A 55610-nucleotide genomic window follows, 5' to 3' on the forward strand; every position below is an offset into this window, starting at 1 on the left:
CAGTTGTCTAAAACTATTATTACAGCAAAACCAAGAGAGACAAGGTAAAGAGAGCTCCAGCCCAGTCGGGCCAGAACTATGTTTATAGCTAGAACAGTAAGTTTTTCTATTTATATCATGTTTCTATTGCGGAAAATGTCATTTCACTAGGTTTTTACATGGGTTATACAACTGGACATCCAAAAAACGCCCCCCGGGTCCGTCAGTCTCCATAGGATAACATGGGAAACCTCGATCCCCCCTTACCTGCTGGGCTCAAATACAGGTGGAACTCAAAATATTAGCATGTGGTGCAAAAGTTCATTCATTTCAGTAATTCAACTTAAAAGGTGAAACTATTACATTATATGTACACTACACCCAAAGTGAGTTATTTCAAGCCTTTATTTGATATCATTTTGATGATTATGGCGTACAGCTTATGAAAACCCCAAATTCAAAATCTCAGAGAATTAGCATATTACATGAAATCAATAAAAAAAGGATTTTGAATACAGAAATGTCAGCCCTCTGATAAGCATAATCATGCACATGTACTCAGTACTTTGTTTGGGCCCCTTTTGCTTGAATTACTTCCTCAATGCGCGTGGCATGGATGCTATCAGCCTGGGGCACTGCTGAGGTGTTATGAAGACAAGGATGCTACAATAGTGGCCTTCAGCTCTTCTGCATTGTTCGGTCTCATATCTTACATCGTTCTCTTGGCAATGCTGGGTCAGGAGAGTTTGCGGGCCAATCAAGCACAGTAATCCCATGGTCATTGAACCAGGTTTGGTACTTTTGGCCGTTTGGGCAGGTGCCAAGTCCTGCTAAAAATCAGCATCTCCATAAAGCTTGTCTGCTGAAGGAAGCATGAAGTACTCTAAAATGTCCTGGTAGACGGCTGCGCTGACTCTGGACTTAATAAAGCACAGTGAATCAACACCAGCAGATGACATGGCTCCCTAACCAACACAGACTGTGGAAACTTGACACTGGACTTCAAGCATCTTGGATTGTGTGCCTCTCCATTCTTCCTCCAGACTCTGGGACCTTGGTTTCCAAATGAGATGCAAAATTTCCTCTCATCAGAAAAGAGGACTTTGGACCACTGAGAAACAGACCAGTTCTTTTTGTCTTTAGCCCAGGTACGACTCTTCTGACGTTGTTTGTTGTTCAGGAGCGGCTTTTAGAGTACTTTTAGTAGCAAAAACAGAGTTTCCACACGTCAACATGGTGCTCTAATTCAAACTCCACCGGGAGATTTGTTAGAATCTCACATTGGATTTCGGAGCAAGGACCATGTGAGACTGATAACCGATGATGTTCCTTCGATGTACTCGATGGTATCAATTCCACCAACATTCAAGAATTTGGCGCAGGCAGGACTGGAAGAACAAGTGCTAACAAAAGCAGAATTTCCATGTAGCGAAAAAAAAGCTCTAAATTTCTAAATTTGAATTCTTTGAACTTTTAACTTGGCTGAGTTTGTAATATTTTAGTGTGTGAGTGTTTAATAATTTCTTTAGTTCTGAGCATCTAGTTGTTTGTCATTAATATACAATATGCTATATAGGGGTGTCCAACCTGCACGTTGCTCTTTAATATTTTACCAACACCAGAGCAAGAGAGTGCTGTGACTACTCTTCTGAAGTGATATATATATATATATATATATATATATATATTTATTTATATACACACACACGCACACACACACACGCGTACACTCACACACACACACACACTTGCCTCATTATGGTTCGGTCCACTACCTGATTTACGTCCATGATGTTGCTTCCTACAACATTCAGGTTGTTGTTGACTAGCTGGACCTGCTTCGGTTGTTCAGGGCTGCCACCTCTCACGCATTGGCTGTGAGACATACTTCTTACGCTGAAGTGTCAACCCGGTGGGTCAAATTTCTGAAAGATGAGTTTATCTATAGATCTAACTTTTGAGCCACTTATGATCAACTAGTTGTGCTTTCAGAGACTGTGAGGGGGTTCAAGAGCGCTCCCTGTCTGTGGAAGTTTCAAATTGTTGCAAACTGAGAAATAAATTCCCGATCCATCCCAGGTGCATTTCCCCGGCTTCAGGTATGAGCTCTAAGTCTCACAGACCCGTCCGTTGCTTTGTGTCCACTCTCTCTGTAACAATAGAGGTGAGCAGTGCGGCTGGTAGTGTAGCAACATCAATTCATTGTAGTGGACTCCCTCTGCTTTGGACCGACACGTCACATCCGTGCGTAGACCTCCTTACAACTCCCCAAATCTCGGACAACAGAGAAGGGAGTAGTTATATTTTGAATGTGCACAAAGTTGTAAACATTTGAAGAAAACTGATGAAACACATCTGAGCTACAGGCTACTATATTATATATATCTACGATACTGCAACGTTGAGCAACTATTGTGTTTCTCTAACCTCGGTGCATCTTTAAATTCAACTTTAAATAATTAATTCAATGTTTTATAAAATGAACAAATAGTCTTTATTTTCCCAAAAAAGTAAATACAGTAAGTGGGGCCCAGAGGATGAGGGCCAAACATTACTGAGCCTTGGCACAAGGATTAGAATTTATGTAAATCCGTGGTTCTATTTCTTTAGAATTTCAGTGGTCTTATTAGCTGATCCCTCGACATTAATTTAACTTTGGGTCCCTGGTCCCTACACCAGGGACCCCCGGACCTGTTCACCACAGACCCAAGTCTTCTCGGCTGTTGCTGACATGCTACTGTCTCTTCATGTGGTTCATTATGTTTGGCACAGTGTCTGGGTCAGTTCTTATGTCATAAGAATTTAATAATGTAAATAATGTAAATGCTAAATGCCCTAACACCTGTTGGTACTACAACAATGCAAAGGCTCTTAACCCTACAGTTATGCACATATCTTGCAAGACTTGATTTCTCCATTTCTTTTGCACAAAACTCTCCAGATTTAATGGTTTATTTTTCAAATTTGTTTTTGGGGGGGCGTACCCACAGACACCCCTAGGTAGAGCCCCATCCCCAAACATATGACAAATCCCAATTTAAACCCTTAAGGATGCTGAAAGAGCCAAAGACATTGTTTTGTACACAGCAAAATATGGGTTGGCCCAACCAAATCTCACTCCAAGATTTGGGGAAAAGTTGGCAGCTCTGGTTGTTTTATAAATTGATCAACATGGATTGTGATTGGTGGTTGGCTGTGCATGCAGAGCCTGCATGTCACACAGTAGCAACACATTGGGTATCCCAGATCACTTAAATCAGAGAGACTCTGTAGCCTACTACATTTAACAATTATGTATTAAACACTAAATGTTAAATCTAAATAATATACAATTAAATATAGCTATATCTAGATGGCTATCAGCCACATGGCGAGTAAATCCATCCATCCATCCATCTTCATCCGGTAATCCGATCGGGTCGCTGGGGCAGCAGCTTCAGTAAGGGACCCCAAACTTCCCTTTCCCGAGCCACATCAACCAGCTCTGACTGGGGGATCCCGAGGCATACCCAGGCCAGGTTGGAGATATAATCTCTCCACCTAGTCCTGTGTCTTCCCCGAGGCCTCCTCCCAGCTGGACGTGCCTGGAACACCTCCCTAGGGAGGCGCCCAGGAGGCCTCTTTACCAGATGCCCCAACCACCTCAACTGGCTCCTTTCAACGCGAAGGAGCAGCGGCTCTACTCCGAGCTCCTCTCGGATGACTGAGCTTCTCATCCTTTATCTCTAAGGGAGACCCCAGCCACCCTCCTGAGGAAACCCATTTTGGCCGCTTGTACCCTTGATCTCGTTCCTTTGGTCATAACCCAGCCTTCATGACCATAGGTGAGGGTAGGAACGAAAATTGCACGGTAGATTGAAAGCTTTGCCTTCTGGCTCAGCTCTCTTTTCTTCACAACAGTGCAATAAACGGAATGTAATACCGCACCCGCTGCTCCAATTCTCCGACCAATATCACGCTCCATGGTCCCCTCACGCGCAAACAAGACCCCAAGGTACTTAAACTCCTTCACTTGGGGTAAGGACTCACTCCCTACCCGAAGAAAGCACTCCCTCGGTTTCCTGATGAGAACCATGGCCTCAGAATTTAGAGGTGCTGATCCTCATCCCAGCCGCTTCACACTTGGCTGCGAACCGATCCAGTGAGTGCTGAAGGTCACAGACCGATGACGCCATCAGGACCACATCATCTGCAAAAGCAGCAATGAGATCCCGAGCCCACCAAACTGCAACCCCTCCCCGGCCCGACTACGCCTCAATATCCTGTCCATAAATATCACAAACAGGATTGGTGACAAAGCGCAGCCCTGGCGGAGGCCAAACCTCACCTGGAACGAGTCCGACTTACTGCCGAGAACCCGGGCACAGCTCTTGCTTTGGTCGTACAGAGATTGGATGGCCCTGAGAAGGGAACGGTTTTCCAAAAGCACCTTGGTGCCGACCGAAAGTCCTTCTCAATGTCTTCTCCGAAATCCTCCCACACCCGCTGCTTTGCCTCTGTCACGGCAGAGGCTGCAGCCCTTCGGGTTCGTCGGTACCCTGCAACTGTGTTCTTTTAGTGACTTTTAGTCTCCCAGGTTTTGGAGTGAAATTTGCATCTAGCAAACCAGAGAAAGAAAGGGTAACATGGATTCCTAGATACTTAAATCCTGACTTTGATATACAGAAGGGCAAGTCTGTATCTTGTATTTGAAGTGCCTTCTCATTAATAGGGAAACACATGCTTTTTGAGAAATTAATTTTATACCCTGAAAAACTACCAAAGACCTCCAGAGTTTTCAAATTTATAGGTGTAGAGGACAATGGATCCGTTACATAAATTAAGAGATCATCAGCATACAGAGAGACGTTATATTCCACTCCCATTATAGGTATCCTAATAATACCATGTATGGACTGTGTCTTTTGAAGCTTTATGGACAGGGGTTCTATCGCTAGGACGAACAGCAACGGGCTGAGAGGGCAACCCTGAAGCGTCCCTCTGGACAATGAAAAATATTGCGAACACAAATTATTAGTGACTACTGCAGCCTTAGGGGAAGAGTATAGCTATGTCACTTCTATTTACTGATAGCCAGCGTTTAACTCAGGCTAATTATTTAACTAGTAAGTGCCGATTTTTGTCAGCCAGCCTTCCAAAAGAAAGTACAATTAAATCAAATGTTAAGCAAAATGTTAATTGTTGACCGACGAGCAGTAAACGGAGTCTCAGTTCCCCTTCCCGGAAGGCTCTGACACACTTTCCGCACTCCATGTCCGCAGACAGCTGTGGTCTTGACTGGTTAAAGTTCTGTGCATTGTCAGACACTTGCAGCCACTTTCCTGAAACCGCTTGCAAAACTGACACAAGTCTTTAGTAAAGCGTATGTCCGAGCCTGCCTTCCTCTGCAGGTTGTCAGCTTTCTTTTTTTTGAATGAAAGGGAGAAAACAGGATGCAGAGTAACATGGTAGATATTGCTAAGGCGGCAGGCGTGTCTTGCTTAGACGGCCGCCTTAACTGCAAAGTGCTGCGAGAAAAGTAATGAAATAACTCCATGTCATAGCTATTTTAACTTTTATGTCAAGAACTTAAGTAAAAATAATGATCCTCCAAAGTCCAGTTAAAGAATACTTTTGAATAATATGCAAATTTATCCATGACAAAAATAATTAATAGGGACATCCCGAAATGGTTCCATTCCATGGATCAGAACTGGTCAGGAATTCACATCCACATGCACTTTTACAACCAGAGACTGGACACCAGACTTGAGACTCTTCTAATCCTGACACTGATGACAGTGCTGCTCAAAATGAGAACAGAGAATCTCAGTCAGCTTTAAAGTCTCTGAAACATGATTCAAGATGTAAGAAAACATTAAGCTGCCCTGAGTAATGGCTTGCAGTTGAAATAGTTTGGATAAAAGTGCTGTCAAAACAGTTGAAAAGGTTAACTAAAAGTAGTGACTAAGCAGTTGTCTGTACTCCATTCTGTTTTATGTGTTTCTGCTTTTCTTTTCAATGAAACAGAAAATAAATGACTTAACAATGTATGTCCTGAGATGTTGCTTTAATAAAGAAATTATTGTAAATAATGAAATTATTGTGAATTATGTACTATGAGTAAAACAATACAAACAAACACAACCAAACTTTCAGGTTCTGGTTGACTAGCTGGACCTGCTTTGGTTGTTAGATAAATTGATCAACATTTGCACATATGCCCATCACGATGTCAATGCGGAAGCAATTTTATCAGCCCTAGAACACACACATTGTCACAACCCAAGTCCCAGCTTTCCTCAATGGGTTTCTTGTTTCCTGCAGATGTTCAGCAGCTGTCACTGGTTAAAGACGAGGTCCCCCCTGAGCAGCAGGAGTTTAACTCCAGTTTGGACCAGCAGGAGCCTGAGCCCCCCACACACACATTAGAGAGGAACAGGAGGAACTGTGGAGCAGTCAGGAGGGAGAGCAGCTTCAAGGGCTGGAGAAGGCTGAAATCACCAAGTTCCCATTCACTCCTGTCCCTGTGAAGAGTGAAAATGAGTAAGAGGAAGCTCATCCCTTACAGCTTCATCAAAGACAAACTCAACACATGACAACAGATGCTGATGGAGAGGACTGTGGAGGACCAGAAACAGCCAGGAAATCACATCCACTTTTACAACCAGAGACTAAAAACCAGACTGGAGACTCTTCTGATCCTGAGACTGATGACAGCTGATTGTAAGGAGACCAGAGAACCCCAGTCAGCATTAAACTCTTTGAAACATGATTCAAGATGTAAGAAAATGTTCAGCTGTTCTGAGTGTGGAAGAAGATTTGGCCGCGAGGGAAGTCTGAATAGACATATGAGAATCCACACAGGAGAGAAACTTTTCAGCTGCTCTCAGTGTGGGAAAATATTTGGCACCAGGGGACATCTGTGTAATCACATGATAATCCACCCAGGAGAGAAAAAATACAGCTGCAGTGTTTGTAACAAGAGATGTATCTGGCGTCAACAGGTTAGAAGACATAAATGTGTCAACCAGTCCTCACAGCTTCATCAGAGTAAAACAGAGGAGCACAGAGAGACAGAGCCCTCAACCAGCAGAGACACTACACACATGGACCAGACTGGAGACTCTTCTGAACCTGAGACAGACGAGTGTGGGAGAAGATTTGGCTTCAAGTTAGATCTGAAGAAACAGAGAGCTTACACAAGAGAGAAACCTTTTAGGTGCTTAGTTTGTTAGAAACATTTTACACAGCGTGATCATTTGTGATAACACATGAGGACTCACAGAGAAGAAAAGCCTTTTAACTGCTCAGTTTGTAATAAATCTTTTACACAGAGAGGAAGTTTACAGAAACACATTACAATCCACACAGAAGGAAAATGTTTTAGCTCTCAGTTTGTAAGATACATTTTAAAAAGAGATTACATTAACAGTCACACATGATAGTCCACACAGGAGATAATAGATTCAGCTGCAGTGTCTGTAACAAAAGATTTGCCTGGCGTCAAAAATGTATTGGTCCGATGGAAACAGAAGCTGATGTAGAGGGCTGTGGAGAACCAGAACCAGCAAGGAACTCACATCCACTTTTACAACCAGAGACTGAAGACTAGACTGAAGACTCTTCTGATCCTGAGACTGATGACATGAATAACGTTTGTGCCTTTAATCAAAACTTCTTAAATATCAAACAGAAATCTAGATAGAAGACAATATTTTGTGTGGTAGGAAAAAGTACGCTCTTGTTGTGAATATTTTATATTATTAAAAATATATTTTTTTAATGACATGTGTAGTGTCTCCTATGCCACTAATTAGGCCATGGTAAAGCTAATACTGTAAAGAAATAATAAAGAAATAATTGTTTGAGATGACCCGTGTGGTACACCAGGACATGCTGAGTACCCTCCAGGATGAAAAATTTGAAGTAAACCATCTGTTGACCAGTGATGGGAATAACGGCGTTACTGAATAATGGCGAATTAAATCCGTTACCTGCAACATTAGCCTAAAAGTAAGTGAATTGTAAAGTATTTCTCTTTTTTTGAATAACCAGTATTCCAGGGGTTATTTTTGAGTATTAATGTAGGGTTACTACATTAATACTAAAAAAATAAAGTAATATTTTTACGTTTCTGAAACTTTAAGGTTCCATCTGATTATCATGAATGACCTGTAACAGCAATGAGACTAACAGTTAAAAGAATGCAAAATGAAGGTCACATAATGACTTACGGAGATAGACGATGCTACAGTCACACATACACTTGGTCGGTGACTCGTCATAGCTAAGGACGGGGCTTGTAGCAGAGTCACTGAGGGGGCAAACAATCCTTGACCCCAGACTGGATAACGTAACCAATGTTAACCCAGTGTGGCTACTTAGAAGCACTTTTATTGCTTGACATAGTAAGATGTATAAAAAAACTGAGCCCGATTGTCAGATTGTCCGTACATTATAAATGATGGGACAAACAACCCAACAAAGTCAACAAATGTCGTTTCATGACATTTTTTGTTAAAGTTAGCTAGCTGTTTGAATCTCCAGCTAAGAGATGGATAACATTAACCATAAGCTTATCTGAGTATTAATACTGTGTTATCAGTAGGGTTGGGTACTGAAACCAGGTTCCACTATGCAACCGGTAGTAGTCGGACCGGATTGGAAAGCAAATTTCGGTTCCACTTAATGTGTCGACTGAAATATTTTCCCTCTGTCCCCCGACACGGAAAAAAAACCACCAAACTTTCTCTGTAGTCTACTTTTAAAATGCCATATTTTCCCTCTGGGCTCACCGAAACAAATTCCATCCTTATAAATATGTTACCAATTAGTCTTGATATGAGGTTTTATTGTACTTACTTTTGGCGTTTTGGTGTACTGAAAGAGGATTTTGTGTCTGTTTATTCTCTGAACTGCCGCTTAACACTATATTGAGCAAAACATAACCTGGAGATCTTCAATATTAACCCTAATATCAGTTCACACACAACATTGAGCTTATGGCCCTGTTGTTATTAGTTGTAGTGGGTGCATTTATATCCAACAAGCTGTAAACAAGCTTCTTACAGTATATTACACTAACATAGTGAATTTTTTGTCATGACTTATTTATGAATTACTCAGCATCATTTTTTATTTGAGAAAAGAACAACTTCATTTGATGTTTAATGTGAATAAAATAGCCTTGAACAGCCTACTTGCTACATTCCACAACTTGCGTTACTGTAGCGAACTACCAGTATGTTTTTCTCTCCTGCGGTACGCCCAAGCAGGCAGGGGGCTAAACCACTGTGAAGCAAGAGAGGGGGGGGACTCTGGGATGTTTCTAAACTTAAAAAGCATTTATTTTTTATTTTTATTGTTTTACTACTTACACAGACATCATTTCCCCCCCTACCCCCCATGCACTTCTATGGGACTGGCAGCAGCGGGCTGAATGTTTTGTTATGTCTTGAATCATGTTTCAGAGAGTTTAAAGCTGACTGAGGTTCTCTGTTCTCCTTCCAATCAGCACTGTTATCAGTCTCAGGATCAGAAGAGTCTCCAGTCTGGTCTTTAGTCTCTGGTTGTAAAGTGGATGTGATTTCCCGGCTGGTTCTGGTCCTCCAAAGTCCTCTCCATCAGCATCTGTTGTCATGTGTTGAGTTTGTCTTTGATGAAGCTGTGAGGACTGAGCTTCCTCTTCATCATCTTCACTCTTCACAGGGACATGAGTGAATGGGAACTTGGTGATATCAGCCTTCTCCAGCCCTTGAAGCTGCTCTCCCTCCTGACTGCTCCACAGTTCTTCCTGTTCCTCTCTAATGTGTGTTTGGGGGGGCCCAGGCTCCTGCTGGTCCATACTGGTTTTTCAGTGTCAATCTACAGGTCACACAGCAAACATGCAATAAGAGAATGGTTAGTGAGTTTGCTTAGTTTTAGTGAGTTACACAAGTGTCACAGGATATACTTTTTTTTTTACAAGCCAATTACAATTCACGCATACAAGATTTACGCTGAAAAAGACAAGTTTTGAAGTTTTCAATTTTTGCCATCTAAAATAGCTGTTATATTTTGCTCAATAATACAATTAAAAAAGTCTCTTGTCTCCTCATCTGTCCACTTCCACCTGTCTTTGTTGACACCTGCCATGTGGGCAAACATAGCGGAAATACTGGGTGGAAATTAACTAAAACGTTTGAACGTTCTTTGTTTTGTAAAACTTAATCGCAATTCATTATTTATTACGCAAATAACGTTTACATCACCGTTTATCGCATAAGCCGTATATCAGTCAAGATAAAATGTGATGAGACTGAGCATATTTCCTATGAGTCAATAGTCATGAAATACAATTGAATTTAACTGTTTCCATGAGGCATTTTTCATTCAATATCACTTAATTGAGATAAAAACGTGTGGATGGAAATGTAGGTACTGAAAAGACACAGACATTAAGAAAAAATGTAGATTGACTTTGAAAAACCATCATAATGCAAACAACTGTCAAAGTAAAATAAAAAAATCGGGTTGTGAGATTATAACTTTTTGATGTAGGTAAGAATCTTTTCCTATAAGCTTTTTCCAGCAAACAACTTCAGAAGCATGTTTGTTTCATAGTTGTATTTTAATAAAAGTCATAATATGGGCACATAAATACGGGCAGCTTTAGGATGGCTGAAAAAGTTACTCCGTTTGCTCACTAATCTAATGCTAAACAACAACACAATTGATTGAAATTTTACCTGTTTGATGTATGTTTCTATAGTTTCTAAAGATCTTCAGTTGCTGCCAAGTGTGTTTTGTGCTCATTAGGTTTGACCTAATGCACACAAATGTTGAATGAGTGGAATACTCAAGATAGAACATCATAATCCTTTTTAATTTTTTATTAATACTCACGCATTGCCTCGGCCAGTCAACTCTTATCACCTGTTCTGAAACTAGAAAATCTTGAGTCTGACAGATCAGAGTGAGTCAAGCTAAAGTTCAGGTTGGAACTCAGAGCTGCTTTCTTAAATACCCCTCTGCTATGAAGTAAGGTCTGGCTACACCGCAGATACATTCAAACATAGGAATACTCTGGAATAGTCTCAATAAGGAAATCGTTCAGGTGGAACATTTGCAGCCCACCAAAGAAAACACCACATACATTGTTAAATTAAGTTAACTATTTGCACAATGAGCCCCTCAAAAGATTCTTCAAAATGTGTCTTTTTCAGTGTGAATCGGGAATTGTAATTTGCTTGTAAAAAAAATTTAAAAAAGTATAACCTGTGATGCTTGTGTAACTCACTATAACTAAGCCAACTCACTAGTCATTCTCCTTAACAATGATATCAAAAGATAAATTTATATGATAAATATGGGAGTTTCCACTGATTTTTTTAATATGTACACAGGATTTAGGCATGCTAACTTTATTTTCTTCTTATCACATGTTTGCTGTGTGACTTTGCTCTGATAAAATAAAGAAAAATACTTTCAGTTTTCTCCAAAATAATCAAGGTCAAACCACAGGTGCTGTTTTTTTTTAATGATTGGGCCCAAACCACGAACGTCTCCGCCCAGTTATCACTGTTGGTTAAAGGAGGCAAACACTGTCCCACCCAATGTTGTCACATTTCAGGTTGACTCAGAAAAACCCAATATTGTGCAACATTTTTACTTTACAGGTCCATGGTTACCACTAAAGACACAGGTTATGTTTTCTTGGTACTTTTCAAAGCCCCTCTGCTACTATTAAACATGGTAGATATTATGAGGCAAAAGAAATATGGCAATGCGCTAATCCAAAGAATTTCTTAAAACTACATTATTTGTCTTGTCAATCACCACAATTTGCCAAGTTTAGCATCTACTTATTCAATAGCCAGGACGTTGCACGTCCGCAATTGTTCAGGTGCCGCTGGAAATATTTGTCCCTTTCCTCTTTTTTATGTTTGTGTTCTAACCTCTGGTGGATTTTGGAGGACTATGGTTAACTGCTCCTCAGATCTCTGCAGGGTAAATCCAGACAACTAGCTACATTATCTGTCCAATCTTAGTTTCCTGTGGCACAACTAAAACAACCTTTTAATGTTATGTTAATATATATTTAATGTATATTATTTGTTCTAGGCCTACTATTTATTTGATTAGGACAATGCAAACAAATCACCATTTCTGTAAATGCGCCAGTGTTAGCCAGTTGGTTAATTTTCAACTGTGTTTGTATGTTTGGAGGACAACCATGCAAACATGGAGAGAACATGCAAACATTACACAGACAGGCTCTGCCCAGACCAGTGATTGAATTCTGCAGAGCCAATTTGCTGTGAGCCTGAATGTTCCACCAAAACAGGTTAAGCTATTTTGCACTGTTGCACTGTGCGGCCCTTAACGCCGCTGAAGATGATTGTGATTGGTTTGATGAAATGCCAATAAACCAGAGCACGTTTTTCTCCTCTACAGTGCTCTGAAGGAAGGTCTGGCAAGTCAAGACTAGCATCCACTTACTTTGTTTCTACATATATTTTTCTCATCCTCCATGCATTCCCCCTGTTCTGACTCTGCTCTCATTTCAAACCTCCTGGCCAGCAGTAGCCCTGATTTCCTCCTGCCTCTCCCAAGTCACCTGTCCATACACATGCCCCTCATCCTCACATAATTTATGGGCTATCACCTGCAAAACAGGACTAAATCCCTGGCTACGTTTTTTACCAATCCGCTAAAAGTGGAACTTTGAGGGAAATAAGGGTAAAAACCCCTACTTGAATGAAGAGAGGGACAAAGTTGCAGATCAGAGGAATAACACGTTATATTCTAACTGTTTCAAAGCATACCTCAGACACCTCACACATCTCCACACAACCCTGAGGGAAGGTGCCGCATTGCTGATTTTTGTGTAAATGCAAAGCTTTATCCTGTTGCTGAATGTGTGTGTCAATAAAACAGAAACACAGACAGCACACAGCAGCGCTCTACACACAGCAGACGGGAAAGGCTATACATATAGGCTTTAACCTTAAAGAGCTGTATCTGTTGGGTTAAGGGCAAAATTGATGTGTTCAATGCCCAACTGTGCCAAAATAGTACACAGGCATTCAAGGCAAGTCATTGAGGCACACAAAAAGTTAGCTAATACCAAAAACTACGGGTCAACTGTGTACAGTAATGACGATTACTGATTAGAAAAGTAACGCCACTCCCTAGCTGTGTCTCCATGTTCTATAGGGCCAAACTAACCAATCAGATTTTAGTAAAACATATTGTTTTGATGTGGCATTGGCTCAACAACAAGGACAAAAATAAATACTTATTATTTTTTAAATATTGGGTGAAAGAAGGACACTGGTGTTAGTTTGGGCAAAAGGAGCTTTTTTCTTTTTTTGGGGGGGGGGACCTCATACTATATCTGTTTTAGTGACACTACTGTTTATTTTACATTCTATTAATATCTAGATACATATTCATCTATTTCATTACTACTTTTTACACGTCTGCAATAACAATTAAGTTGAATCTGATCTGATCTGATCTAATGAACTGTGTTGTGGGTTTAGTTTGCTGAACCTCTTATGAAACAACAGGATTCAAATAGCATGACTGAAAACAACTGCTGATACGTGTTGCTGGACAGGCAGGGCCACACCTATGGTGCTGTGCAGTGAACAGCAGGCCATGTCACCCAGCCACAAAATCTCATTTGGGTGCAGTAAAACAATACTAATGGATCTATAATGAATTGAGGTGAATTGAAGTACTCTCTGCTTTCCATTCATATTGAGTCACTGTGAAGTATTGGTATTGTTAAGGATGACTGCTGGTGATAAGAAAACAAAAGGCAAAAGTGTTAATCTGAACACACCTTGAATAGGTTTAAGATTGTGTTGCTTGAGTCAAAATTCATAAGGGTGATCCATTATCTCCACAGGTCCAAATCAGATTTGGTAGCAGTGGGTGTTTCCCACTTGAACACTGAACAATTGCGTAAGCTGTATCCTGTAATGTCTGAGCCTGAAAAGAAAATACCTTTACCTTTATTTTCCTTTTCACTGGTCATTGCCACAAATAAACCAACGGAATGCATCTACTCAAATACAACATGTTTGGGTCTAAGTTTTAAGCAATGGTTATGCCGAGCCCTTAAAGTTTCTTTGAAACTCAATGGTATTGTTTTGAATGGCTCTAGACCTACTCTATCTGTAGAGTGTCTTGAGATAACTGATGTTATGATTTGATACTATAAATAAAATTGAGAAGTGTCAGTCAGTGTTTCTCCTCAACACTTCTTTAATGTAGAGATGGAGATGGACGAGGAGATGGTCTTGCTTGCCCACGTCGGAAACATAGCCACAGGTCGAAGCTGATAGACATATTTACCTTTTAGTCTGAGTCTTACATTTTAAAATTTGACTAACCAGCTGGTTAGCTAGATCAAACTAGGGATTTCCCAATCCCTATAGCCACATGTTATGACCGTTCAACATCAGCCACATAAAGCACAAGTAATATTTCTGATAGAGAAAGAAATTCTGCAGAGCTAACGGAGAGGCAACTGGAGAGTTCTGCACTCTAGAGCCTTCTGTCTTTATTCATGTAAAGGAAAATGCTAAACTAAGGCGGCAAGTGACAATTCAAAACTATTAAAACATAATGAAAATAAAACTTTAATACATAAACTCACCATGAACATTATTTCTGCTTGAGTCATGTCAGATTTTCATCGGCAATGATGGTTGTTTAACAATAAAGACAACTCCCATGATCCCACTGTCCTTAAAGATGCCATCAAAACCTCAGTGCGGACCTTACTTGAGTAGTATATGATAATTGTGAAAACTGTTATATGAAAATTTCTTAAAATGACAATTCCTAATAAGTAGCCTACCTAACATTTCCCGTTTGAGTCCCTCCAAATGACATCAAAAGAATCCTCATTGGATTCACTTTTCAGACAAGGAAGTTGCCGCATGGTTAATTTGCTGGCAGATTGGCTATCTTTATTGTCCACTCCGTGGAAATTATTTTTTGGCCTTAGAGACATGCATACATTTAAGACCTAAGACTTTCTCTGCAATGTGTTAGACCACATGACATAAAACAATCAATTAATGAAATAAATAAGTTGGCCAAATTGCTGAGATAAAAGTATGAAAATAATAACAATTAGAAGATATCTTAAACAGACATTGAAAAAAAAATAGTCACTACGTAAGAGATAATGGAAATTGTAAACTAGAACCCGCTCATTGGTCCAGGATGCATATATAGATAGATAGATAGATAGATAGATAGATAGATAGATAGATAGATAGATAGATAGATAGATAGATAGATGTTGATCCTAAAAAATGGGAAATTATAACGTTATGGCAGCAAAATATCAGTCTCACAGCATAGAACATAAATGTAAAATCAACTACTCAACAAACTTAACACAACACATTGACACAAAAATGTTGATTTGATTTAATGATTCTCCAGAACTCCGTTCATGGCAATGGTCTGCTATACAGAAATAACAAACCGTAGAATGCCTTGATTTAATATCTAAACATGAATTAAAACATTAGAATTGAGGATTCAACAAGAGGCCATAGAGTGATATTCCAAAAAGGTGTAATACATGAGTAGTATGGATAACTGTGTATTAATATAGGGTAGCCTACACCAGGGTATGAATGTCATCCACTTCTAATTCATGCACTGGTAGGAATAGCATACAATAATAATCATACCCTGTAACAACCAACCTGTTGCGCATGCCCGGAAAAATAAAGATGTTAATATGAAATGAACCCTTTACAGATAGAGTAAGTCTAGACCACAATCTGTAATTTACAAGAACCTTACAGTTCTAGTAATTCCCCCATTTAGTGTGACAGTGGTGAGGAAAAACCTGGGACAGACCCAGACTCTTGGTAGGTGGTGTCTGACGGTGCCGGTTGGGGGGGTGATGAACAATGGCAATAACAGTCACAGTGAAAGATAATGGAACAGTGAGTACTGTTGTAGGAGGGCAATGCAGGGCGTTACAGGGTGTAGCGTGGGATAGCAGAGCATAGGTGGATGTAGCGGGATGAAGCAGGGTATAGCACAACACTGCAGGGCATCACAGAGCGTAGCAGGGTGTAGCCGGATGTGCAGCAGGACCAAGGCAACAGCTGCAACCAAGACCTTGTTGCCACCCTAATCCAAGGAAATATGCTGGGTGAAAAGAAATATAAGGACTCTGGGATGTAAACTCCCCAGAGCTAGGTTAGTAACAAGGATTTCTGGGACAGGATGCACACAATTGGAAAGGGAGAGGAGAGAGGAGCTCAGTGTGTCATAGGAAGGAAGGAAGGAAGGAAGGAAGGAAGTCCCCCAGCAGTCTAAAACTATAACAGCACAACAAAGAGATACAGGTTAGGGAGAGGTGCCTGGTCAGGCTAGAACTCTGTATAAGGATGTCAAAAGGAAATTTGTTGAGAGATTTCCACATTTTCCCAGTAGTTTTTTTGTTTTTGTTTTTTCATTACATTGTGTGATCAGTTTGCCAGGGTAAATACACAGTGTGTGTATGGCATGCATTGATATTTTTACCAGACTGGGTAATAGAACACATTGTATGCACCAGGGTACGAATAGCACATACTGCTAATTGCACCAGGGGTGCAAATAGCCTCACCCTAAAAGATCTCTGTAAAAGTTTCCCGTTGCAGTGGGTACACTATATCGCCTTAAGATTATATTTAGGATTTTCTGCCTTTAGTGGCTAGGACAGCTAGAAGAGAAAGTGGAAAGAGGGGGAAGGCATGCAGGAAATCGTAACAGGTCTGACTCGAAACCTGGACCTCTGCGTCGAGGCATTAACCTCTGTGTAAATGTGCGCCTAAACTGAGCCAACCTGGGCACTAACGGGAGTTTTTCAAATTCTTTAAACAAAGGATGAAGGGTCTTAAATTATGTATGTTGCTTTCCTAGGGTCTGTATAATCATGCTTGCGGTGTTAACTATTTTGTGAGCTTGCTTTTTGTTTTAATCACAGCTTTATGTGTTTGCATGCTCTGTGACCTCACCCTTCATATTAGTTGTTTAACCAGGAGTGAACCAGGGACCATGGAAATAAATGCGACAAGCAGTCCAGCATGAATCACCATGTCAAGCTGTGTGATTGCCACTCCCTCACCTGCCACACTAAGACCTTGCCCTCCGCTATAAAGAGCTGGGCTGCCCTCCCATCTTCCTCAGAGTTTCTGTCGATCAGCTTATGGTTATGGCCAACATGTGGCCGCTGTGGCTGACCCTGTCTGCCATCATAGCTGCTAGGCACAGCGGTACGTATATATAATTTCAGCAAGAAAAGTATAACAACTAGGATTGTTTATTTTTAACATTGTGCTCCAGCTGTATTTTGTTTAATGTAATTTGAGACTTAATTACTGATAAATTGATAATTAACTCTTACTTTTTTCAACAGAGGCAAAATCTGCTATGAACACTTTCTCCTCCCAGATTCCGGAAAAACTAACAGGTGAGTTTGTTCTTGGTTAATAACTGTAATAACTGTTTTCTTAGTCAGTTCAATTTCTATTCAGTTATCTCGAGACCCTTTACAGATAGAGTAGGTCTTGACCAAACTCTATAATTTACAACGATTCCTGTGATTCCCTCGAGCATTTAGTGTGACAGAGGAAAAACTCCTTTTAGGAAGAAACCTGGGACAGACCCAGGCTCTTGATAGGCGGTGTCTGACGGCAGGTTGGGGGTGTGATGCTCAGTGTCAATAACAGTTACAATAAAGATAATGGAACTATGACTATTAAATAGTCTTTGTAGTCAGTGTGTAGTCAGTATGTGTGACAATTTATTCTTGTAGGTAAATACCTGGGTAAAACATGGCTGCTGTTGTAGTGTTATCTCTTAACCTTTTTTTTGTAGGTGTTAGTCCCATCCACAACAGCCAGGTTTGCAGTACATGGGGTAACTTCCACTTCAAGACCTTTGACGGAGATGTTTTCCAGTTGCACTCAACTTGCAACTACGTCCTGACCTCATCATGCAGGAGCAGTTACAAGGACTTCAACATCCAGATAAGACGACAGGATGCTGGCAACCATCACACCATCAACAACATCATCATGAAGCTGGAGGGTTCAGTAGTGGAGCTCTCTGAGGGCTCAGTGGTTGTCAATGGAAAAACGTAAGTGTTTGCAAAAAAAACCTAACCCTTTCCTCTCTGCCTGCACAAAGTGGAGATTCATCCTGGATGGTACACGGCCATATGAGGAAAAGTTTCTCTTTTAATAACTTTTCATGATGGTCAAAATCCCACTAATTTTGTAAATGCTAATTTAAGGGTGTTTGTACCAAGTTTCATTAGTCAACGTTAAACATACTGCAGGGGCTAAATTTTTTTCTAGTGAGCCATTTTAGTGCGCTTATTCTCGAAACCCCTAAAATACATACATTTTGGGACGTCCTGTAGCTCACCCAATAGAGCGTGTGCCCCATGTAGGCTGAGTACTTTGCAGCCCAGGTTCAAATCCGGCCCTTCGCTGCGTGTCGTCCCCTCTCTTTCTTTTCCACTTTCCTGTTTATCCACTGTCACTGTTGAATAAAGGGAAAAGCCCCAAAAATAATCTTAAAAATGAAAAAACTGTACATTTTCTCTAGGCTTGATACAACCGCCACCCGCCCTCTAATAGGCAATCAATTTGCAGGGAAAGTTGGTGCTCGGGCCAAATATTGGCCAAAATAATGACTTGTTTTTGTTTTTGCAGAGCCACCCTACCATTCAGTCAAGCAGGAGTGCTCATTGAGAAAACTCCTACCTACATCAAAATCAAAGCAAAGCTGGGATTAGTTGCTATCTGGAATGAGAAGGATGCTTTTATGGTAGGATTGTAGCTACGTAGCAAACCCTGTTATGACCAATATTGTTAAAAATACTGTATTTTAGTTAAATAGAAGTATAACAGTTATATTAATGCTTTGTAATGTAGCAATTGGTGGGTTTGACCACAAAATACCTAACTGAGGATATACCTACAGTGGCTTGCATAAGTTTACACCATCATGCTAAAGTTGATTGAAAAGAGGAATAAAAAAACATCTTTTGGAAATCTTAATAAAACCTTAATAAAAACAATTAGGAAAATCCAACTTTTTAAGGACACCGATTTTCATGTGAAGGAATAATGTATTGTAAATAAATAAAAAATAAATGTTCTTCCTTAAAACACAGGGGGCATAAGTTAAGGCTAAATAAACAATGCCAATCTCTAGGTATGATAAAGGGTATGTGATGATGTGGGGGGGGGGGTTATTTTAATTCCAAAGGCCAAAGGAACTTCATCAGGATGAATAGTATCCTGGATCCATGAAATAATTGGCCATTTATTTTTTTTACAATACATTATTCATTCACTAAGAAAATTGGTGTCCTTAGAGGTTGGATTTTTCTAAATTCTTTGAATTAAGGCATTAAGATCAATTTCCAAAAGATGTTTTTTTATTCCTCTTTTTAATCAACTTTAGCATTGGTTTGTTAACTTTCTCAAGCAACTGTATATCTATATTTTGAATTTCCGAAAGGAGTTTTGTGATCAGAATTATCATTTGGAAACAGTGGAAACTGTGGTAAAGTCAGCAAATGTATCTAGGGCTGTGCTGCAGAGTCAAGCTCCTCCTTAAATTGTTGGTTTTGTCCCCCCAGGTGGAACTAGACCTTAAGTACAAGAACCAGACCTGTGGTCTTTGTGGAGACTTCAATGGTGTCCAAGTCTATGATGAGTTCTACAGCCATGGTACACTTTACCCACTTTGACAGTTCTGTCAGGGTAGGTGTGGGCACAGAACTATAATGTTTGTTCATCATTATCCACAGGTGTAAAAATATCCCCCATGGATTTTGCTAACTTCTGGAAAATGGATGGTCCAACTGAAAGCTGCTCTGACTACACGCTGGAATCAACACAAAGCTGCAACAACATGGTAAGGTTTAACCAAGAAACCGTATTGGAACAATGTTCAGACTCCAACCAGCGCAAATACGAGAAGTATTGAGGTTATTTTTACTTTCAGTGGTACTCAACATAACACAGTGTGTGTATCCTTGATGTGTCAGATGCATTATCTCCACATAAAACATTAGCAAAGCCAACTTTAAATCCAGTACTGTTTACATCCATGTGTATTATTGCACCATCCTGTATATTTTCATGTTATTGCCACCTGTAGGCCGAAACTCTCCATCCAAATTATGGATAGAGTGTTTTCTTTTAGTCTTAATCTTTTAAATGTGTTTGTTTTAATTTAGTAATATTTGCCTTTTTAACTGTATTTTTGCTCGTTTCAACTGTAAGGTGTCCTTGAGTGCTATGAAAGGCGCCCATAAATAAAATGTTTTACCATTATTATAACATTATTAACATTATTAACAGAAGCAGGAGTATAGAGCATACTGGAGTGGATAATATATGTGTTGCCTTTGTTACAAATTTGACGGACTCAATGCAGAAATGTTGCATCTTCTTGGCTTTGGATGCCTATAACTTGCTCTCTTCCTGTCTTTTCCTCTGGTTCCATTCCTGTCTGTCTGTCTTTTTGTCTGTCTGTCTGTCTGTCTGTCTGTCTGTCGGTCTATAGAAGCCTCTGTGTGAGCAAATCCTTACAGGACCAGCCTTCAACAGCTGTCACAGTCTGCTGGACGTCGCCTCCTTTACTTCGGCCTGTGTTGCAGATCTCTGCAACTGTGACAATGGCGTGAATGAACACATTGACTCCCTCTGCCTGTGCGACACTGTGTCAGAGTTCTCCAGACAGTGTGGACATGCGGGTGGCAAACCCCAAAACTGGAGAATGAAAGAACTCTGCTGTGAGTACCCTCAATAGACGCTATGTTATGGTACATGGGAAGGAGAGGTCGTCTGCCCTGTCTGACTCTGGCTTTTGCCCAAACAAAATATCTCAGGCATACCGGTTTACTCACTCAAAACAAAGACCAAAAATCACATGAGAATATATAAATCCAAGAATATGGCAAATTAGAAAAAAATGGTACAACGGAGCTATTTTTTATGTGAACTAAAAGACCTCCATTATTCCTAGCCTCCATCACATGAGTCGCAATCGCCGCTACAACAAAAAAACGTCCAGGCATTTTCAGGACAGTGGACAGTCTCTTTTTGAATGTAACAAAACGTGACAAAAATGAACGCAAGAGTAATTCCAGGTCATTCTGAAGTTTGTACAGAAAGCATAATTTGAGAAAGTATGGTCAGTATTAGGAGGAGACTGTCCAAATGGTTTACCCTTGGTATTGGGTTAGGGTCATATTTTGGCAATATAATATATTACATTTTTAGCAGATTCTAAGCAGATTCTAAGCAGAGTCTAAGCAGATAAAGAATATAGTCTACAGGTAACAGCATAACACAATTAAGAAAGTTATTTCTTTACTATTCCAGTGAAATCTTGCACCTTTTAGACTCCGGGCCTCTGAAAAAATGCAGTATCTATTGAATTTGTTTTGTACTCTTAGCAATTATATTAATCCTATTTATCACACGTTCACCTACACAGACCAGTCCCTCATTAAACAAACACTGAGGTCAGAGTGAATCAGCCGATTCATGTATTAATGAATTATCTCATTTATCACATGAGGTCAACCCCACCCCTTCTCAAAGTGTAGGAGTTCTGGGAGGAGACTTTTAAAGTGTAGGTAGGCCATTGAGGGGCTGGAACCAGGCCACGATAGGGTAGTGTGTGTAAACAAATGTTTGAATCCAAGAGGAAAAACAAGTCAAGAGCTGAAAAAAACAACTGATGTAATCACAGGGAAGTCATGTCCCAACAAAATGGAGTACAAGGAATGTGGGAGTCCCTGTGCTGATTCCTGCTCCAATCCAGAGGCCAGCCACACCTGTGATCACCACTGTATCGATGGATGCTTCTGCCCTGCAGGTACAGCATAGTCACGGCACACACACACACACAAACACACACCTGTTACAGTGCAGTAATTCTTTGATAACTTTTAGGCACTGTGCTGGATGATTTGAACGGATCGGGTTGTGTCCGATTAAACGAGTGCTCCTGCAGCTACAACAGCAAGATCTATGGCCCAGGAGAGTCCTACTCCAGTAACTGCAAAAAATGGTATGATATAGGCTAAAGTATGTCAGTCTGTCTGCGTGTAACAGAACACTCCCCAGAATTAAACATATTTTACATGTATGACAGGGTGGATATGGTAAACCTACGTACCTTAGTGGGATTATAAGTGATTACAAGTGCATGTGAGTGAATCTCGGCGTGCAAATGTCCCATTCCTTGTCTCAGTACTATGTGTACATGTAAATGCATCAATTTGGCTGCAATGGAGAATAGAAATGTTAAACAGCGCTGCTCCTGGCGACCGAAGTGTGTCTGCTCTGTAAATAGTTAAGGCAGAACAGCTGAAGTCAAAACCAAAAAACATCTTCTCCATAAGATATGATCCAGTTTCATTTCTTTTGTTGGCCTAATAGTCAGTTCAGAGAATATTAAAGACCACATTTACTCACCATTTTTGGGGATCCTTGATTTGCAATCCAAATTATTATGGGACAATTCAGGGGCGCAGTGGGGGAATGAAGGAGGCACCGTTCTCCTTGTTACAAGTCAGTGTAGCATCAACATGCTTTCAGAGCTGTTATTTAAGGTTAAATAGTTACATAATGTTGCTTCAAGTCTTGTTTTTGTGTGTGCCAACAGTGTGTGTGCGAGTGGCCAGTGGACGTGTACTGAGGAGAACTGTCCAGGAACCTGCTCTGTGGAGGGAGGAGCCCACATCAACACCTTTGATGAAAAAGTCTACACCTTCCATGGGGACTGCTCCTATGTGCTGGCTAAGGTAATACACATTATCATATGTGCTGTTATACCACTTACACACAAACACACACACACACACACACAAACACACACACACACACACACACACACACACACAAACACACCTGTGATTTGTGTTGGAAAAAAGAGAGTAGAGGTATGAGTGTCATCTCTGTACCATCCCATATAATAAATCAGTTCTGTCAGGTCCTTTAAGTCCAGAACAACACAGACAACAAAGAGCTGCACCAATCCCATCGGTGTATCTGATATAGGCGGGGCAAGGTGAACCAATCATATCGCTGTATCTGATGTAGGCGGGGCCAGAGGCGAGCTGAACAGATGACAACAGTTTAATCTACCAGTTAGCTCTGCTTGTATCTAAGCATATGGGGTTCTGGATACGTCCACCCGTGTGTTGTTGTGATTGGTCATAGTCATTTTAGATTTCCATCCACTGATACATCTACTGGTATTCTTTACCCTTTACACTGTTATTTGCAGGTATGTCGTTTCAGTTCAAAAGTAGTTAAACAATTTTGTCTGTTTGTACCTTTAGGACTGCAATGGATCCCAGTTTGAGGTACAAGGAGAACTGGAGCAGTGTGGACTGACTGAGAGTGAGACCTGCCTCGAGTCTGTTACCTTGGGTTTGTCTGGAGGGCTTAATGTGAGGACAACACACACACACACACACACACACACACACACACACACACACACACACACACACACACATTGTTTCTTTTGACCTGGTTAATTGGAAAAATCAGTATAATTCAGAAGATAATTTTCAAAGTTAGCAGATAAGTTTTATGGATGATCCTGAATCAAAATGTACATATATTTATATATACACAGTGGCTTGCATAAGTTGATTAAAAAGAGGAATAAAAAAATCATCTTTTGGAAATTGATCTTAATGCCTTAATTAAAAAAAACTAGGAAAATCCAACCTTTTAGGGACACCAATTCTCTTTGTGAAGGAATAATGTATTGTAAATAAATAAATGTTCTTCCTTAAAATACAGGGGGCATAAGTATACACCCCCCTAAGTTAAATTCCTATAGAACCTGGCAGATGGTTAAGGCGAGTTATTACATGGATCAGGATACTATGCATTTCGATAAAGTTCCCTTGGCCTTTGGAATTAAAACAGCCCCCCCCCCCCATATCATCATGTACCCTTCAACATACCTAGAGATAGGCATGGGCAACTTTCCATAAGATTATCTCTCAGTGTAAATCAAACCAGCTATTAGGTTAACTGAAAAACACCATGCCAATCTCTTGGTATGGTGAAGGGTGTGTGATGATGTGGGGGGGGGGATTATTTTCATTCCAAAGGACAAAGGAACTTCATCAAGATGAATAGTATCCTGGTCCATGAAACAACTGGCCTTTAATAATAAACATCTGCCCGCCTCTATGGGAATTTAACATGGGGGGTGTATACTTGTGCCCTCTGTATTTAAAGGATATTTTTAAAGTATTTTTATTCCTCTTTTTAATCAACTTTTGCATGGGTGCATAAACTTATGCAAGCCACTGCATATATGTATATATACCTATATATGAGGAAAACATGATAGTTTTGTTTTTCTTGTCTTGAAATCATTTTGAATCATCATACATGACTGCCAGAATTGTTTTTTTTTTGTTTTATATTTTATTTCAGTATGCAATAATATAAAAGATCTTGCAATTTGGAACTAGATTGCATCCCTCACAGTAAAGATCACTTCCACTTTTCTTTTCTTTTTCCATCCAAGTTTAAGGATTCTTCCATTTTTTTTTTATGTTTATCATTGAATACACTCAGATTGTTTTAAATAATAACATCTTGTCTTTTTTCAAATAAAGGTGATCAAAATCCAGTCTAATGGCAAGGTTTTTGTGAATGGCATGTATGCTCAGTTACCCTTCTCTGCTGGTGAGAGACACTCCACTGTACACTAATCATCTTATACCTTCTCTCTGTCTAAATTAGGCTATTAACATTAGTAATAGGTCTAAATGAGCATTATCTCAGGAGAGATGCTTTCGATTCTTTAATGGAATTATTGACCATGAACAGCTTTACATGCCTTAAATGTGCGCTATACATTTTGACATTGAGAGATTGGCAGTATATTAGTAATTCCAGGCACTGATATAAACAGCATTAGCTCAGTAATATCACATTTCATGAGAGTCATTAGCTAACTTCTACAGAAAGGGATTTTAATAAACATCCAGTGGCTGTTTCCACATAATCCTCGCCAAAAACTTCCATTTTAACTGCATATCTAGCATTATTTGATTGACCTGGGTAAAAACCCAGTTTGCAGAAAATTAGATATTTCACTTTCAATATGCTTAGCTGAACTGAACTGTTTTCCTGTCTGATGAATAGTATTGCATTGTCTCCAGCCTTCCACTCTTTTATCAAGCTCCCATCCTCAACTTTTCTCTTAACCCCCAGCTGGGATCTCCGCCTTCAGAGGGTCCTCTTACTACGTGCTGGTGCAAACATCTGTTGGTGTTCTGTTGGAGGTGCAGCTCCAGCCAGTCATGCAGCTCTACGTCAAAGTGACCAGTGGCTACCAGGCCAAGACCTGTGGTATGTCTATAAAAAAAGATCTGTATGTGCCCTCGGACATGTAAGCATCCCACAGAACTCAAACATTGATGGTCTTTTGATTTGGTTTAATTGGTTTGTTGCAAAATATGGTAAGCATGGCCATATCCTGTATGCTTGTTAAATTGTAAAAGAAAGTAGGCATTACAACAAAAACACATGTAAATATGCATCAAATGTAATTGTATCTAACAATGTAGTACTGGTTGCCTTGATACAGAATCTGTGAAGCGTTAATGTCAAGCTACCGTTGACCAACAGGAGGGAATAATGGGGTGTAATATTCCATGTATACCTATTTTCATAGAGAAGTTACTTCTTCGGAGATGCTTTAGAACGTTTTGATTATTTTTATTGATGTTAAATGTGTCATTGATGGACTTCATGATTGGCAGTAATTAATAAAAGAACTGCATGTAAGTGAAAGTTGCAAATCCCAAGCGCATTGAGCAGATTTCTTTTAAGGCAATAGTTGCTAGTGTCACAATGTGGAGATTCCATTTGGGTCTGCTTATCAGTCAGTTTTGGTATAAAAGAAGAAAGATATAGAAAGACAAACCGATGATGAAGCCATTGTGACAATATTTGATTTTTCTGTCCTGTGGGGAAAGAGTACCCCCAGAATAAATCCAATATGCCGCTTATGTGTTGGAAATATATCATGCTCGTTTGCCTGCAGGTCTGTGTGGGAACTTCAACGGTAACCAAGCTGATGACTTCCTAAAGCTCAGTGGCGTTCCAGATGCCACAGCACCTGGTTTTGTCAACAGCTGGAAGACACATGCTGCTTGCCCTGATGTTCAGAGCAACTTTGAGAACCCCTGCAGTCTTAGTCTGGATAATGGTAGGTTTCATTTTGATTGTCTGCAACCACTGTATGTTCTTCAAAATGATTAATGTTGTTCCCGGTTTGTCAATAACAGAGAAGTACGCCCAGCACTGGTGCTCCATGCTGAGTGACCCTCAGGGAGTGTTTGCCTCCTGTCACTCAGAGATTAGCCCTGACTCGTACAAAGAGGTAAGACTCATAGCTACAGATTTGACGTGGATTGTACCTGGACCACTCTTCAGCCCTGTAACATTACCTCACACTGCATTGCCTTTTTATTTTAATTTTGTCTCCTCACAGAACTGCATGTATGACAGCTGTAACTGTGAGAAAAGTGAGGACTGTATGTGTTCTGCTGTCTCCTCCTACGTCCACGCCTGTGCCGCTGCAGGAATCCTGCTCCCTGGCTGGAGGGCGACCATCTGTGGTGAGTAATGAGTTCTTCAAATCACACTGTTGGTATTCTATTCGTATGGAAGCAATGTGAGACCATGATACATTTATTTTTATACAGTCCTTTCAGAAAAATGCTTTTGAAAAAGTGTGTTTTGTAATTATTGCGGACAAAAATCCCAGATTATACGTTTTCTTAAAAAATGTGATGGAATATGCGGGATATTTATGCAATTTTATGCGATGAAATTGCGGGAACTTGCAAAAACTGCGGTATGATGAAAAAGTTTGTCTTGTCACATGATTACGTCACTTCCTAACATTCCCATGGCAAGAGGGGGAAATGGCTGTTCTTGTGTAAAGTAAACACAACATTTTGACTCAATACACTGGCAGCTTGTGGGGCTCTGTACCCGGCACACAGTCACCTATTTTGGGGAAATTAGACCACCTGACAGAGTATCAGTAGTTGCCGGTCCGTCTGTATCCACTGCCGGTTGACACGGGGACTGCCCATTACTTCCACGCTTTGTTGTTCCTCTCAATATTCCGAAAAATTCCCTTTGGTCCTACAGCCCACTAGTCCAACGTTACTTTGTATTGGAAAAATAAACCCTGTGCGCCGACATCCCATTGTTCCGACCATATAGGCTTTTGTGGATTACCTCCCATAACAGCGTCCGCGGGCAGCGGCAACCTTATAATGGGCTGTAGGACCAAGGGAAATTTTTGGGGTTATTGCGAGGCGGAACAATGGAGCGTCGGAGAAATGGCATGGCACCGTTGACACATTAGCTGAGGCGTTGTTAAGTGAGCTAGCAGGCAAACGACTGCTCAAATTCACATTAAACTGAACCCCAGAAATAACCCCAGTTATCCCAGAATAAGTGCCTGTGTGCTGGGTACAAAGCACCGCAAACTGCTGGTCATGTTGCTCCGTCAGGTCAGCACTAGTTGATGGTTCAGTTACCCCAGAATAGGTGACTGTTAGCTGGGTAAAACCCCGCGAGCTGCCGGTTGTTGTGCACTCTAACTTCGCCAGCCTTTTTTTGCCCACGGCTGTGTTCTGAATGTGAGAGATAGCCACGCCCCCTGGTTGGCATATAAGAATTGGAAATATAAAGAGGGAAATAAATAAATGTGGCATTAGGAAATAAAAGTCCACAGGAATAAATAAATGTGGATTTATGAAATAAAGGTTTCTTGAAATAAATAAATGTGGACCTGTGAATTATAATTACCATGACAAAATTAAAAGTAAAACCTTTTAATTGATGCATTTTATAGGAATATTGACATTTATTTATTACTTATGTATTTATTGCCTCATGATGTATTTCAAAGGCATATTTATTTATTTATTTATTCATTTTTCTGTGCATTTACTTAATTAATATTGAATAAAACGGCATTCCATAGACACAAGCATATAGGGCACAAGAAGGCAGCCAACCAAAATGTAATAAAGTTCTAACTCTATCTAAAACCGGTAGCTGCCTGGAGAATAAGAAAAATGAATTCAACAACTTATAACACTACAGCAAGATTGTTAAATGGCATCTTGCTGTAAAATTGTAGCACAATAACACTGGTATGGTCCTTTAAACAACCTTCATGTGGCAGGATTGTACAACAACCTTACAGTTCTCGACTGATTCTGTGCTCTTCCTCAGGGAAATATGCTAGCTCGTGCCCCAGCAGCATGGTCTACTCCTACACCATCACTTCCAGCAGTCGCACCTGCCGCTGCATTAGCAACACAGACCCCAGCTGTCACTTCTCTTTCCCGCCAATCGATGGTTGCATCTGTGCAGAGGGAACCTATCTGGATGACACTGGGAAGTGTGTCCCATCTCAGGCTTGTCCTTGTTATCACAAAGGCTCAGTGGTGCCTCCTGGACAGGTCGTCAACAAGGATGGGGTCATGTGGTAGGACTTTTTTTGTGTTATTGCAGTGATGTATATCGAATTTGGTAGGTTTAAATGTTACACCCCAAATCTTATTTTTAAAGCCCCATCCATAATTCTATGATGAAGTAGGTGTCAGGGCCGGTGAGGCCAGTTACAAGATTGTGGAACCAAAAGACTCAGGAGGCAGAGAGCGGATTATTATTTAACACAGGAATAGATAGTCAGGCAGAGCAACTTGATAGGCAACTCAAAAAAGTCAAAAAACAAGGCAAAGGTAACCGGCAGGCAGAGTTTGGTTCATGGTATAGTGTAGACAGGGAAAAGGGAAGCCAAGGCCCAAACAAAGGTTTCGAAGAAGGTAAGTCCAATATCCATGTCCCAAAAAACAAACAAACACATGCACAGGTAAAAAAACAGTACATCTACTCAAACAAACGCAAACGCTAGAATCCACACTGAAAGACGTACAGCAGAGGCATGACAGGCCCCAGGCTAAGAAGAGGGGATTCTGGGCTGACCTGGGACAGTAGGCTTGGATTAATGAATAGAAAATGAAGATTTTGACTCATGCACTAAAAGATCTTTTGTGTGTTTCTAAACTGATCATAATTACAGAACTTATTACATTAGGGTCCATTGGTGCATTTCCATGCAGATTAAAAACCCAATTATAATTAAGTTAAGGCAATACCCTGTTTTTTTTAAAAGGGATTACATTTTTTCCATTTCATTTAGCTGGCGCTTTCATCCTAAACTACTTCCATTCACACACTAATGGTGCAGCATAGGGTGGATTCAAGGTTCGATGTCTTGCCCAAGAGATCTCTGATCTTACGATTGGTAGACGACCGCTCGACCATCTGAGCCACAACTGCATTGAGACACATTTTTTCCTGTGATTTGTTGTTGTGATTTTGACAACCGGAAGATTTACTGCCGTTATACTGCCATTATTCCCCACTCATGGGAGAGCTGGCGTAACCCGTTAATCCACTAAACTAGGTTCCTGCTGTGCATGTAAACGAGCTGACTGTTATCAAAGACCTGACAATCAATTTAAGAGTGACCTCCAGGAATAAGGGCCTTTAGAAAAAAAAGTGAATATTTGTAATTTGACCTATTTGTGATATAGTGAAAGTTTCCTGCACGCTTTTATATGTGTGCATATTAACCATTTGTTTATATTTCTCCACTAGCACCTGCAAGGAGGGCAAACTCAGCTGCATTGGAGAGGTCATTATACCGTCAAGTAAGTGTCATAATCCAGAATAATCTGATATATAACAGCCTAAAAGTAAGTGCTACATTACTTCAGTATTTACTGTATATATACTCTATTATATAGACCTTAGTGATCCCCTAATACCGTATCTCAAGTCTTTTGCATATAGACCGTAGTGGTCCCCTAATACTGTATCTCAAGTCTCTTTTATATAGGCCCTAGTGGTCCTCTAATGCTGTATATGAAGTCTCTTTTATATAGACCGTAGTGGTCCTCTAATGCTGTATATGAAGTCTCTTTTAAATACAGTGCTGCTCATGAGAGTAAGAACCCATGCTTAAGTTGACTAAAAAGACAAATAAAAAAATCCTCTTTTGAAATTGATCTTAATGCCTTAATTAAAAAATAAGGAAACATACAACGTTTAAGGACACCAATTTTCTTTGTGAATGAATAAAGTATAGTAAATAGATAAATGTAAATAAATACAGGGGGGCACAAGTATACACCCACCCTATGTTTAATTCCCATTGAGGCAGGCACATTTTTATTTTTCAAAGCCAGTTTTGATATGGATCAGGATACCATGCATCTTGATAAAGTTCCCTTGGCCTTTGGAATTATAATAACCCCCCCACATCATCACATACACTTGCCCATTCCTACAGATTGACATGGTGTTATTTCAGTTAGCTTAATAGCTGGTTTGATTTGCATTGAGAGATTATTATATAGAAAGTAACCCATGCCAATCATGAGATATGGTTATGTGTATATGATGATGGGTAGTTTTACAATTCCAAAAACAATGGAACTTTATCAGGATGCATAGTATTCTGATCCATGAATCAGTCCTTTAAAATTAAAAATCTGCCAGGTTCTATGAAAATGTAATATAGGGGGATGCATACTTATACCCCCTATTTTTTAAGGAACAACATTTATGTATTTATGATACATTATAAATTCACAAGTTTTTTTGCATGCTTCTGCATTTAGCCTCCAAAAGCTTTGTTGTTTTTTGCTGCCAGGGGTGTGTTTACTTCACTTTACGGCAAATGTGCTCCTCTGAAGACTATTCATCTGGAAAGCCTGGGAATAAAAAACTGAAGAGCAAAATTGACAGAAGAAATCCAAAAGAGCTGCTGACTCTCATGCATCATTGTGAATGTCAGGCTGTGTAGGTGTATGAACGAGATGCCTTTTAGAAATACACGAAAGTAATTTCAGATATGTCTCTTCTCTGCAGCCTGTGCTCCTCCTATGGTGGCCTTCAACTGCTCTGCTAATGACCCACTTGCAAGAGGAACTGAGTGTGAGAAGAGCTGCAACACATTAGACATGGCCTGTGTGAGTCACCTTTTGCCCAAGATAAAGGAACATTTATTTCAAGATTATGTCTAGGTCAAATATTTGGATAATCTGGGCTCTTAGGTAGGTCATTATTTACTCTGCTGGTGCAGAAATGAAACCCATAACTGTGGACTGTACATTTTATCTCTCCTGCAGATGGCCACAGGGTGTGTCTCCGGCTGTATGTGTCCATCTGGGATGGTGTCTGATGGTAAAGGAGGCTGCATTAAGCCAGAAGCCTGTCCTTGTGTCCACAACGGTGTCTCCTACCAGCCTGGAGAGACCACCAAGGTGGACTGCAATACCTGGTAAATTACTGTAAACCCAAGTGGAGTGATATGCTGTAACGGTAAACTGTAACGCGTGCTATTTGATGCTAAAGGAGCCTTTTAGCGTCAATAACAACGACAAAGGCACCTGACCAAGCGTCCGTGTTTTACGAGATGGGAATGAGACTGTGTTGTCTAATCAGTATCTGTTTACAGCACTTGTAAAGACAGGAAGTGGCACTGCACTACCAGCCAGTGTGATGCAACCTGCTCTGTATATGGCGATGGACACTACATTACTTTTGATCAGAAGCGCTTCACCTTTGATGGCAACTGTGAATACATTCTCGCTCAGGTATAAATGCACACGTAATACTAAATAAAAAAACAAAATCATTAACTCTCCCCATCTATGCAAAAGGCCTGGTTTGCTGCACAAAAGCAATGGGATACCATACTCTTGGATGTTGCATGCAAGCAGAGACAGACAATGAGCATTTGAAATGTAAACTGTGTGTGTGTGTGTGTGTGTGTGTGTGTGTGTGTGTGTGTGTGTTTGTGACAGGACTACTGTGGCAGTGCTCAGAGTAATGGGACATTCAGAGTGGTCACTGAGAATGTTCCCTGTGGAACCACAGGAACCACCTGCTCAAAGAGCATCAAGATCTTTCTGGGGGTAAACAGTCAATATAACATGTTTCAAAAAACAACTTCAGTTTTCTGAGATGCTGAAATAAGTGAAATTAACAGTGTGTATAAAATCAACCAACAATACATTTTTGTTCTTTTTTTTAGAGTGCAGAACTGACTCTAGCAGAGGGAAGCTACCAGCTGATTTTGAGTGGAAATGAAGAAACAGCTCCATTCAGTTACAGCTCTATGGGCAGTTACCTGGTAATTGAAGCCAAAAATGGACTCATTTTCATGTGGGACAGGAAGACCACCTTGTCCATCAAGCTCAGCCCAAAATATAAGGTAACACTGCAATATGTGAAAGTAGGTGAATACAACTGTTCTGTTCAGACAACAAAAGGCAATCTTTGTTTTGATATTGAAGTTGAGCGATGTACTAAAAGGAACTTACTTTTACAGGGTCGTGTGTGTGGGCTGTGTGGCAACTATGATGACAATGCAAATAATGACTTCACCACAAGGTCCCATGCCGTGGTGGTCAACCCACTGGTGTTTGGGAACAGCTGGAAGGATTCACCCAGCTGCCCCGACGCTCACAGCCTCACCAGCCCCTGCACAGCCAACCCATACAGACAGGCTTGGGCCCAGAAACAGTGCAGCATTATCCAGAGCGACGTCTTCTCTCCCTGCCACTCCAGTGTAGGTTGTTGTTGAAGTGGAGACCATGTTAAACTAATAATAGGGTCCAGCTTGAAAAAAAAGACTCTTTAAGTTATCGGATTAATGCCACGTTGTAGAAATATTCCATCACAAGAAAATGCATAATCATCTATCATAGCCCCTTTCAGAGTGTTAAAGTTATATATTACTGTACATAATTTGATAATTATTTGCATGTACATTCATGCAGCCTAATGTGGTGAGGAACTATTTCATATTCTGTTGCGTGGTTTAATCTCTGACAATTTTCTCTATATTGTCAACATGTCCTGTACTAAAATGTTGATATAGTTAATTACAGTAGAGTAATTAGTAGCTGTCTGATAAATTTAATGGGGTAAAAAAAAAAAAATTATTTGACTCTTGTGCAGCAGAGCCTTTCCTGCTCTTTCATACCCGTTTATAACTCATTCATGTATCATCCTACACTTGTCTTAGGTGGATCCTGCTCCATACTATGAAGCTTGTGTATCTGACTCCTGTGCTTGTGACACGGGTGGAGACTGCGAGTGTTTCTGCACTGCTGTGGCCGCTTACGCTGAATCCTGTAATCAAGCTGGCGCCTGTATACGATGGAGAACCCCAAAGATTTGTCGTGAGTTACCAAAATGAGAAAAAAGACAAGGTTAACAGGGTGTTATCAAGATGCAAGCAAAACTAGCAATTATTTTAGCTAATCAGAACTATAAATAGAAAAGCATGATATAATAGTGAACATAATTGTACAATGTTAGTATACTATTAATATGTCATAAAAGCTTTAGTATAATCCTAACATTTCATAAAATAGTGTACTATATAGCACTGGTATAGTATAGTAAGGGTATAATACTGGTATTTTTATTACACAATACAGCAGTTTAAGAATGAAAGAACCAACCATATTTTTGAAAGGCGTTGTTCCTTCATGAAATCCTTGTGCAAGAAAAATGCTCCACATTGGTTTTTAGTTTCTTATTTTTTAATGCTAGGTACTCACTTATCAATAATCATCACCATTAGCGTCTAACAAAAAAGAGTAAATATTGCTTAGGTTTGCTACATCCCATCAACCTTTTTTAAAAGTCCAACCCCATTAAGGCTGTGATTGGTGGGTTCAATGATGTTTTGGTCACTGTGCAGTCATCCATGAAAGCCCTTAAGGTGGCTGCCATGCACTGCTCTTGGTAATAGGGTATCGGCACTCAGCTGCTTTGCCAAGCATGTCCATGCCCTCTAAGGGGCAGTCTGACATTTTTTTTAATTTCCTTTAAAACTAGGGCAGTGGATACCTAAAGGTTAAAGGATTCCCATCAGACACCACAGGCCACTTTGTTTTAACCATTTTCCAAGAAAGATAAAATTGAAATAGAAAAGTATGGGGTATTACTAAGCTCTTGATTCAGGTCAATGTACTATGTACTCCTAGTTTAAAGGTTAAAAAAATAAGCATGTGAACAACCACATGTCCAAAAATCATGATTGGATTTGAATAATCCAGTCTGGAATGTGTCTATACTAAGTATATGTTTTTTCCTAGCTATCTTCTGTGATTACTACAACCCCCCTGGAGAATGTGAATGGCACTACATGCCATGTGGGTCTCCGTGTATGAAAACCTGCAGGAACCCCTCTGGCAGCTGTTCATCACAGATGCCTTCTCTAGAAGGTAAAACATTATAGGTTTTCATAAGTTAACATTAAGTGTCTTTTTTACATTGGCTGTGTTAAAAGTTATGTTTTTTAAATTGACAAATAATATCAATACCAATGCAAGGTGATCACAAAAAACTGGTGGAATCATTGTCAATAATGCCAACAAGTAATAAATAACCAATTTCTCACATTGTATAAACAGCCATTTGCTTTTTAATCAGGTTGCTATCCAAAATGTCCTCCTGCTCAGCCATACTTTGATGAGGATACAATGACATGTGTACTAAAAGAACAATGTGGCTGCTACGATAAAGAGGGGAAACACTACAATAATAATGACAAAGTGCCCACAACCAAAAACTGTCGTACATGGTAGGTCTACATTACATGTCCCAAGAAAGGTTATTTGTTGTAAGTTAAAAAAACTGACATGTATTCATGTTTTCTTTTTTGAAGTACATGCAGTTCAATGACTATCCAATGCCAGTATGATGCCCAAGGTATGCAAAATTTTGGAAAGATTGTTGGTTGTAAAAATATATATTTATGTTGGGTTAATATGTTAATAATACATATCCTCTTTTACAGCCTGTACTTGCACATATAATGGAAACAAATATCCCCCTGGCAATCTAATTTATAACACAACCGATGGATATGGTAACTGCATCACAGCAGTGTGTGGAAATAATGGTACCATTGACCACAAGTCAAATCCATGCCCAGTATCCATAACGACAACACACATGCCCACTACTACAGCCACCCAGTCTACAACCATCTTTGTTTTTTCATCAACCACACCAGGTATGTACAAGGTATTCATTTTGGAAAGTGAAGACATAGTAAGTTATATTATGTTAGATTCACCACATAACCAACACCTGCATTATGTGTGTCTACAGAGCCACACACAGGGCCAGTTCCATGTACTCCTTGTAATTGGTCACCATGGTATGATACCAGCTTCCCGACACTGGGAACACAAGGAGGAGACATGGAAACATACAAAAAGATTAGAGAGGCAGGGCACAATATATGTGCTAATCCAAGCCAGATCCAATGCAGAGCTGAGAAATTCCCAAATGTCACCATTGAAAATGTGGGACAAGTGGTGGAATGTAATCTGGCTAAGGGGCTGACTTGCAGAAATGAAGACCAGTCAGGACCACTGGCCTTGTGCTTTAACTACCAAGTCAGAGTTCAGTGTTGTGACTACAGTGCATGCCCAACAGAGCATACTCCTACAACATCTTCAATACCTACAACGACTAAAGATGTTACCAAAACATCTTGTCAGGAAACATTATGCAACTGGTCACACTGGATAAGTTCAGACTATCCTGAATACGGTAATGGAGGTGGCGACAATGAAACCATCAAACACATCATTCAGAAAGGATTTCACATCTGTGAAAATCCAGTGGCAGTGGAATGTCGGTCAAAGCACTATCCGCTGACTCCCCTAAATCAATTGGCACAAAAAGTGACATGTAATAACCAAGGACTTCTGTGTGAGAACAGGTTACAGGATCCTCCCATATGTTTAGATTATGAAATAAAGGTAAAGTGTTGCCAGACAGTGATGTGCAGCACATCACCAAAACCTACTACTTCTATCACAGCCATACCGACTAAACCACCTTCTACTACGACCGCCAGACTCTCTACCACAACTGAAACAACAACTCAGCCACCTACAACTACTGGTACAACCACTACACTGTCTACCACAGCTCCAGCTACAACACCTTCAACTCCCTCACCTACTGTTCCAATTACAACACCTTCAACTACAACATCCACTACACCTTCTACTCCAACTGAAACAACAACTCAGCCACCTACAACTACTAGTACAACCCCTACACCATCAACCACAACTGAAACACCAACTACGAGTCAGCCACCTACACCAACACCTTGCCCAGAGGGACATGATATGACATGTGGCTGGTCGGAATGGTTCAATAATGGGAAACCCACAACAGGCCCTGATGGGGGGGACAATGAATCCATCAAGAACCTAATCTCTGCTGGTTATCATATATGCTTGGCTCCTGAAGAAGTTCAATGTAGAGCTACCCTTTACCCAGGACTTCCCATGTCACTGGTGGGACAAAATGTGATTTGCAAGAAAGATGTTGGTCTCATATGCTACAACAAACAACAAGGGCTCCAACAAGAGTGTTTTGATTACGAGATCAGATTTAAATGCTGTGGGTGTCCAACACAACCTCCTTCTACTACACTTCCAACACCAACACCTTCAACTCCCTCAACTACAGTTACAACTCCTACACCTTCAACTCCCTCAACTACAGTTACAACTACAATACCTTCAACTCCCTCAACTACAGTTCCAACTACAACATCTTCAACTCCCTCAGCTTCAGTTCCAACTACAACAACTTCAACTTCAACATCCACTACACCTTCTACTACAACTGAAACAACTCAGCCACCTACAACTACTTTTACAACGCCAACACCATCAACCACATCTGAAACACCAACCACTAGTCAGCCACCAACACCTACGACTTGCCCAGGGGGACATGATGTGACATGTGGCTGGTCGGAATGGATCAATAATGGGCAGCCCACAACAGGCCCTGATGGGGGGGACAATGAATCCATCAAGAACCTAATCTCTGCTGGTTATCATATATGCCCGGCTCCTGAAGAAGTCCAATGCAGAGCTACCCTTTACCCAGCACTTCCCATGTCACTGGTGGGACAAAATGTGATTTGCAAGAAAGATGTTGGTCTCATATGCTACAACAAACAACAAGGGCTCCAGCAAGAGTGTTTTGATTATGAGATCAGATTTAAATGCTGTGGGTGTCCAACACAACCTCCATCTACTACACTTCCAACTCCTACACCTTTAACTCCCTCAACTACAGTAACAACTCCTACACCTTTAACTCCCTCAATTACAGTTACTCCTACACCTTCAACTCCCTCAACTACAGTTACAACTACAACACCTTCAACTCCCTCAACTACAGTTACAACGACAACATCTTCAACTACCTCAACTTCAGTTCCAATTACAGCCCCTTCAACTACAACAACCACTACACCTTCTACCATAACCGAAACAACAACTCAGCCACCTACAACTACTAGTACCACCACTTCACCTTATACCACAGTTCCAGCTAGAACACCTTCAACTCCCTCAACTACAGGTCCAACTACAACACCTTCAACTTTGACATCCACTACACCTTCCATTACAACTGAAACAATTCAGCCACCAACACCTACAACTTGCCCAGGGGGACATGATGTGACATGTGGCTGGTCGGAATGGATCAATAATGGGAAGCCCACAACAGGCCCTGATGGGGGGGACAATGAATCCATCAAGAACCTAATCTCTGCTGGTTATCACATATGCTCGGCTCCGGAAGAAGTCCAATGTAGAGCTACCCTTTACCCAGCACTTCCCATGTCACTGGTGGGACAAAATGTGATTTGCAAGAAAGATGTTGGTCTCATATGCTACAACAAACAACAAGGGCTCCAGCAAGAGTGTTTTGATTACGAGATCAGATTTAAATGCTGTGGGTGTCCAACACAACCTCCTTCTACTACACTTCCAACACCAACACCTTCAACTCCCTCAACTACAGTTACAACTCCTACACCTTCAACTCCCTCAACTACAGTTACAACTACAACACCTTCAACTTCGACATCCACTACACCTTCTACTACAACTGAAACAATTCAGCCACCAACACCTACAACTTGCCCAGGGGGACATGATGTGACATGTGGCTGGTCGGAATGGATCAATAACGGGAAGCCCACAAAAGGCCCTAATGGGGGGGACAATGAATCCATCAAGAACCTAATCTCTGCTGGTTATCACATATGCTCCACTCCTGAAGAAGTCCAATGTAGAGCTACCCTTTACCCAGGACTTCCAATGTCACTAGTGGGACAAAATGTGATTTGCAAGAAAGATGTTGGTCTTATATGCTACAACAAACAACAAGGGCTCCAGCAAGAGTGTTTTGATTACGAGATCAGATTAAAATGCTGTGGGTGTCCAACACAACCTCCTTCTACTACACTTCCAACACCAACACCTTCAACTCCCTCAACTACAGTTACAACTCCTACACCTTCAACTCCCTCAACTACAGTTACAACTACAACACCTTCAACTTCGACATCCACTACACCTTCTACTACAACTGAAACAATTCAGCCACCAACACCTACAACTTGCCCAGGGGGACATGATGTGACATGTGGCTGGTCGGAATGGATCAATAACGGGAAGCCCACAACAGGCCCTAATGGGGGGGACAATGAATCCATCAAGAACCTAATCTCTGCTGGTTATCACATATGCTCCGCTCCTGAAGAAGTCCAATGTAGAGCTACCCTTTACCCAGCACTTCCCATGTCACTGGTGGGACAAAATGTGATTTGCAAGAAAGATGTTGGTCTCATATGCTACAACAAACAACAAGGGCTCCAGCAAGAGTGTTTTGATTATGAGATCAGATTTAAATGCTGTGGGTGTCCAACACAACCTCCTTCTACTACATTTCCAACACCAACACCTTCAACTCCCTCAACTACAGTTACAACTCCTACACCTTCAACTCCCTCAACTACAGTTACAACTACAACACCTTTAACTTCGACATCCACTACACCTTCTACTACAACTGAAACAATTCAGCCACCAACACCTACAACTTGCCCAGGGGGACATGATGTGACATGTGGCTGGTCGGAATGGATCAATAATGGGAAGCCCACAACAGGCCCTAATGGGGGGGACAATGAATCCATCAAGAACCTAATCTCTGCTGGTTATCATATATGCTTGGCTCCTGAAGAAGTCCAATGTAGAGCTACCCTTTACCCAGGACTTCCAATGTCACTAGTGGGACAAAATGTGATTTGCAAGAAAGATGTTGGTCTTATATGCTACAACAAACAACAAGGGCTCCAGCAAGAGTGTTTTGATTATGAGATCAGATTTAAATGCTGTGGGTGTCCAACACAACCTCCTTCTACTACACTTCCAACACCAACACCTTCAACTCCCTCAACTACAGTTACAACTCCTACACCTTCAACTCCCTCAACTACAGTTACAACTACAACACCTTCAACTTCGACATCCACTACACCTTCTACTACAACTGAAACAATTCAGCCACCAACACCTACAACTTGCCCAGGGGGACATGATGTGACATGTGGCTGGTCGGAATGGATCAATAATGGGAAGCCCACAAAAGGCCCTGATGGGGGAGACATTGAATCCATCAAGAACCTAATCTCTGCTGGTTATCACATATGCTCGGCTCCTGAAGAGGTCCAATGCAGAGCTACCCTTTACCCAACACTTCCCATGTCACTGGTTGGACAAAATGTGATTTGCAAGAAAGATGTTGGTCTTATATGCTACAACAAACAACAAGGGCTCCAACAAGAGTGTTTTGATTATGAGATCAGATTTAAATGTTGTGGGTGTCCAACACAACCTCCATCTACTACACTTCCAACTCCTACACCTTCAACTCCCTCCACTACAGTTACAACTCCTACACCTTCAACTCCCTCAACTACAGTTACAACTACAGTTACAACTACAACATCTTCCTCTCCCTCAACTTCAATTCCAACTACAACACCTTCAACTTCAACATCCACTACACCTTCTACTACAACTGACACAACTCAGCCACCTACAACTACTTTTACAACGCCTACACCATCAACCACATCTGAAACACCAACCACTAGTCAGCCACCAACACCTACGACTTGCCCAGGGGGACATGATATGACATGTGGCTGGTCACAATGGATCAATCATGGCAAGCCCACAACAGGTCCTGATGGGGGGGACAATGAATCCATCAAGAACCTAATCTCTGCTGGTTATCATATATGCTTGGCTCCTGAAGAGGTCCAATGTAGAGCTACCCTTTACCCAGCACTTCCCATGTCACTGGTGGGACAAAATGTTATTTGCAAGAAAGATGTTGGTCTCATATGCTACAACAAACAACAAGGGCTCCAGCAAGAGTGTTTTGATTACGAGATCAGATTTAAATGCTGTGGGTGTCCAACACAACCTCCTTCTACTACACTTCCAATACCAACACCTTCAACTCCCTCAACTACAGTTACAACTCCTACACCTTCAACTCCCTCAACTACAGTTACAACTACAACACCTTCAACTCCCTCAACTACAGTTACAACTACATCTTCAACTCCCTCGACTTCAATTCCAATTACAACACCTTCAACTACAACAACCACTACACCTTCTACCACAACCGAAACAACAACAACTCAGCCACCTACAACTACTAGTACCACCACTTCACCTTATACCACAGTTCCAGCTAGAACACCTTCAACTCCCTCAACTACAACTCCAACTACAACACCTTCAACTCCCTCAACTTCAGTTCCAACCACAACACCTTCAACTACGACATCCACTACACCTTCTACTACAACTGAAACAACAGCTCAACCACCTACAACTACTAGTACAACCCCTACACCATCAACCACAACTGAAACACCAACTACTAGTCAGCCACCTACACCTACATCTTGCCCAGAGGGACATGATATGACATGTGGCTGGTCGGAATGGATCAATAATGGGAAACCCACAACAGGCCCTGATGGGGGGGACAATGAATCCATCAAGAACCTAATCTCTGCTGGTTATCATATATGCTCGGCTCCTGAAGAAGTCCAATGTAGAGCTACCCTTTACCCAGGACTTCCCATGTCACTGGTGGGACAAAATGTGATTTGCAAGAAAGATGTTGGTCTCATATGCTACAACAAACAACAAGGGCTCCAGCAAGAGTGTTTTGATTACGAGATCAGATTTAAATGCTGTGGGTGTCCAACACAACCTCCTTCTACTAGACTTCCAACATCAACTCCCTCAGCTACAGTTCCAACTACAACACCTTCAACTACGATATCCACTACACCTTCTACCACAACCGAAACAACAACTCAGCCACCTACATCTACCAGTACAACCACTACACCTTCTACTACAACTGAGTTACATATAGTCACAGGAACACCCTCTCGACCAACTACTGCGCCATCTACGGTACAACAAATTTGCCATTGCCTTCATAATGGTATCCTGTTCCCCCCTAGTAAGTTCTGCTAATAAAGACATACACATTTTAACATGTATCTATCTATTTCAGACACCGTTGTGATCATAAAAGCTATGTTGGCATTTTGCAAAATCTCTTTCACCATTCAAATTTAACAAATCTAGTCAAAAGAATGTAATCCCTACATAACACATTCAAACGTTGGCCAGCTAGCTTTACTTTTCTACATTAAAAATATTGCAAACCATCTTTACTATACATACTTTTAATGAACGATTTAAGTTTGTTTTTGTTTTTTTCAAAGTGGACAACCGTGAGGCTAATATCACCAAAAATCTTTGAAATTAGTCCAGTTTTTTGTAAGATACGCTGTAAGTGTCAGCTGAAAGTCAGGCTGCAATGCAATCATGTAGAGCAATTTTGCATCTCTGACAATTTCAGAGTGTTATTTTTATTTGTAAAGAATAGACATTTTGGTTTAAGAGTAATATCATTTTTGTTTAATCCAAAAATGCTCAATAATCGCTCTCGTCAAACCCATGTTGAAAGTATTGTTTAATTAAATGGAGTCTTGTATTTAAATAAACAATACTTTAAAGAGCCAACATATTTTCTGATGTTAATGGGTAAATTATGTGTTTTCAACCAAAACAGAGGTGTGGTTGTTGGAATTGTGGAAAGACAAACTAGGGTTTATAATTTTTTTGTTTTTGTCAACTTTAAATGAAGGCTGGCGAGTTTAATGATAGAAATTCCGGCAATGTTTTTATGTTGAAGAAAAAGGATTTTACTAAGGTGGACCTTTGTAGGAATATTTTTAATAACATTGACACTTCAATGTTATTAAATAACAAGCACATTTAGTAAACAATTTCCCAATTACTTACATTTTTCGCTTTTTTTTATGCTGTTGACTGCAGTGGTCTTGCTTAGTACTGGACCAATTTCTACAATATTCTTGTTTTCATCAGTAAGATGAAGGTCCCCCGAAATGGCACAACAGCTGTTAAGCCCCTCTGTTTTAGAAGACAGTTCTGGCGGAGCTTCCACAGAAGAACAGACATTTCCAAAGCATCAGCATCTTTGGAATGGCCTTTTAGAGAGTGTGTACAGCTGCTCCTTCATTTGTCAAAGAGACACCTTAAATTATTGATTGATTAATTGATTGATTGACGGACTGATTGATCCATGGAATGGACAGTATCCAGTGCATACATGTTATGTATGATAGCCTCTGTAATACAGCATACAGTATATAACATAAGAAATATGTGACAGACCCCTTTTCAACAATCTGCCTGTGCCTCATTTTCAGACTCCATAGTCTACAATATGTCCGACCATGATGGCTACTGCTATATAGGGTACTGCAATGAAAACTGTCATATAGTACTCAAAGACCACCATCCGTGTAATAATACAAGGAAAGAGTGTGTAAACCCTCCAAGAAAGGTACTTTTTTTTTTTTTTCATTTGCATAATTGTTTAACATTATTTGTATACGTAATTGTTAAGCAGTAGATTAGTACTTAATCCTTAAAATGTTATAATTAAATTTGCCAATGATTTGGTATGACAAATTAATGTTTTTTTATGACAATACCAGCACTCTCTGTTTTTAATGATTTCAATCTATGATTGTCCCCATAGGATGGTGAAATTTGGAAGGAGAGTAACTGTCTTGTTGGGACATGTGATAATGGCAAGGTGACCTATAACCAAACACAATGTCCAACTCCAAAGCCTGTAGTATGTGCAAATAACTTCCCTGCTGTTAAAGTGCTGGATGAGGATGGATGCTGCTTCCACTATGAGTGCCAATGTAAGTCTGACCCTCGGAAATTTTGCTTGCTTGAAGAACCCTAAGGTTAAACAATGTGAAAGAATTTTAGCTCTTTTTTATATTATTTTACTTATATTTGATTTAACACTGGATTGCATGTCTTAAATGATACCCAGCTTACTTGAAATGTAATTTTAAAAGTGAAATATGCGTTTTGTTTGAAGGTATCTGCTATGGTTGGGGAGACCCCCATTATGTCACCTTCGATGGAACTTACTATGGTTTTCAAGGCAACTGTTCATACTGGCTGATGAAGGAGATATTACCCAAATACAACTTCAGTGTTATGATCGATAACTACTACTGTAATTCTGCTGAGGGCTTGGCCTGTCCTCAGTCCATCACTGTCTTCTACAAGAGCTACACAATCTTTATAATGCAGAAGGAGGTTAATGGCATTTACACAAATCAGGTAATAACATGGCACTATTATCTTTCTCTGTTTTTAATTCAAACTCAAACGTTTTATTATCCTGTGCAAATGCATTCACTGGTTTGGACTCCATACCTTACAACACAACTTATCAAAGTGACGACCAATTGACCAAGCCTTGGATCTTGACAGGTTGGGAGTGAGACTGTGTTGTACCTGACCTGATTCTTATTTGTAAAACCTGTCCAAAGAAGGGCTTACGGTTGGTGGATTGAACCTTACAAAGACTGGCGTCAATGGTTATTTCTGACATTTATATCATTATGCTTTTTTGTTTTAGACCACTGTGAATGGCAAGCATGTGCGTCCTGCATACCAGAATGGTGACTTCCGTATAACCTCCACCGGTATAGAAACAGTGCTTGTCATCCCTGCAATCCATGCCAAGATCACCTTCTCAGGACTCATATTCGGCATCTACCTCCCCTATAGTAAATTTGCCGGCAACACCGAGGGACAGTGTGGTGAGTCCTGCAGTAGAAATGAATAGTCTCTTACTCAATGTAGAGTTCGGACAGCAGTTGATAAATGACATGTTCTTGTATAGATGTTAAATATTTTGTGAACCTGTTACTCACAACAGATATAACATTCTGCAATCCATATGATTCATAATGCTTTGGGTTTCTTTAGGCACATGTGACAACAACCGGACAGATGACTGCATGTTGCCAAGTGGCAAAATTGATCCTTCATGTCCTAATATGGCACATCATTGGCATGCTGAAAGCTGTGAACATATTAATCCCACAGTTACACCTACACCTACACCTACGCCTATGCCAACGACTCCGCATAGCAACTGCGATACAACCATCTGTGAGATCATTAAGGGCAGGTAGGAGGAAAAAACGCAAAACATTTCAGAAATTGCACTAGCCATCTGCAACATCAGACACTAAAGTAGAGTAGCAGAACTGTCAGGTAAATGCTTAAACGTGAGAAAATGTATACGCGGATTCACTGGAGAGAAGTTGGGCTGGCATCAGCCTCTAGGAGAAGAGAAAACACTCTTCTTTCACATCAGTCCTTTACAGCTCCCTTATGTTCTACAAATATCATGCAAGTGTTGTGGCTCTTTCAACCACCTTCATGTCATGCCTGAATATGCTATAGCATAAATTAAGACAGCTGTCCAAATGACAAAAGGTTAGTACTTTGACAGATTAATGAAGCCATCTGTGTTACGGATTCCATCTTTAAAATAACAATGACAAACACACCTGATAAGCAATACAGGTTTAATCACTTCTTGATAATCTGCAATGATGCATTCCGTTTGTCCATACTAACTATAAATTCAAATTTCCCCAGTGTGTTTGAAGCTTGCCACAAGGTTATTGACTACACTCCATTTGTCAAGGCCTGTGAGTTTGACATTTGCCACATGCACATAAATTTCGTTGGCTGCACCAGCTTACAAAGCTATGCCGATGCCTGTGCTGAGTCTGGACTGTGTATTGACTGGAGAAATGCCACCGACGGACTCTGTGGTATGCAACCTGAATATGTCATGTTATAGTCAAGCACTACAACTATTACCTTTTATAAAAACATTACAGCAATCACCCTAACTAAATGATAATGTGTTCATCTCTTTTCATCTCTTAATAGAATATAAATGTCCAAGTCCCAAAGTCTATCGGGCATGTGGTCCTCAGGTGGAGCCTACCTGTGATTCCTGGTACAGCAATTTACCAAAACATTGTTGTTGCTCATCACACTCAATCCATTTGCATTCATTTATGCTTTCACCACATACAACCTTCACATAATATGCGGTTGCTCCTTTTAGGTACAACCAGAAATTCGTCTATGCTGTCAATGAGTTCAGTGCTATGACAAATGTGGAGCTGGAGGGTTGTTTCTGCCCAGATGACTACTTCCTCCTCTCTTCCAGCTCTAATGAATGTGTGCGCAACTGTGGTAAGAGCAGACGGCACTACTACATGGCAACAGCTATGGAAGCCATGGACAAGAATGTGCTGCACTTTTTAATGGCCTTTTGTGATTAAGTACTGCAGCTGATTAGAATGATTCAACAAACACTCCAAAATGTCATGATTTGATCCACTGTTTTGCAGAACTACCAACTAGTTCTGATGGTCTGCACAGGATACAAGTTTCAGCTTCACCTGTTTAGTCTCTTTTTGTCTACATCCTAAAACAAAACTGATTTAGCTTGAGCAGTTCTTTAAGAAAGCTGAGACTCAAGCCATTAACGCCATAGGTATTGCTGGAATCTTAGCCTTTGCCGTCAATTAAATTACAGACCATGCACCTGACTACTGTATCTGCAGCTGAGCGAGTTCCATGGCCCCTCGCTATCACATAGTGCCTGACTTAAGGACGGTCAATCCAGTTTTTAGAACCAATTTTTAGAAAAAGAAGTGGGGACAATAAAAACTAGAAAAAGATTTTATTACCCTAGCAAGGGAAAATTAAAAAAAAATTAATAGTGGAAAGGAAATGTTTTTTTTTAACTGTGATTTCAGAGAGAATACATAGAGGATTTCCAAGCCTTAGCTCCTGAAGCAGGCTGAACAAAGATAGATAGATAGATAGATAGATAGATAGATAGATAGATAGATAGATAGATAGATAGATAGATTGATTTTTATTGATCCCAAAAAAAGCTGCAAAATATCAGACACATTGCACACATACAGTATATGCATGAAATACCAGGATGCAATATACATGAAATAATAATGGGATAGAATATAAGAACAAATTTAAAATATATACAAGTTGGGATTTAAAATAGAAATGCACAACCACGTAACTAGTATTGATAAAGCTGTAGATAAACCTATTGTGCAAGTTGTGATGTGATGAGTCTTATCTACGACTCTGTGATGAAATGCAAATGACTGTTCATATTTTTCTCCAAATAGAAATTTGTCGGCTGTCAAATGGAAGTTGGACACAGGTAAGTGATTTGTTTACAATGCCAGTCCCGGTTTATTAACCTTTGGAAAGGCCCAAATAGTGTATTATGCCATAACTCTGCAATAAAAATTGTGCCCTCAGGCCAATTCGACGTGGACAGCAAACTGTAATGAGTGTAGATGTGAGGAGGACACACTCCAGGTCAGCTGCCTTCCCGTGTCCTGTCCAACACAGCCCCCCCTCAGCTGTGACGAAGAGGGCCAGGTCAAGGTCACTGAAACGGTTGACTGCTGTCAAAAGGAGAAGTGTGGTAAGTGAGCACAAAGAAGGGGAATTGTAAGGCACAACCAAAAATGTCCATTTGTTCTTTTCTTGCTAGTTCTGAAAACCAAGTTTTTTTTTTTAAAGGTTTTTTTAAAGGTCCCATGACATTGTGCTCTTTGGATGCTTTTATATAGACCTTAGTGGTCCCCTAATACTGTATCTGAAGTCTCTTTTATATAGACCTTAGTGATCCCTAATACTGTATCTGAAGTCTCTTTTATATAGACCTTAGTGGTCCCCTAATACTGTGTCTGAAGTGTCTTTTATATAGGCCTTAGTGGTCCCCTAATACTGTATCTGGGTGTGGCCTTGACCAACTTGCAAACTGACATTTTCATGCCATGGGACCTTTAAGGACTTGCATCCAAGTGAAAAGGCTCCTTTAATATAATTATAATACATGTTTATCTTGTGATATTTGCTGGTGTGAACATCCCCTCCTTCATTTATCCACTTGTGCCTCTGAACAGGTTGTGATGGGACGCTGTGCTCTGGTCTTGTGCCGTCCTGTCCTCTTGGTTTTATTCTGAACAAAACTAAGGGAGTCTGCTGTTGGAAACACTCTTGCGGTGAGTGTACTATGCTAGCGCATACTGGAACTGCATTACCATGTTGCATTTTAACCATATCAATTGTTGCATCACATTTAAATGCATTTATTGATTGGTTTCCTTAACAGTGCCTAAACCGGATGTGTGTGTTTTCAACAACAATGAGTACCAGGTGAGATCTCCCGTCTTACTACCACCCTAACCTGAAACTGATGTGAATTGACTTAGGGATAAAAGAATACATATTGTTTTGCTAGCTCAAAGTTTGTTGTTTCCCAAAGTGAAGTGTGTTTGAGAATGGTGACACATAGAGCGGAACATGAGGGACATTTGGATGTCAAGTAATTATCCCAGAAATGTACTTCCGTTGATCCAGACTAATTATGAACATACACTCAGTGATCACTTTAGTTACACTTGTAAAACCCAATGCAATCAATTACAGCAGCTCAGCCATGCATTCTTCCTTTACAAAACTAGTTCACTCTCAAAGGTATTAACATATAACTTTTTAATGGTTAGGTTTACAGTGGTGTCATACTGGACTACATGATACTGAAAGGAAGTAATGTTTCCAAGTGTGATTGTGTGTCTCTGTGCTGACCTTCTTACCTTGTCCGTCCAGGTTGGAGACCTCGTGCCCATGAAGCCATGTGAGAAGTGCATTTGTAGTAACAAGGTCAATGCCAGCAGCCAACTGAACATTATAGACTGTAAGACTATACCCTGTGACACCAACTGCCCTGTGGTAGGTTTTCTCGCTCTCTCTTTCCCTCCCCTCTCACTTTCATTTTTTATTTCCTTATAAACATGTTCTTTGAGCACACTCATTTGCCACATGCTATTCCAAACATGCATTGAATTTGAAGATAGCATGAGTATCATTGTAATTTTTCTTGTTGGCAATAATGCCCATAAAAACTGACCGGATTTGCCGTTATGAAAATGGAAATTAAGCAAAATTACGAAAGCGCCCGACACAGATTTGGACAGGGATTATTATAGGGGAGCGTGCTGCTGAAATCTGTTTGAGAGCACCTTCATATATTCTACAGAGCTGAGATTAAGTAAACATCATCTACTGGAAAAAGTCAAGGGAGATTCATACTGAACATGGCTCAGTTCACCATCTAAAAAGACCCGCTTCAGAATCTATAATTTGGACCTACAGAATGTTTTGAGTTTGATTTGATTTTGATTTTATCCAAGCACTAGTGCTTGGATAAAATTTGTCTTTCAACTGCACACATTGTTAGTTCGACACATTTTGTTCTAAAGTTTGCCTCAGCTTTAGTTTTGCCTCTTTTTTACAACTGGAAATAACTAACAGAAGTTATAAAATATAAGTCATCCTGCAAAACCAACAAAATACTAATGTCAACCGTGAATCCAAATTCTGACATCCTGTACATTTCAAAACAACCCAGCTGTTGTGCTGGTTTTACATTTTGATGTGCATTGTTTGTATGTTGAGTTTGTGTCTTTGTGTCTTTGTTCAGGGTTATGAGTACCAGATCAGCGCTAACCGGTGCTGTGGGACATGTGTCCAAACAAGCTGCATTGTGGTGCTGTTGAATGCCACATACACATTAAAGGTTGGTCCAAAAGTGTGTGTGCAAGAAATGAATGAAAGACATTTGATTTGATACATGTATAAGGTTTCTTAGGTCTCCACCATATCTTCTTTCTTTTAAAGATAATGATGCTATCAGATCACATTGCTTTCATTTGTTGTTACTTTTTGGCTGTTTCAGCATAACATGACACATTTCTTCAAGTTCAACTTGCCATGTCTGTTAACAAAACCACATATCAGATGATAAGGCCACAGGGAGACAAGAAGGGCTCAGAGTCAAAGACTATAAAAACCAGCACAAGAACAGTCCACAGATGACGACACAGAGATGATAGTGACTCTGATCCAACCTTGTCTGCACGACTGTTTCAAAATTCTGTTGTTTTATTATTTAGCCTGGCTCCATTTGGAGTCCTGCCGGGAACGCCTGTGTGAAGTTTGAGTGTGTGAAGATCGCTAATCAGTTCATCACCATAGAAGCTAAGACAACCTGTCCCCTCTATGACCCTAATGAATGCATACCGGTGAGTGCACACACGCACACACACATATAATTTGAGGTTGGAAACTAATACGTCATGGATGATGTGATTTTGATGTACATGTTTTTGGCTCCTGCAGGGCACAGAGACCATAGCTCCAGACGGATGCTGCCACATCTGTATGTATTGCTTCCAGCATATTATTTACACTCCTCCTCCACACTCTCTTCTTACTCTAGCACACAAAGCCACGTGATGTCCCTCCAAGATTCTAAGATTTCAAGCTAAATGAGCAGAACCATTGTGAGCAGCTCTTTCTAAGTCATATACAACCCATTTATGGGCAGTGTTGGGTAAATTACTTCTAAAATGTAACACATTATAGATTACTAGTTACAGTAATTTGAGAGTAATTAGTTTTATTACTGTATTTCTGTCTCTGAATTGTAATGCGTTACACTTGCGTCACTTTGCATTACTTTTGAGTTACTTTTACCAAAATAATATTGTAAGTTTGACTTGGCAGCTAGCATGTGAATTTCACCACCGGATCAACGAAGTCTCCTCTTCATTCACTTTAATACATCATAGATTATTCATAGTATTTTTATAATTAATATGAATATGCAAAATAACTAAAGCTATACAAATAGATAAGTAAAACGTACAATAGGCAAGTAGGAGAAAATGAAAATACTCAATTAAAAGTACCTTACAGTTGGATTGAAGTATGGCATTGTTGTAAAATGTTTGTTTAAAACACTTGAATAAGATATTCATGTTTAGTTTAAAACTAAGGTAGTCTAAAGGAAATGGTCAATGATAATGTGATAAAAACTCAATATCTACATTATTTACAGTATTTGATTTATGTAAAAAGGTACACAACTGTATTGGTTTTACTGCAAACCGTCACAGGAAGTGCTTTTATTTTGTAGTAGCCTACACGGCAGTTGTTGGTTGTGTATTCTTGCTAGAATACTGAGATGAATGTGAGACACTAAAGCTTAAGTTACTCACGTTCTAGTTTGTAAAACTGCAACATATTGAACAAATTGTCCCAGTAAAAGACACGGTCGTCCTTGAAAACCTTTCCACTGCAGGCAGAGTTACTCTCCACAGCTGATAAAATGCTATGATATCATGTGTAGCAAGCCTCAACATTATTTCCTGACATTTTTTTATCTGTCAGCGTCTCAGACATACTGCTGTCCGCTTACAAACGTCTCTGTCTCTGCAATCATCTCAACCAGCAACAGGAAATAAAACTTGCAGCCTTTTGTCCGCGTTTAAATGCGTTTTAACTCCCGTTACTGAGATTGTAACAAGTATAATATTTAACAAGACTAGAAATGTTATTAGTAATGCGTTATATTACTGCATTACTGCAAAAACGAATACACTACTAACACTGTTTACGGGACTTATACAAAGTTATCACCAAATATCTTATGGGGAACTAGATGAGAGTACATTTAAGACGTCATTGGTTTATTGAGCCTCTTCATATATTCAGCAATGCATTTGTTTTGTATTGGTATTGATCTAGTGCGGTAGTTCATTGCAGTTAAGTTAAAAATTAAAAATTATACTTCAATTCAATTCAATTTTATTTATAGAATCAATTCACTTCACAAAACCAACAAAAAAACTCAGAAAGTAACCAGTTAGGATTTCCACCCTGGAAGACCAATTGTAGTTGTCTTCACTCATACTTTTGTCCCCAGATGCTATAATCTGCGAATCGGGTCAAATTAGATGTTCTTCCCTCTTAACTTGTTTTCTTGCCTGCGCCAGGTATTCCGAAGGGTGAGCCATGCGGTGTGTCCACCACACCTGTGTACCTGGAGAGCCAGGGATGCCATGCCAAAGACCTGGTCAATGTCACATCCTGTAATGGAGCATGTGGCACCTTCACCTTGTGAGTCCCCCTCATGCCATTTACCTTATCATTAGTTTAATGGAAAATTACATAACATGCCAAATAAATGTTTCTGTTTCTGTACTTTCTGTCACATTCAAAGAGGTAGTTACATTATGTAAGTTGCAGGAATTTTAAGAGCTCAAAGGTCATAACCTGTGCATCAAAGACCTGGGATATCATGACGTATAGTTCAAGGATCCAAGGATGTTCTATGGTCATTGTACAATATAATGTTGTTGTTTTTCTCATTTCTGTATAAATGTGATTTATTGGGTTTATGTCATATAATGATCATATTTAGAAGCTTCTAAATGTTTCAGCTCTGTAGTTTTAATTACATTTTTACTCATTTCCTTACTTGGTCTTTTCCCATTCGGCTCACTATCTTTTCTCTCTTCTCTCAGCTATTCTACCAAAACAAGATCCTTGCAGCACACCTGCTCCTGCTGCCAGGAGTTGGCTACATCTGAGCGCCAGGTCCAGCTCTCATGCCCTGACAACACAGAGATCACTTACACCTACACCCACATCAACACCTGTGGGTGCCTCAAGACAGAGTGCTCTGTGCCTGGCCAAAGGGAATTTGCAACCACTACCCCCAGCTCCAAGTCGCGTCGACGCAGGAGATAAGGCAAAAACCAGGACAAGCATATGCATTTGGCGCATTAATTTATAGTAACGCAGACTAAATTATACTGGAATCAGCATGCATAGTTCCTCTATTTATGTCTCATGTATCAGTGTACTTAGTTTTAGCTTGATAAGAAACCCACAAGGATCTCGTCAATAAAGATTATACTGCAGCTTAAATTCTATCTTTGTAATGTTTTTATTTTTGGGAGCTTTGGAGAACCAGAATGAAGACACAAGGCTCTATTCTAGGGCCTCTTCTCTTTAACATTTACATGCTACCACTGGCTCAGATTATAGAAAGCAACAAAATAAGTTATTGTTATGCAGATGACACACATTTACACTACCATATTAACAGGGGACAAGGGTCCAATACAAACACAGATTTTGAGCAATGAACAAATCAATGATTGGATTTTCCAGAATTGTCTTATGGTGTCCATATTATGAAGAAAAGAAATCCCTTCTTCTGGGATTTGGGGGGTTATTTTGAGTCTCTGGTGCTTCCATATGCAGACAAACTTGGGGAAAAAAAACATCAATTCTGTTTTGACTGAGATCCGGTTTCTGAATGTCCTCTGTCTTCAGTCTCTGAGTTAGCTGTTCAACATCTTTACGGCTTTTTCTGTCACTGGCCGAGACGAGGTGGCTAGCCGTAGTATGCTACCTCGTTCTAAATGGCAAAACCCTGTTCCAACAGCCACTAGTGTTGGAGCTAAATCCTGCTCCATTCTCAGGGTTCATTCAATTAGTAGTCAAAATCTCAGATGTGGATGTGTGAATCCATTTTATTACATGGGATATCCTAGAGACAAATACAGAGTCACCCTAACACGGCTCTCCCCCAAATTTGTCTGGCTCTTTGGCTCTTGGACCCCCAGTATTATCTCACAAAGGGTGGAGTCTTTAGACCACAGTAATGTGTGTGTGTGTGTGTGTGTGTGTGTGTGTGTGTGTGTGTGTGTGTATGTGTGTGTGTGTGTGTGTGTCTATTCGTTATCTTTCAATTGGAATGTGACTGAAGGTTTATTACCCTCAGTTCATGAAAAGATCAGTGTGGGTGAAAGAGACTGAAACCAGACTCAGGGAGCATCCCTAACAGTCAATTCTGCGTCTAACACATTTAGGAGAGCTGGATTATAAGAAAATGTAGCAGAACATCTTATATTACGAAACAGAATTATTGCAAAACAACTCAATGTAACAAACAACAAACAACGAACCATATACTTATAACAACAAACTTAATGCATGACCAACATGTCTTCATTTATGCTGGAATAATGCTTTTAGCTTTTAGCTTGAATGTATAATGCAAATCACACATAATGTTTAAGCACATATACAATTTTAAATCCCAACACTAGTTGACCATAATCTCCAAAAGACCTACTTCCTTCCTTTTATTATCCCTGCAGCACCACTGCAAGACTCTTTTTTTGAGACATGTCTTACTGTTGGAGTGTCTTACGTTGACTTCGGAGGACATCCCACGGCTTGCCCTAACCTTTGTCTGACATTTCCTTCGAGTTCCTGATAAACTAAATTCAGAAAGCCTCTTGTCTCCTTGTCCGTCCATTTCCATCTGTCTTTGTTGACGCCCGCCATGTGTGCATACAGAGAGGAAGTATTAACCAAAACTTCTTCTTCTTCGCTTTGTGGCAGGTTGCAACCATAAAATGACCTAAAACTTAATCGCAATTCATTATTTATTCAGCAAATAACGTTTCCATCAGCGTTATTCACATAAGCGGCGGCTGTGGCTCGGTGGTAGAGCGGTTGCCTGCCAATCGGAAGGTTGGTGATTCGATCCCCGCCCCTGCAGTCATTGTCGAAGTGTCCTTGGGTAAGACACTGAACCCCGAGTTGCTCCCGGTGCTGCGCATCGGAGTGTGAATGTGTGTGTGAGTGTAAATCTGATGAGCAGGTGGCAACTTGTACGGCAGCCCCGGCCACAGTGTATGAATGTGTGTGAATGGTGAATGTTTCCTGTAGATGTAAAAGCGCTTTGAGCAGTTGTTAAGACTGGAAAAGCGCTCTATAAATACAGCACATTAACATAAGTCGTATATTGATCAAGAGAAAATCAGATGAGAACAAAAGTATTTCCTTTGAGTCGATATATTTATGAAATTCCATCGAATTTTAATGTTTCCATTAAGCATTTTTTATTCAATATCACTTAATTTTGATAAAAGTGTGTTGATGGAAACAGAGCTTGGGATTGGTCATCTGCTCCAGCCAGACAGGAGGACTTGTTTTTAAGCAACATGTGGCAACATGCTAACGGCAACAGAGTTGTCATCTTGGCTTCCAATGTTGCTAAATTCTCCCAAATTCCCACACTACTCCTGAAACATTTTCGGTTTTGTAGTATTTTGTCCAGCCGCGCGGGAACGTATTTTGACCAGGCGGGGCTGCCTTATGTGACCAGCTTATAGGGCCATGGTAACCAGTGCCTGTGTTAATAAAACTTATTTTGAGTAAAGTGTCCAAAAAAAAACCTGGGTAACATCTCTATCAAGTCATTCTTCTTTTTTATACAGTCTATATGATCGCTCCACAGACCAACACACGTGAGATACTTCATTGTCCCATTTAATTGTAGTAATTCTGCTTTTGCTGCTCTCCAGGGTTTGGAAAAAGTGTAGGCCTACTTAAATGCAGTTTCTATAAACATCTTAGTCTTTCCATTTTCTTTAGTACTGCATCCAATATTAGGGGTATACATTGTTTTACGATAGTCTTTTTTTTTTTTAATGAAATGTAAGTTTTTAGGCTAAGGCCTAAAAAAAATACTATGTGAAAGTTTGTCTTTATCCGTCTTATGTTCTCTTTATTTGGTCATGGGCCAGGTTTCTCTCCTGACATCCAAGTTAGTTTTAGTTGGGTAAAGTTTTTTGCTTATTAACATTGCATTAACTGTTGTGAGTTAAATGGCCAAATAAACAAAAGAAAACAATAAATAAAAAGTAATAAAAAACAAACACCTTTAGACAGACAACTAAATCAGATAAAATTACACTGCAAGACCAAAACTTGTATCTTCTTTTTGACACAATAAACAAGGGAAACAAACCACCATGATATTTGGTTCACTGCATTCTCGGAGCTCTGACAATTTAATAAAGTATTTGTCTTTCTTCAAAATTGTGTTTTAATCATTTATATTCCTGCGTTTTTTTCATAGACCGTTAATATAAATGGACAGAGCATGAGTGACGTCACCCATTGGTTTGTGGAGATCAGAAATGAGTCGTCGAGTTTGCGTTTATGGGCGCAGCCATCATGGTTGCGGATGTGACGATTTTAGAGGAGAGGGCGGACTGAGAGCGGAGCCACCGAGCGGTGGGCGGGATATTCAGTCTATGGGCGGGATCTGACTTACGTTAGCTGAGAGTTAGCAACGCTGCTCTACCGTTAC

General features: G+C 40.2%; 1 protein-coding gene across 1 annotated transcript; it reads left to right on the forward strand.

Annotated features, from left to right (window-relative positions):
- The first annotated feature begins 17394 nt into the window (after positions 1–17394).
- On the forward strand, positions 17395–52223 carry LOC117948124 (mucin-5AC-like). The gene is made up of 49 exons (XM_034877605.1): positions 17395–17443; positions 17851–18112; positions 18693–18807; positions 19628–19718; positions 19799–19905; positions 20560–20788; positions 21754–21879; positions 21957–22074; positions 22672–22810; positions 23351–23461; positions 24656–24725; positions 25257–25394; positions 26092–26256; positions 26336–26430; positions 26542–26668; positions 28308–28563; positions 29742–29794; positions 31017–31117; positions 31277–31428; positions 31606–31744; positions 31955–32065; positions 32185–32364; positions 32482–32721; positions 33181–33337; positions 34262–34390; positions 34599–34742; positions 35256–36954; positions 37323–37511; positions 40551–40742; positions 41139–41144; positions 41320–41564; positions 42844–42980; positions 43179–43350; positions 43536–43783; positions 44085–44268; positions 44438–44642; positions 45119–45297; positions 45419–45488; positions 45600–45730; positions 46702–46736; positions 46838–47006; positions 47491–47667; positions 47700–47743; positions 48197–48319; positions 49071–49166; positions 49543–49671; positions 49769–49808; positions 51427–51550; positions 51958–52223. The coding sequence occupies exons 1-49, from the start codon at positions 17404–17406 to the stop codon at positions 52181–52183; spliced, it is 8415 nt and encodes a 2804-aa protein (XP_034733496.1). The 5' UTR covers positions 17395–17403; the 3' UTR covers positions 52184–52223.
- Positions 52224–55610: the final 3387 nt, after the last annotated feature.

This window comes from Etheostoma cragini, chromosome 7 (assembly GCF_013103735.1).
Source record: "Etheostoma cragini isolate CJK2018 chromosome 7, CSU_Ecrag_1.0, whole genome shotgun sequence".
Taxonomy (NCBI): Eukaryota; Metazoa; Chordata; class Actinopteri; order Perciformes; family Percidae; genus Etheostoma; species Etheostoma cragini.

What these genes read in the sequence shown, in the direction of transcription:
- LOC117948124 (XM_034877605.1), top strand. Translation starts at nt 17,404, where the DNA reads ATGAACACTTTCTCCTCCCAGATTCCGGAAAAACTAACAG. An exon ending in CTACCAGGCCAAGACCTGTG is followed by an intron (nt 25,395 to 26,091) that starts GTATGTCTATAA and finishes GTTTGCCTGCAG; the next exon opens with GTCTGTGTGGGAACTTCAAC. An exon ending in CATGATGTGACATGTGGCTG is followed by an intron (nt 36,955 to 37,322) that starts GTCGGAATGGAT and finishes CCTCAATTACAG; the next exon opens with TTACTCCTACACCTTCAACT.